Source organism: Vipera berus (genome assembly GCF_964194415.1).
Source record: "Vipera berus genome assembly, chromosome: 3".
Lineage (NCBI taxonomy): Eukaryota > Metazoa > Chordata > Lepidosauria > Squamata > Viperidae > Vipera > Vipera berus.
Window position 1 is genome coordinate 147,676,795 of NC_138204.1, and position 60,948 is coordinate 147,737,742.

At 38.8% G+C, this 60,948-nt stretch overlaps 2 protein-coding genes across 2 annotated transcripts; one reads left to right on the forward strand and one right to left on the reverse strand.

The window, feature by feature from the left end:
* The first annotated feature begins 15,540 nt into the window (after positions 1-15,540).
* On the forward strand, positions 15,541-22,794 carry LOC308665444 (transmembrane protein 14C-like). The gene is made up of 5 exons (XM_081323477.1): positions 15,541-15,692; positions 16,808-16,884; positions 17,614-17,715; positions 19,057-19,144; positions 19,516-22,794. The coding sequence occupies exons 1-5, from the start codon at positions 15,589-15,591 to the stop codon at positions 19,565-19,567; spliced, it is 423 nt and encodes a 140-aa protein (XP_081179603.1). The 5' UTR covers positions 15,541-15,588; the 3' UTR covers positions 19,568-22,794.
* Positions 22,795-22,962: 168 nt separating this feature from the next.
* Positions 22,963-59,087, reverse strand: MAK (male germ cell associated kinase). The gene is made up of 14 exons (XM_081322415.1): positions 58,958-59,087; positions 53,103-53,395; positions 51,356-51,410; positions 50,083-50,204; positions 49,138-49,217; positions 47,579-47,711; positions 47,323-47,494; positions 45,734-45,901; positions 44,041-44,361; positions 43,135-43,325; positions 39,855-39,982; positions 35,493-35,621; positions 26,771-26,902; positions 22,963-23,541 (listed from the first exon to the last, which is right to left on the reverse strand). Exons 2-14 carry the CDS (start codon positions 53,201-53,203, stop codon positions 23,387-23,389), a joined length of 1,887 nt encoding a protein of 628 aa, XP_081178541.1. The 5' UTR covers positions 53,204-53,395; positions 58,958-59,087; the 3' UTR covers positions 22,963-23,386.
* Positions 59,088-60,948: the final 1,861 nt, after the last annotated feature.

The following is a 60,948-nucleotide window of genomic DNA, read 5'->3' on the forward strand; positions in this document are numbered from 1 at the left end:
CATTCAATTTAAATGTATACTGACTTTCCCTTAGGTTCCCCCCCTCTCCTCTCTCTCTCTCTCTCTCTCTCTCTCTCTCTCTCTCTCTCTCTCTCTCTCTCTCTCTCTCTCTCTCTCTCTCACACACACACACACACACACACACACACACACACACACACATCTCTCATGGCAAGCCTGGACCATTACTTAGGAAAGTAAAATTACTTCTGAGTAATCATGCCACTATTCGTATTACATTTTCCATAATGATAATACCTACATAAGCACACTTGGAATTATGTTCCATTATGATATGTTATATGAGCCTTTCTAGGATAAGCAAACAGAGAAACTAGTACCAAAAACTAAATCTTAGGGAAATTACTACAGAAAGTGCATGATAATAGTCCTTTCAGCATCAGGAAAATATGCTTTTATTCTCTGAGGCTTTTCAGTGTAGCTTTATGCTGATTTTATTTATATCCATGCCCACACAATATATGCACAATACTGTACATTTATCTGTAAGTCTGTCCATCTGTACATCCATCTGCATACCCACACATACACGAACAGAAGCTTGAAGTGTTCTAGGTTCTCATACTATTCAAAACATGTTTTCCTTTGATTTTAATGTATTATAACCTTCCCTAGGAAAACTGAGGATTTAAAAAGAAAACAAAGGAAATAATATATAAAATATAGATGCCCAGGCATATATAATTAAGGAAAATTTTAAAAGGAAAAGTTTTCTGGAAGTTAGGTTTGAATAAAAATATGTAAATAGAGAAGCATCAAAAATTTAAGATTTGAAGGGGAACCTACTTCCCTTTAGCTAAAGCTATGTAGTGCCTAAGGGACGCGGTGGCTCAGTGGGTTAGGATGCTGAGCTTGTCGATCAGAAGATTGGCAGTTTGGCACTTTGCGTAGCAGAGTGAGCGCCTGTTACTTGTCCCAGCTTCTGCCAACCTAGCAGTTCGAAAGCATGTAAAAATGCAAGTAGAAAAATAGGGACCACTACGGTGGGAAGGTAACAGCGTTCCGTGCGCCTTTGGCGTCTAGTCATGCCGGCCACATGGCCATGGAGACATCCTTGGACAAGCGCTGGCTGTTCGGCTTTGAAACGGAGATGAGCACCGGCCCCTAGAGTCGGAAACGACTAGCACGCATGTGTGGGGGAACCTTTACCTTACCTTTATGTAGTGCCTGCTGTACTGGAGACTAGGTAAAACCAAGTTTTTAAAGCTGTGAGTAAAAAACATGACTTTCTAAAATACCTAAACATTGCAATTTCATATCTAGCATACATTTGTTTTAAAGATTAAATTGATTAGAAATAAGTCAACTAATTGAAGAAAGCTTGTTTTGTGTAGTGATTAAGTCTAGAAACCAGGAGACTGTGAGTTCTACTCCTGCCTTGGGCACAAAGCTATCTGAATGATCTTGGGCTGGTGACTCTTTCTTGGTCCTAGGAAGTGGGCAATGATAAACCACTTCCAAAATCCTGCCAAAAAAACCAGCAGTAATTTGTCAGGAGTCAATGGCAACTCAAAAGGACATACACAAAACCCTAACTAAATAGTTCTATCCCACATGGAATTAGAAACTTGCATAACAATCTCCCTGAAGGATCTTTTGAAAAAAATTATTTGTACAAATATATGTTTATATATTATGTCAAGTCTGTTCTGAAGAAACTACTGTGTAAATTATTCGGTACAGTAGGCTATCCAATCACTGCTCATAAACATGGTAGCAACAATATGCTATTATTATTATGACTCTGGAAGCAGGATAAGAAGGAAAATAAACTTTATATATATATGTGTGTGTGTGTGTGTGTGTTAAATGTTAAATATATGTATGTGTGTGTGTGTGTAATTTTTTTTTTGGCTTGCTAACAAAGAATAAAGGGAGACCGATATGATCATTTCAAACTTCAGATGAAAACAAATAAGTTTGAAATGATCATATCGGTCTCCCTTTATTCTTTGTTAGCAAGCCAAAAAAAATTCACACAAATATGAGCTGCCACTGCTGTGGCTACTGCCTGTAGCTGGCTTTTGGCTAGGCTGAAACAGGAAACAAGATTTGTCCTGTGTCTGGGACTAAGCAAGTGTATTCTGAATGCTTAACAAACATTTAACATATATAAATATATATATATATATATATATATATATATATATATATATATATATATATATATATATATATACGAAACGTTGCCCTGATACCTCCAATTCTACGTGGGGAAAAACCCAAATGACTAAAGATCTACATACAAACACCCACGAAAACCTCAGAAAACATATATATATATATATATATATATATATATATATATATATATATATATATATATATATATATATATATGTATATGTATATGTATATGTATATGTATATGTATATGTATATGTATATGTATATGTATATGTATATGTATATGTATATGTATGTATATATATGTATATGTATGTATATATATGTATATATATGAATATATATATGTAAAAACATATATATATATATATATATATATATATATATATATATATATATATATATGTAAAAACATATATATGTGTGTGTGTGTGTAAAAAAAATTTAGATTGCTAACAAAGAATTAGCAATCTAAAAAAATTTTTACACAAATATGAGCTGTCACTGTTGTGACTACTGCCTGTCGATGGCCTTCGGTTAGGCAACAGGAAATAAAGATTTGTCCCATGTTTGGGGCCTAGCAAGGTAATCTAAATAGTTAACAAGCATTTAACACACACACACACACACACACACACACACACACACACACACACACATATATATATATATATATGTGTGTGTGTGTGTGTGTGTGTGTGTATATATACACACACACACACACACAGAGAGAGATTATTAAGCCAGAAGTTAGAAGTGATTAAATAATTCCTTTCCAAAGCAAGTACTATATACTTCTGATTATCCTAATCTATATAGGAATACTACAACATCAAAAAATGGTTTTAAAGTATTAATTAAAAGAACCACCATAGTGGAACACTTTGTGAGAAAATATGAAGTGTTTGAGGAACAAAGTTGACCTAAAATAGGGTGGGGATTGTTAACGCATTGTGGTAAAAATTATGAATGGCATGAAGGAAATGGAAAGATTCTTCCCCCCCCCCTCTTTCTTATAAGTGTACAATGAACTGAATTCAAGACAAAGAAAGAATGTTTATCCAGTTGCGGTAAACGTTTGTTCTGCAATCAAATCACTCTTGGAAGTTTACGTAGAACATAAAACAAATTCAAAGTTTTGCAATCTGATTAAAACCCCAAACACAGCCATCAAAAGTTATACATAAGAGATAACAATCAGTGACAAAAATAAAGAATAAATAATGATGCTACGGAGATGAGCACCGGCCCCTAGAGTCGGAAACGACTAGCACGCATGTGCGGGGGATCCTTTACCTTTTATATATATATATATAAGCTCAAGAGAATATATAAATAAGAGATGGTTGTCATAGGGATAAGAGTTTTCTGTTGCTTCTATATTCTTTGCACAAACAGTGTCCCTTGAATGTCATTTTCATCTGAATGTCATCAGAAATGCAAATATCAAAGGCAGAGGCATGCAAAATAACTCACCAGGAAAGCTAGCAAGTACAGCTTAGATAAGGTTTAAACAAGCATTTTATTAATCTAAAATTAACAGATTATCATGAATCGCTGGTCTCTTGTATCCAGGAGCACCAAGAGCTAATGTTATAATGCATTGCTGATCTTACATAAAAAATGTATCAAAGTCAGTTTAAGGGTAGACAAATACCAGTGGAAATACCAGTAGTTATAGCTGATGAGGATACAAAGTAATGATACTTTGAGAGATGTGGATATTCTTTATATATTAAGAACAGTGGAGTGATATAATAGCAACATTATACCTTAGATATGCAAGTGGCATGGCCCCTGATGGATGTTTTGCATTAAAAAAAAAGATATGCAAGGCTCTTATTGCTCTGGCAAGCTGTAAAATCCCTATCAAGATGTATAACAATGCACATACTTAAATCTTCTGCTTCTGTAGTTTAGAACCAATTAGTCATTGCAGGCACAGTCAAAAGCCCCATTTATAAAAGGAGATTTTGCATAAAAATACAATAAAGAAATGTATATGATTTCAGTAACGGGACATATGATTCAAACTCTCCACAGCAGTGAAGTTGCCCCAAATGCCTTCAAAATACAGCAGTTGGTTATGTTCTGTACCAGCCTGCTACCGGCCCTGCAGAAAAGGCAGGGACAACCCCTTTACAAACGGCAAGAGGCTGGAATTAAGCCTGCCAAATTTATTAAGATAAAACAGAGCAAAACAAGACACCAACCATGAAACAGGAGCTATGAAACAGGAACTAATCAAGCGGTTGCCTTCACAAACCAGCCCTCCCACGCATTCCCCTTTTATACAGTTCAGGGCGTGGCTTCTCTCTGCCTCCTTCCGAGGTGCCCCATTGCCTTCCTCTGTTTACTCCTGATTGACTGCCTCCTGCGTCGGGCGTCCTTGAACAGGGCCAGCTGTGGGTCATCTTCATCCACGCTGTCAGGCTCACACAGCTGGGTCTCCGTCGTGACCAGGTGGGAGGGGCCTGGCTGAGGGCTCTCATCAGCAAGATCTTCAACCCCCTCAGCAAGCTCTTCAACACCCCCCTCCTCCTCTGAGTCATCCGACCCAACTGCCGAACCTACAGGCTGACCCTGAATCACAACAGGTTAGTTGAGAAAGATAAAAATCCAAGAGTTGGTCAAAAGCATCCTAGTATCGACGAGGTTGCTCTCCGTTCAATCATGACAGGTTCTCGGTGATTCTATGGACAGCTCTCTCACATTTTCCAGTCTCGTGTGGCTGCTTTCAGTTGTTTTATGCTCTGTCTGGTATTGGCTTTGATGGTGTCTAGCTACTATGTTCTCTGGTGGTCTCCTTTCCTTTTACCGCTGATCGTTCCAAGTGTAACTGCCTTTTCCGTTGAGCTGGATCACATGGCATGGATGAAATGAATAAGAATTTTGTGATTTTGCCTTCCAGCAATATGCTTTGTTTTATATGCTCACTTTCTGTCACTTTTAATGTCCCAGGAATGCGCAGGACCTTTTGCATAGTTCAAATGAGTCAATTTGCCTCCTGTCTAGTTTTTTTAAGGGCCCAACTTTCACAACTGTAGGTAACTAAGGGAACCACAACACTGTGGACTAATCTGCATTTAGTTGCCAGGTTGATGTCCTTGCTTAGCCATGCTTTATTGATAGTCATCATTGCTGTATGACCCAGTGTGATTTGGTCCTAGCATTATCACGAGCCTGTTCCTAATTGTGTAATAGTAAAATAGTTGCAAGTGCTTATTATGGACTGGGAGTGGAAGGGATTTAAACTTGCCATCAATCTAATTGACTTGTTGCCAATCAAAAGGTCTAACCCATCCCTGTTCCATCTTATTGTTAACGCTTTGAGATACTCCAGAGAAGAAGCACCAACCATGACTACCAATGCTATCTTTATTGTAAGGTTATAGTAACAGAATCTTACAATTCTGAAAGTTCCTCTCCCCTCCTTTTATTCTCCCAAAGACTAGGGAGCCCCCCCCCAAGGTCCTTTTCCACCACCAACTCTCCTTTAGACTTGTATGTCTGTTTATCAGACTGTTGTCTAGCCTGCAGCTCTTCTTTTTAGATCATTCCCACATACCATTTTATCACATGAATCAAGCCAAAGATTTAGCCTGATACAAATCAAGGGTAGCAGGGAAGCAGTGTCCCCCAACCCCAATCCAATAGAATTGCAAGATGGCCACTGAATTATTTCATGCCCTTCAGCATTTTAAAATTGTATAATAGTTAATCTGCAACTGATGTTCTTTGCAGTTTTGAATAAAGAGTGTTGTTGTTGTTGTTATTATTGTTTATTATTATTATTATTATTATTATTATTATTATTATTATTATTATTATTATTATTATTATTATTATTATTACTATTACTATTATTATTATTGAAGTTGGAAGGGACCTTGGAGGTCATCTAGTCCAACCCCATGAACCCTATACCATTTCAGACAAATGGTTGTCCAGTCTCTTCTTTAAAAACTTCCAGTGTTGGAGCATTCACAGCTTCTGGAGGCAGGTTGTTCCACTGGTTAATTGTTCTAACTGTCAGGAAGTTTCTCCTTCAATCTAGGTTGCTGCTCTCCTTGATTAGTTTCCATCTGTTGCTTCTTGTCCTGCCTTCAGGTGCTTTGGAGAATAGCTTGACTCCCTCTTTCGTGTGGCAGCACCTGAGATATTGGAACACTGCTATCATGTCCCCACTCATCCTTCTCTTCGTTAAACTAGACATACCCAATTCCAGCAACCGATCCTCATATGTTTTAGCCTCTAGGCCTCTAATGATCTTTATTGCTCTTCTCTGCACTCTTTCTAGAGTCTCACCATCTTTTTTACATTGTGGTGACCAAAACTGGATGCAGTATTCCAAGTGTGGCCTTACCAAGGCATTGTAAAGTGGTACTAATACTTCACGTGATCTCAATTCTATCCCTCTTTTAAGGCCAACAGTATTATCAGTATACAGGAAGATAGAAATACATTTCCCAGCCAATTTAAGAGGATAGTGGTCCAGATTAGTGAACTGGTCAACCAAGCTATTAATATAGAAGTTAAACAACAGAAGGGTTAAAAAAAACCAGCTTTATTTGACTCTTTTCTCCAAGGGAATTGAGTTGGTAATGTGTCCCTGGAAGCTACATCTCATCCTCATAATGCTTTGGTGGATTAGATATAGGCGTCTCCTGTTTATAGTTAAGTTTCTTCAGAGGATATCACACAAGGTGGAGACAAAAGCTGATTTTAAACCAATAAAAAATAAAAATCAATAGAAGTTTCATAGTCTGAGAAGAGTACTTCTCTACCAGATGTTGAAAAACTCTATACTGATTAATATCAGATTGGCCCTCTCTAAAACCAGCCTGCTAGTATGCTAGGCATTTTTACTGCTTTAATCAATCACACAGCTTTCATTGCAAATGCCTGTCATAAAGCTTATCGAGGGTACTAAGCCAGCTAATTGAGCTATAGTTTGAGGGATTTTTCTATTGCCATTCTTACAGATAGACACTATAATTGCAACTCCCCAATCCTTAAGTCATTCTCCTGGTCTCATCAATAGCTGTAAATGTTGTTGTTGTTAGTTGCGAAGTCGTGTCCGACCCATCGCGACCCCATGGACAATGTTCCTCCAGGCCTTCCTGTCCTCTACCATCTTCTGGAGTCCATTTAGGCTCATGCCTACTGCTTCAGTGACTCCATCCAGCCACCTCATTCTCTGTCGTCCCCTTCTTCTCTTGCCCTCAATCTTTCCCAGCATTAGGCTCTTCTCCAGTGAGTCCTTCCTTCTCATTAGGTGGCCAAAATATTTGAGTTTCAGCTTCAGGATCTGGCCTTCTAAAGAGCAGTCAGGGTTGATCTCCTCTAGGACTGACCGGTTTGATCGCCTTGCAGTCCAAGGAACTCGCAGGAGTCTTCTCCAGCACCAGAGTTCAAAGGCCTCAATTCTTTGGCGCTCAGCCTTTTTTATGGTCCAGCTTTCACTGCCATACATTGCAACTGGGAAGACCATAGCCTTGACTATGTAAATACAGCTATTAATATGTGAGTCTACCAGTCTGTGCTCCTTTTTATCAAATGAGGTGGAATTAGGTTGCCTTCTGAGGTTCCCCTGATTTCAGTAGCGCAGTCAAATCAACTTCAGCAGTGACCACTGGTGACCACTGTCAAATCACTGTCTAGGTGATTGGCAATATAAGTCCTCCAGTATAATTCTTTTCAAATGTCTTTCCTTGGTTCCTGGAGAATGACATCATCTAGCAATGGCCCATGATCAGGCAAGTGGATGCTATGTGCCATAGCTGGAAAGAGTCCCTTAGATTTCACAGCCTGAAAAAAGATGAAGCCACAGTGTTTTTGTATCTGCCTTCTTCTTTCACTGCTGAAATTGTTTATATTGTGCTTTTGGTCTCATTTGTTCTTGGACAGGAAAAGATTCCACATTAGACCTGTGTCCCCAATAAGTATCTTGGCTATTCTGCAGTCTTTACTAAGCCATGGCTGTGAAAGCAAGGTCTGCCTTTTATGGTGGACAGAATCCTGTATAAAGTCAAAAATTGTTGTTGTTCAAAGAGAAGTCTATCATACTCCTGCACGAGTGGAGTCACTGAATCTGCCGAGTACCAAAGGATGGGTTTTCTGCAAGAACTCAGAGCTAAGATGTGCTGTGAGGCATCATTTAAATGTGCAAACCCATTTAACCTGGCAAACTCTGTCACTGGAATGTCAGACAAGTCTTTCAGTCACACAAAAGCAGACAGAGATATAAGGTAGTCTGTTAATAACAGATGACCACTACCAAAGTATGTGGAAGCCTGAAATAGATCTTATGAACTGATTTTACTTCTTGCCCAGTAAGTGACTTCTGCTGGAGGATCATTTGATAAAGAGTTTAAATTGAGCCAGTAAGCAAGTCCTCTGTGGTAAACCTTTGCAAAGGTAGACTTCTGATCGTTGGAATAATGTACAAAGGAAAGCACGTGTCCTTTGGGGAGGGGTAGAAATGATACAAGATATACAGTGTGTTGTCATCTGGTCCTACACCAGCATTGAAATCATCTCCAACTGTGGCGTAAGGTGAAGGAGAGAGCTTCAAGAATATAAAATATTGAAAACCATTCATTACTAACCTCTGCTGGGCCCATGTTTCTCAAATGACAAATATATCACGCTTGGATAGAAAACAAACTGTTGTGCAGGAATGCCACCCTGCAACATTTCAGGGCCATTGGGATATTTCATGCTGGTCTTCTGCCTGTCAGCTCTCGCAAAAGCTTTCGAGAGGCCAGCTTCTCATGATATTTGGCACGCGGCTATAATGTAATAGAAGTTTATCTGGCAAGATGCAATCAGTTGTCTATTGGGTTTCCCACTTCATCTGTAATGGCCATTGACCCAGTGCAGATTGCACAAGGATTGTGTACCCTTCAAGTCAGTGTTGACGCTGAACAACTGCTAGATTAATCCCTGCAGTTTCCTTTGCAAGATTTCAGAAGTGGCTGGCCACTGCCTCCTTCCTATGGCTCAAGGACCAGTATTTGCACTTTTGTCTATTGCACTGTTCCCCCGTTATGTGATCGTGATTTGGGTACTTGGCAACCATTGCACATTTACAGTGGTTGCAGCAACCCACAATCACGTGATTGCCCTTTACTGTCTTTCCAGCCAGTTTTCAGTAACCTGTCAATGGGGAAAGCCGGCAGGGAAGGTGGCAAACCACAGTCAGGTAATATCTTACTTAACAGTGATTCACTTAACAACCACAGCAAAAAAAGAGTTGTACGTTAAAATTGGGTGTGGTCATGTGACGTCTCATTTATCAATCACACCATTTAATGAAGAATTTTCTGATCCCTATTACGGTCATAAGTCAAGGCTATCTGTAGAGCTTACCTGAACCTGACAAATCCCAAAAAGGATGAAAACCGTCTAACACAGTGCCTCCTATTGGTCAGTAGCTATCATAGCATCCGACAAAATGATTATTTTTGTCTAAGGATCTTTGAAACATAAATGGTTAATAGAGATAATGGTAGGTGGGGAAGTTCTTGGGAGATGCTTCCCAGGGAACAGTCAGATAAGAGACTGGATAGTAGAGGGGACAAGAGGGACTCTCAGAAGGGAGTCTCCCTAGCTTCTTGGGCTGCAAAGGAAACCATGGGAGAATTATATTTTCAGACTTGCAAGATTATGTTAATGTATCTTTACAGTAAAGCGGAGTTATCTTACAACAGGGGTGTCAAACTGCCAGCCCACAGGCCAGATGCGTCATGCCAAAACCACTCCCACCCCAGCTCCTGCAATGGGGGAAAGGTCGCGATGCCTGCAGTTTTTGCGTCGCATGAGAAAAGCTCATCTTCCTTCCCCTGTCCTGACCACTTTCTATAGGGGGACGATCAAGAGCATCCTGTCATACAGCATCACAGTCTGGTTTGGAAGCCTCACTGCTTCAGACAGGAAGGCGGTGCAGAGAGTGGCGAGGATGGCCAAAAAGATCATTGGCAGTTCACTCCCTCCCATCCAGGACATAGCACAGAAGTGTTGCTTGAACAGGGTCCATAAGATTATCTGGGACACTACTCATCCTCTTCACAACCTGTTTTCCTTGTTACCTTCTGGGAGGAGGCTTCGTGGTATCCGTAGCAGAACATCCAGATTCAACCATAGTTTCATTCCATACAGCATTCACCTTGTGAACTCTCAAGCTTCCTCCTTCTGTTATATATTCAAGATGGACAGCATTTAATATTTTATTGTTATGTACATGTAGGGGTGTGGGTCTATACATATGTTGTATATAGTATGTTTCAGGTGTGTGTCATGTATGTGTTTCACTTTGACAGCGGGCAACTGAATTTCATTTTTGATGTGTGCCATTGTGCCCACAGAAAAAAATGACAATAAAGATTATCTTATCTAGTAAGGCTGACAATGTCAAGTTATAAATACCTGGGAATGATCTTTCAGACAACCAAGGACCAACTTGCTTATGGGACCATCTCTCCCCAGTTGTTTTTACCCATCTTATAAAACCTGGCAGGAGGGGCATCCCCCAGGTACGATCAGCTAGGCAGTGGCAGCTGGCAGCGTCCAGATGTAGATCTTTTTCTGCCAGCCACCTGCCCTTTGGAATGTCATTTCCTCTGATATTATATTAGTCCTTTTCCTGTTGGTCTACCATAAGCCTAGAAAACCTGGCTTTGTGCTTGAGCCTGGTTTTAGAGGCCATCTCCTGGTCAAAGTGATGATAGGTTAGCTGGCTTGTGATTGAGCTTGGTGTGAAAGCCTACCTCCTGGTTATATGGATGATGGACTGGAAGAGTGATGGGCTCAACGTGTCAAAATGTTAGGAAAATGCCTAACTTGACTCTGCTGGCATAAATACACACACGCGTACACACGTGTACACGCGCGTGACAAGTTCTCCATCTCTCCCCATCTAGGCCACCCAGAATAGCAGCACTTGTTGGCAGCATTGTGGCTGGGCCTGACTTCAGCCCTTGTATCACTGCTGCTACTTAAAAAGGCCTGGCACCGTTCCAGATGGTGCGGGAGCTTTGAGGAATTGTGGGACTGCCCCACAGCCCAGCGCTCCCCAGGAATTGTTGCACACTGCTTGCCTTCAGGCAGTGTTCTCTTTCTGTTAACAGGCCCCTGCGGCCTACCCAAGGCTGCTCTGGGTTGCAAGACCATTCTTGAATCAGCTTCAGAGATTGCGCTTCAGGGCCCTCACAGCCTCCCAAAGTTGCACTAAAAGCCTGTCCCATTCTCCCACGATTTTCAGAGGCACTGGATGCCACATGAGAGCTTGGCCCTCTTGCAGGACTTCTGGAGGGTCTTGAGGACACGCAAGATCACGCCCTTTGCATCTTCCAAAATCGCATGGGAACAGGAACACTTTCGAGAATACCTGTCAGGTGTTCGCGAATGCTGGTATAAACCCCGGTGCCTCACCCAAAATGTGGCATGTCAGCTTTTACACATGTCATAGGTTTGACATCCCTGGATTAGATCACACCCAGTTGTTGTGTGCTTTTACTTTTGTTTTATATTATGTGTTTTGTGTTTCTGTTTTATCGTAAGGCACCTGGAGTCGCATAAAAGTGAGATCTGTGGATATATATATATATATATATATATATATATATATATATATATATATATACATACAAATTATTCAAATTGCTAATAAAGAATTTTGGGAGGCTGAGATGATCATTTCAAACTCTTTATGTTCTCATCAGTCAGTCATACCCTTTATCTGAGATTCGAACCTGGGTTGATTACCGGTATATATTAGGCAGTTGTTTTAACTTCCTGAGCCACAGGTTCTTTCTCTCTTTTATTAGCTAGAAGGCAAGGCAAATATATATATATATGTATAAGATAAATAAATAAATGGGTCCTCAGGGCCTAAGAAGAGCTTGCATATGATCTGTAATAACTATACTTGTACTTTTCAAACTTAGTAGTGGACAAGTTCCTCCAAGAGCCCTGAAAGACTTGGAGATTAAAATTAGCTCAACTTCTGTATAGTTCTAAGATCTGAAGTGACCTCAGTTTTACCAATCTGAAAAAACCCCAAAACCCATCATCTTTGGCGATGCTGAAAAGAAAGCTAGGAGCAGTTTGGAGGGAATGCCTCTAGGGATTGCCAAGTGCAGCATGCATGCCCAACCCAGAAGTAAACTATGTAGTTGTATTCAAGGCTAGACTTTTACCAATTATATTGGCTTGAATGAAATGCATTAACCAGTGGCTTAACATCTCAGGAGACTTCTAGTCTAATTGGCACAGAAGGGCTTAGAAGCCAGCTGGCTTCACTCTGGTTTTCTTTTAATGCCTCACTATCTATGGGGTTTGGGGAAAAAAATGCAACAAATTATTAAGCAAAGAATATTAGATGATGGGCCAGCAGGCCCTAGCACCAGAAATCACTGACCCTGGAGGAGTTTTAAACATTTCCAAGCAGCCCCTTACTCATCTTACATGATCCTACTCATCTAATCCACTTGAAGCGGCAGGGAATATTTTTGCTGAGTCACCTTATTGCTTTAACCTTACGAGGTCTCAGAAGATACATTTCATAATATCCCTAAAGGGAGGCCAGATCTGCCTTGTGGTTTGAAATGTAGAGAACCTGGCTGATACGGCTCATCGTATTCCCCCTTGCGCTCTGCAGCAGAGGTCCCCAACCTTTTGGGCATCAGGGACCGGTTTCATGGAGAGGTTTTTCCACGGACTGGAGGAGGTGTGGTTTTGTGTGCTGCCTGTATCCTGCGGATGGGGCCTTGCTTGTTTGTGCGGACCGGTTGCTGGCATGCTGCGGCCCGGGCCCTGGACTGGGGGTTGGGGACCCCTGCTCTACAGGTAACAGCATCAACTGATGATAGCTATGAAAATACAACAAACAAAGTACACTAGTAGAAGCATAATTAAGAATGGTATTTTGGATAAATGCCAAGAACTATAAATTTCTGCAGACTTTTTTTTCCTGCTGCCATTGCACAATGCTAAAACCCTCAAGACACAAATGGGACTGACGCCCCTGACCTCTGAGGCCCCATCAGCCATTCTGAGACATTTCAATCATCTTCTGTGACTGAAAGAACAGGCGTAAGCCTGGATCATCAATCTGGGTAGCAGCAAGACAACCACTGTAAAGATGCCACAGATCGGATGTGAGGTGCCTACTTGACGTACGGTCTCAATGCAAATGGCTTACTTTCCTTTCAAGTAACTTCTACTATTTGTTCGGTAGTAAGCATTTTTTTTAAGAAAAAAAGGAAATGATAGCAGAAGTCTGCATTTCATCTTTTGTGGGAACATTCTAGCTAGCATCTACTGTACTTGGTAAGAGCATAAACTTCCCTTTCCAGAAGTTTGACTTTGGCTCACTTTACCTCTTGCGGTTGGCCAAGGCGGATTGGGGCTTATGAGAGTTGAAATTCAGCAACATCTGGAGCACGAGAAGGTGCTTGTTCCCGAGAAGGAACAGCTTGGGGTCTCCTTTCTCCTGAATTCAGGAAGTTATCTAGCTCTCGTTCCAAATCACTCATACTATTTGATCACTTTTCTGGTTCACTTTCTTTATTACTGCAGGGGAGCGGGTTGTTGGTTAAAAAGAAGTTAAGATAGTGGCTGCTGCGATCGTATGATTTAAGTTCTGATCCTTTTTCAGGTGTATTGTTTCAACCCCTTACCCAGTACTTTTATACCAGCTTCCCAATTTCTGGCTGAACTTAAAAACCCACATGCATGCAGTACCCATTCAAAAGGGGAAAGGCATCAATTCCATAGATGCTGACTGCCCCCACCCTTCTGCAGATGCCCCTGATCTTAGCTTAAGTAACTGAAGGAATTCTGACCAAGAACAGGATGCTATAGAGAAGAGTATATACTTCACATACCTGTGTAATTATAGTATGCCTAGAGCAGGGGTCCCAACCCCCAGTCCATGGACCGGTACTGGGCCACGGCATGCCAGCAACCAGTCTGCACAGACAAGCAAAGCCCCATCCGTGGGATGCAGGCAACATACAAAACCATGCACCCTCCGGTCCACGGAAAAACCTCTTTACACGGAAGCAGTCCGTGATGCCCAAAAGGTTGGGGACCTCTGGCCTAGAGCAATGTTTCTCAACCTTGGCAACTTTAAGATGGATGGACATGACTGGGGAATTCTGGGAGTTGCAAGTCCAGCTATCTTAAAGTTGCCAAGACTGAGAGACACCAACCTGGAGACTTCAAGAGGCTGCATTTTCAGCTACAATTAGTTTTTGAGAAAACAAATGTAAGGGGAATACTATGCTGTAATGGCCACCGTATGACATAATATAAGCTAGCTACCTGTAGTTGTGAATAAAAGCATGAAGTCAGAAACCAGAAGACCCTGAGTTCTAAGGCCCTGCCTTAGGAATGAATGGAAGCCAGCTAGATGACTCTGGGCCAGTCACTCTGTTGTATCAACTCAAAGAAAAATGGAAGGACAAACGCTTCTGAAAAAAAATCGTTGCCAAGAAAACCATAGGAGCACGCCAAGAGTGACTCAAAGGCACAAAGGATTTTCGTCTCCCTAGATTTTGTCTATGGAGTCTCAGTCATCCAAGCCATAGTTGCCTCAAAGGTGCTTTTTCAAAAGGCAACTGGGCTTTGTTTTTCCTTGAAGATGTTTTGCTCCTCATCCAAGAAGCTTCTTCAAGAATTGAAGAATTCAAGAACTGAGGAAGCTTCTTGGATGAGAAGTGAAACGCCTTCAAGGGAAAAAAAACAACCAGGAAAGTCCAATTGCCTTTCGAAAAAAGCACCTTTGGGACACAAAGGAATTTGAGCAGGTGAGATATAACCATATAGTCCTCTTAGCAACAATCCAGCAGAAGTGATTTCTCACTGCCTTCCTTGGCGAGGTTTTCCCCACTTCCCAAATCTAATCGACAACCCCGGGATTTTCTAGCACAGGGGTGCTCAACCTTGGCAACTTTTAAGACTTGTGGACTTCAACTCCCAGAATTCCTCAGCCAGCTTTGCTGTGTAATTATAGTACAATGCAATTCTGGGAGTTGAAGTCCACAAGTCTTCAAAGTTGTCAAGGCTGAGGACCCCTGTTCTAGCGCTCTTGCCCACTACTCCAGGGCGCTTCTACTTTCTTTTAAGTCTTTCCGATCAGCCTGGGACGGTCAAGTGCTGCCACCTAGGGTGGCTCAATTCCTATTACACACATATCGCCTGCGCGATTATCGCGCAAGCCTTTTCGCCAGATTCGCATTCAGATGTAGTTGTAACGTAACCTGTCCCTTTTCCAAACAAACAAGGTTGGGCTGAGGGGCGGGTAGACTCCCGGCGGTAGCAGAGATCACATCTCGTTGCATTCCAGACCAAAAGCTCCGAGCTCCGCTCCCTTTGCCTTTTTACTCGTGGTTGGGGAAGGGCGGGGGCGTTGCTACTCGCCCTGCTCTGAGCATGCCTCGACGCGACTTACCGCGAGAGGAGCCTGTGGGCGGGCACCGGAACGTTGCATTCTTTCGTCCCGGTATCGTTCCTTGCACGCGCGACCTTTGCGGAAGGTTAGTCCGGACGGCCCCTCGCATCGCTTCTGAATTGCTTATATATATATATATATCACACACACACACATACACACACCCCTTCAAGTTGCCTTTTAGCGGGAGGGAGACTGGAACTCGGGAGCTAACGAGTTTGGAGTAGCCCCATCGAGCCCAGATTTGGTTTTAGGAGAAGCGGAGGAGAATTTCAGGAGGAAAATCGGAGTAGTAGCGATTTTTCCGATTTGCAGACTTTAAACCTGCATGGGGCAAGTTGTACAATTGGTCCGACGCAGGCACAGAAAAGTGATAGGTTTGGGGCAGGGGTAGGCAACCTCGGCTCTTTTATGACTCATGGACTTCAACTCCCAGAATTCCTGAGTCAGCATGGCTGACTCAGGAATTCTGGGAGTTGAAGTCCATGAGTCATAAAAGAGCCGAGGTTGCCTACCCCTGGTTTGGGGGGGGTTGTGTTTTTTTTTGTTGTTGTTGTCTCTTTCTCCAACTTGGAATACGCCCCCTACCGTATCTGTGGACTTCTGCCTTTACCTGGCTGAGCCTGATGGGAGGTGGCGACGAATAGGCGAAGCCGTGGAGTTACGCAAACCCCGTTCTTGCGCCTTGATGGTGCCTTTTTCTATGTCTGAAATTGGGAGTTCAAGCGTCGCGAGGAAGTATAAACCAGTATCAAAGATGGGTTTGTACAACCCATTCGGCTAAAATGTTATGTGTCCGATGCTCCGCGACCCAAGCCATTATTAATTTGCAAGGTAGTTCTCAAGATGTGCAAACCAGATTGGCATGTGGCTTGTCCAGACCACTAAAGCAACGGAGAAAGAATTCTCGAGTCCAACACATCTGGACCTGGGTCAGCTGCTTTTGAAGAACTACGTGTCTTCCCCTGGCTTGCTAAATTTTGTGGGACTTTGTCCCGAGATTCGGTATTTATTTATTTATTTATTTAACGGAAAGCGAACACCCTTTTTTCAGCATATAGGTAAACATTGTTCCGTCTTTTTTTTAAAAGTCGGTGGTATGAAATTTTTATAATCGGTTCACCAGAAAAGAAAATTTAAATACTTTTTTTAAAAAAATCTGAATCTGGATTTTGGTATTTATTTATATTTATGTTACAGCATGAGTGTAGATTGGATTGGCTATGGTTATGCTGCGTTGGTTGCCTCCGGTGGAATAGCTGGCTATGTAAAAGCAGGTATAGTATCTATCCCCTTGTGTTTTCTCCAGCTTTCCTCTAATGTCAGTTTGTTGGCTCAATAAAAATGTATTTTGGAATGACCTACTTTACTACAGCTTAAGGTAACAAAACCAATTACTAGATTTTTCATTTTGCCAAAAGCTTGGGGTGGATTTTAAAAGTAGAAACAGTGTATACTCCATTTTACCACAACACAAAGCCATCAAGTTCTGGAAGTTATCTTTTTTTTTTTTTGTTTCTAAGAACATGCAGCCCATAACTCCAATTTAAAATACCTTAATTCCCAACCTTTAATATAAACTGCCAGGATGCTAGGAACCAGGACAAAATTCTTGGGCCTGAACGCAAGATTTACTTTTCAAAGCTTGCCATCATAGAGAATTACACTTGTTGCAGATTTCTTCTTGCAACAAGTTTTGTAAATGTAGTTTTGCAAACCCTATGTAGCATTTTCCCTTATTCCTCCTGTGTCCCTCCCCCAAAGTTCTCTTTTTCCCCCCAAAAAGGATGGCTAACTTGTAGCTTTGATAAGGGAATTCCTTCCTGCCAGAGCTTACTGCAAGGCTTGCTATAATTATGTGGTGGACAAAATGGAAAGCAGCTCTCTGCAGTAAGCCCTTTTATGACCTCTCCCACTAGGGTAGAGCTGGGAGAAATACAGCTGCAGTTCATTGGGTTGACACATTTCATCTTCTAACCAAGTTTTCTGTTATCTGCTTAAACTAGGTAGTGTCCCTTCCTTAGCTGCTGGTCTCCTCTGTGGTGGGTTAGCAGGATTGGGTGCTTATCAGCAGTCAACGGATCCAAAGAATATTTGGCTTTCTCTGTGTAAGTATTTTTTCTTGCATCACTATTCCACACACAGAGTCATGTTTATATCTTGCACCCACACTTTGAGATTACTTTCAATACATGTATTCCTTTTCCTTTTAGCCTGTTGAGATTCAGAGTACTTGGAGTGTACTTAATCCAAGATTAAATTAATGGCAAAAACATAGCATTATGAAGTATTCAACTATCTCACTATGTATTCAAGTTTTCACCTGTGATTTGTCATCTTTTTTGTTCACCTTGTAATTTATGTGCATTTTAAGCTATGGCATTATAAAGGCAGGCACTATTTCTACATTTATGCATACAGGTAATCCCTGAGTTATGAGCGTTCACTTAACGCTCGAAGTTACGTGACAAGTGCCCCCTAGTGTTTACGAGCAAGTCCCAAAATCATGAATATTGCAGCACCCTTATGAACAACATTCACCCTATTCCCCCCACTCCCCACAACTGTTTCCCCCTCCCCCTTCCTGCCACGCCGGATACTCACCATGCAAAACCGGTCTCCTCTCTGCCACGGTTTCCCTTTGAGAGAGAGGAGAGTTGGTTTGGAAATGCTTTTCACGCCAAGAATGGAAGCTCCTAGGTGCCGTAATATTGCACGAGTTCAAACACAAATCCTCTGCAAAAGACAGCATGGCCCCCAGAAGCTTCCATTCTCGGGGGGGGAAGGGGGATTGTTTGCTTTGGTTGCATGCCTATGGGACAAAGCGTGGAGTCGACCAGGCACAGGAACCAATGCCGTCCGTTGCCCAGGTGTGCTGCTCACTCGTGTGCGCCTGCAGCCACCTGAGTGGCCATGATCCCCCTCCCCAGCCAGCCACCCCCCCCCCACCTACTCATTGCCTAACCGGCTGGCTGGCACAAATCCTGATCGATTTTCTCCTTGTCGTCCTCCCCACTCAAGCAGCAGCAACGGCTTGAAACTCTTGGCTCCATCTGAAATTAAGAAAGCAGACGTAGCAGCAGCAAGACTGCTCTCAAGACCTGGGGCGCTGCTCGCTCGCGTGCACCGGCCTTACTGAGAGCAGTCCCGCTGCTTTTTCCCACTTGTGTAATTTGCAGTCCAAATTAGTTTTATCGGAGCAGCACAATGAAGGCTAAGCAATTGCAGAACTAAGAGATTAAGTAAGAATTCCAGATTTGTGATTCTGAAAACAGTCGATGAAGGCAGGAAGTAGCAAATTTCAGTGTGATTCATACCCACATAACAGGTGGTTTCTTATAGCATCAACCCTTTCCTGACACCATGGTTGTCTTTGGTTGCACATAGTCTCCATTAAATGCCATAATTAAAACACTTGATTTGGGTCATTATATATTTTTTTTTTCTAGCTGCATCTGGAACCCTGACTGTCCTGATGGGAATGAGATACTATAACTCTAGAAAATTTATACCTGCGGGGTTAATTGCTGGTGCCAGGTACAATTCCTATTTTCCCATTGTTCTGGAATTATTATTTTTTATTTTAATTTATTTTAATTCCATTTATATCCCGCCCTTCTCCGAAGACTCAGGGCGGCTTACAAGCTTAGCAGTAGCCTTCATTCTATGTATATGCCTGCTTATTAGGGCTTTCACACACACCCCCCAAGCGGCATTATTACAAAGTCAGCTTAATTGCCCCCAACAATCTTGGAGACAGCAGAAAATGAGAGAATGGGGGTTTTCTATGGATAAACAGACATTGCCAAGAACGTATTTAACATGTAAGCATTTAGTAGCAAAATTTACTGACATGTTAATTTATTAAGTGGTATATTAATAGTGGATTTCTGTTTTTATTTAAACAGTCTATTAATGGTAGGCAAACTTGGACTACAGATGTTGGAAAAACCTCTTTAGCCATAATTGTGCAATAAGAAGCAGAAAGGCCTACAGAGACTGCCCTCGCAATGCATATGCAGAACAAAACTGAAGACAAAATCCTTTTTAAAATTGTACAATTTGCAAAGTTTTTAAACTTCAAAATCTGCTCAGTTTTGTAAAGAGTCAGTCATTACATGTATGCATTTCTTGTCACAACCCCAAACGTTTTATGATGATGAACGTGAGAAACAGTGCTGCTAATACCTTGTAGGAAATACACTTAATTTGGTGTTATCATATTTCCAAGTTGAAGTTCATCTCTGTGTATATCTGCATGTAAGGTGTTCCAGCTCAAAACAAAAAGTTTAAAAGTTCCCTTTAAAATCCACTAAAAATTATTAAATGTCTAAAAACCTTTTGAATTGTGAGTCTTATTTTCTAATTTTAAACAAATGTGAATTCCATAATTTTAAGTTGCAATCTTTTAGGGTTCAAGGCTAATTAGGCTAATTTTATGTGTACATGAAAACACACTTGGTATTTTTATCAACATTTTTCAATGAGTAGCTGTCTTCAAATATGTTACTGAATTGAGAACATACTGATGCATGTACAACAGTGGTATCTGTATCCACAGATCTGATCATTCTTCACATTTTATACAATTGAAACTAGACACAAACAAGCTTAGAGTAGTCCCATTGAAATAAAAAGACTAATTTAATTATGTTTAGTGGTTTTACTTTAGATATAATTAAACCAAGAGTCCAAGCTACTGCTTCTACAAAGCCTGAGAACATTTCACATGATAGTCTTCATATGGCCAGATGAGTCTCTATGAGAAATGGGCATCTCATTTGAAATTACTAACTGCTGTATATGTTTAATGTAGGATTAGGCTTTCCACACCCAGCAGTTCACTCAAATGTCATCTGATTTGTTCATATTAATAATGTATATGAAATATAAACCATTATCAACAGGTCACTTCTAAAGAAATCTCCTTTCCCCAATATTTAGAAAATAATGGTTTGAGTTTGAAAATGTAGACTTCTACTTTTCTCATGTACCCAGAAATAAAACCATTCTTGTACAAAAGGAACTTTCTTAGTTTCAACAGTAAACACTGAGGTAATAATACAAGATTCATCGCTGTATGTCTGATGACATGATAACGTCCTTCTGTGAGGTGTTTAAAAGCATTTTTAAACCAGAATTCAGTATTGCAAAGGCATCAGGACTAATTTACATGTCTACCTGTTAGTGCAAAAGGCAGAAGGTTAACCTGCTAATCATGATACCAGGATTACTCTTGGGTGTACTGAAAAAATGCACTGATTAATTATTTTCCAGGTGCCATTCTAAGGGCATTTTTAACTTAATATGTTTTAGGCTTGATAATCTGAGAGATTACCTCTCTCTGGGCCTTAAAAATCAACAGAGAAGACCTCACAAAATGTCTGACTTCCAAAAATCCATTTATCAGGCACATAGGAGATGCTATTGCATCAGTTCCAGGCTGTGGAACATTACTGCAGATTTTACATTTGACTTTTTTTCTGCTTATAAGAAAGGAATCAAGTTTTTCCTCTTCAGTCAGCCTTTTAAGCTGGCTAGAAATTACTTTAGTTTCTATTTGTATAAACATATTTTATATGAATAAATTGTTGGTTGTATTTTTTTATTTATTTAGTCTACCAATCAGCTTCAAAATACCAGGATAGAAAATCAGGCTGTACAAACAAATATTAAGGTATAAATAAATACATCGTATTTTCTGATGGAAGACTTCTATAATATATGGTGTTCCTGAGAAGTTCACTTTAAATAAAACAAATTGTTTCCAGTTGAAAACCAGCCCAGTTGTGGATTTTTTATATGAAAGTTTTAGGTAGATTCCTTTAAGACAGTATTTGTAACAGTGAATTATGTAATTTTTGAGAGACTGAAATAAATCAGTTTCAATATTCCTGCTATTCTGCGTTGGGATAAAATATTGTACACGTAACAGTAACTTTCAAAATTATTCAAAATTAATTGGCCTTTATATTATTAATTCGAGGATTCATTGTGTAAATACACTTGGCAGTAAATCCTGCTGAAATTGAGACATCATATTTATGTGCATTCTACTTTAAGTCTTAATTCAGATCAAACATGTCCTCCACAACAAAAATAATGTACAATTTTTAAAAATAAAACACATACAAAATAAGTTTCTGTATGCAAATAATATTTTACAATTGAATAATTATATAAGTGCTATTTTAACAAGTATAGATTGTCAATTTCAATATAACAAATGTATTTAGCAGTTTGAAAAGCATTGTTTTAAAATGACTTCTGTTAGATAAAGCAAGAGTTCTTGTATATTAGAGAAATCACTAAAAATATGAACTTGAAATACCACCAAAAAATTGGGCCATTGTGTACTTGTATTCAAAATATTTCTTTAGGCCAGATAATGCTATCAATGCTATACTACAGAATTAGGTTTGAAGAATAAATTCTGGCAGATATTACCAGATTTTAAGCAATTCCTTTAGGAATTAAGAGAGAATTCTGGAGTTATTCAGCTCTAGTTATCAAGTGAAGGCACTACAGTTAAGTTGACTAATTCTGTGATCAAATTCAACTAAAAAAATTAAGGGGAAAAGCAAAGTTACTCAGACTTCCTGGAAATTATTTCAGAAATACTACCAGAATGCCTTCTTAGTGAGCCACAAGTAATAATTATTTAAATGCTTATTTTCTGATTAAATAATGCTATCTAGCCTTCCCAGGAAACGATCCTTCCTAAATATCATTCACTCATATTTCCCAATTGTAAGGCCAAATCTGCATATAATGCCCTAGAAAACTATAACCTCAAGTAAATGACTCCACAGATACATTAACTTTCTGTTTTCCAAACACTTCTGCAAAGAAAAGTTTCTCTCATTTCAGAATCAATCCTAACAGTTAATATACCGGTATGTATATAACTATGTCTATGCAATACATGATAGCCTGTAAGCCAATGCATAGCATATGATATCTTTCTTTCCCACCTATAAGTCCCGTAGTCATAACCAGAGACAAGTTGTTCACTGATCAAAGGAAAACAGTTTAACACCTTCACATATACATTCACAGGAATCACCTACAAGGATAAACCTATTCCTGCAAAATCTAGAACAGAACTGAACCTTAGGGGTGCACCACTTTTGTAAATACTAGTAATAGTTGGCTCAGTGACTATGTCTTCATTCTCTGCAATCAAAAGAAATAAAGGTATAAGTCAAGCAACTAAGGTATAAGTCAACCCAAACCAAAGACAAATTAGTTCAGCTTTAGTTTCTCTGATTATAGTTGGGCAATACAGTGGGAAATTATTACTAATTTTTTGCTTTTATTGCTTAACTCGGAGTTATAGAAGTATCATATGTTGAAAGTCACTCTTTATAATTTACTGCCTATTCAAATTAGCCATGATTGTCCAATGGCTAATATCTTTACATGCCTTCATATTTTTGACATTTTTTCAGAAGAAATGATCGAAGGGATTGCAAACCATTTGCTGTTCATTTAAGTAAGAATATACAAATTTTTAGCTTTGGCAAGGTAACTTTATAGAGAATACTTCATAATGTAAGCAAAACAAAACCTGCCTTAGAGGCACTAATTTGAAGAATATTTTCTAAATAAATGTATTTATTTTCTATATTTTCCCCTTAGAGATAATAAACTACAGGCTCTCGTGTGTTTCCAGAATTGTTATTCTATTAGTTGAAATATGACTTAAAGTGTCCCAGAGGCAAAGATATAAAGGATATAAATAGTCATAGTATGCATACGTGATGCAGGAAAGTACTTCTACCGATGCGCTCCATACTTGGCTATCCAGTCAGTTCTTCCATGCACAGGTTGTGCTGCTGGTGGGTGAGTTAAAATGTTCATGCCTTTTGTGGCGGGGCTGTAAGTAGGCCCTGGCAACTGGGCACGAGAAGCTTTGGTTTTCCAAGCATATTCTGAAAACAAAATTGCAAAACCAATATAAGCAAATCCACTAATTGTAGATCCCGCTAATACTTCTTTCACTATTAAAACAGAATCCTGCTAAAATTGATAGCATATTCTTCCAAGTAAGTTTTTTTATGCAATGGATAAAACTATATTCCAAAAAGGTTAGATCATCATCATCATAATAAGGGAAAGAAATACATTTATTGTTGAAGAATATTGTCTCTGCAGTCATAGTAAGCTTTCATTATTATAGCTATAGAAGATTATGGAGCTCAGAAAGTCAGCCAAACAGAAACAGACTGACAAGGGACAAAAAAAGTGCCCAAAGCATCTGTGATCCTACACACTAAGCACTGGCAAAAACTTCAGAAAGGGCAGCATGATCAGGAACTAAAGATATGCTTTCGAATATAGATGTGTGATGGAAAAAGTGGTAAAACTGTCATCTATTAATCATCCAAATGACAGAGTCCAGAGAACTACTATATGTTTGAAAAAGAGTTTGAACTGTGTTCTGATTTACAACTCCCACCAAAATAATCTTAGAAATGATTTTCAAACTACGGTCAGATATGGTCAGAGTGAACACGGCCCATTCTTACTGGTAGTTACATCTGTTCTTTTTAGATCGGGTCCCCGACCTCCAGGCTGCAGTCCATTCAGAACTGGGTGAGTGCATGTGAGTTGCCTGTGTGTGTGTGCCTGCTGTTCACACAAATGGTGCTGCACAAGCACTTGTTCACTGATCAAAGGAAAACAGTTTAACACCTTCACATATGCATTCACAGGAATCACCTACAAGGATAAACCTATTCCTGCAAAATCTAGAACAGAACTGAACCTTAGGGGTGCACCACTTTTGTAAATACTAGTAATAGTTGGCTCAGTGACTATGTCTTCATTCTCTGCAATCAAAAGAAATAAAGGTATAAGTCAAGCAACTAAGGTATAAGTCAACCCAAACCCTTTTCCTCCCCACCAGTCTGCAAAGGCATAAAGATTGGGAACTACTGTTTTAGATGATTCCAAGACATGACTAGGGCATTGTCTCTGTAAGGAGCTATGTCATGTTTCCTACATTACACACACATGCTGATCATACAATGGCTATTTATCAAGACAGTGTTTTGCAGACACTGCTTCCCACTGTTGATCAACATTTTAATGAGAGTTATCAATTTCTACTTTAGCTTCATAACTGCACTGTTGTCTCACAAATGGCAGAAAGCTTTGACAAGTAAATAAGAAAAGTTGAAAACAAAAATAAGCTAGCTCTGAAAAGCTAAAGAAATGACACAATGAACTAGAAGGTGGCACAAGGGAAGACCTATTTTCCAGTGAAAAAGATGACCTTTCTAAAAAAGGTTTTGAGACAATTTATTTATTTTATTTATTTTAATTCCATTTATATCCCGCCCTTCTCCGAAGACTCAGGGCGGCTTACAAACTTAGCAGTAGCCTTCATTCTATGTATATGCCTGCTTATTAGGGCTTTCACACACACACCCCAAGCGGCATTATTACAAAGTCAGCTTATTGCCCCCAACAATCTGGGTCCTCATTTTACCTACCTCGGAAGGATGGAAGGCTGAGTCAACCTTGAGCCTGGTGGGATGCGAACCTGCACTAATTGCAGGCAGCTGGTGTTACTTAAGGAGGCATTAGCCCACTGCTCCACCAATTGAACTGGGGGTGAGCACAAATGTGGTGAATGAAGCTCTTCTATACCAGAGACATGCAATGATGGGCAAGCTGTCCCTGTTCACTGGGTAACTTATAAAGTAACTATTTTTTTTCTTTCCTTCAAAAAAGTTAACCATCCCATCTACAAGGCAAGACATCCCACTGTTAACTGCATTTCTAAAGATCAGACTTAAGAATTCAAATTCATTTTGTATTTCAAAATGATGATCGTTAGTACACTATGGAGACTATTGAAGTGCTGAGCCACTAATGTGTTTATGAATTGAACAGTACGGGCCTTCTTTGCACATAACTAATTCACTTGGAATGGGGACTTTCAGTTCTATTAAATTTCCCTCAATATGCATAGTAATCTTAATGTGTTTTTCCCATTGACTCTTAAAAAAAAAAAGACCAAGCAGAGTAAAATAGTCAGGTCTTGTCACTTCATATTGCTGTTCCGAGGTTCCCTACCTCAAGACTGCTCTGCCTACACCCTGGGTCCATGATCTCTTGCTAAAAATCCACTTCCACAGCCCTTATATCCAGGTGGAGATAACGAACCACCTGCAACAGCGAGTCAGTAAAAGACACATTTTCCAACAAAATTGTCACTTCTTCCTTCCATTATGTATTCAAGATGGACAGTGATTAATATTTATATGTTACTTATATATAAGGGTGTAGGTCTATACATATGTTGTATGTAGTATGTTTAAATGTGTGTTATGTATGTGTACACTTTGAGAGCAAGCAACTAAATTTCATTTTGAATGTGTGCCATTGTGCCCACAGTAAAAAATGACAATAAAGGTCTGTCTGTCTGTCTGTCTGTCTGTCTGTCTATCTATCATGGGACTTCAGCTTAGGTTTTGCCACAAATCTTTTGCCCTTTGACATGTAAATGTTTTTCAAGATAAAAAAATCCAACTAAATTTATACCATCTTGAACAGAAGAACATAAAATAGTCTAGGAATGAAATGGCGGAGGCACTACAACAAATAGGCAAGACTATAGTGAGAATGCCAGTCTTGTTTGTGGACTCTGACTGCACTGCTATGTCTACCATAGCATTCCTTCCTGAATAAATGCATGCATGTGACACACTACTGTATGTGTGTATTGCTAAATGTGCGCATTTTTATTTCCTAAGGGGCCATATTAAAAAGGAAAATAAAACTGACCTCCAAACTTAACAAAATAGTTCCCAGCCAGCGGACGTTTGTTCACAGATGTATTTTAAATGAATGCTAAAGACAGGTCAAAATGAAGTTTTTTCTATGGATTTGGAAAGAAACAAATTTTGTTCTGGAAAGGGAAGGTTAATTAACTTTTGGATGATGATGATGATGATTAATGATAGGATAGTAGCCTCCAATTAAATCTTGCTTAACATAAATTTAATTTAATACATTATATCCTGAGTACAACTCAGCAAATCTACCTATCTAAGTACCAACCCAAATCATTTTTAAAAAGCACAACAGATGAAGAAATTAAATTACTATGTAACTTTATTTCAGCACAATGTAAGTAAGATCATTTTGTACCTGTAACTGATGGACCAAGAGGTGCTAATTGTATCCTTTGACCTGCTGAACCAACCTCTTTTTTGTGAAATGAAGGGATATATCCTCCAGGAGCATTGAAAGCAGCACCAATAAAGCCAGCATTTCCTACAGCTAGATAAAACAAAATTAAAATTCAGGAGAGGGCTAGACAGAAAAAAACATCCTTAACAAATATCTTGAATAATGAGTCAATCGAACAGTCAATCAATATTATGATAGTCATAAAGAGAAATCCCTAATTGTACTCATTACTCGTATATAATTTTATTGTGTAATATGTACACAATTTTATTAATTGTGTAGTATATAATTTTCTCAAGAAAGCTTCCCAACAAGAAAGTATGTGCAGATTGTCATTTTTTGCATGGAGATAGTCTCCTGCTTTCTAGACTGGTGCTTTAACCGCTAAACCAAACTGGCCATCAAAAACTTGTGCTATTGTACAAAAAGGGCGGAATATCAATTAATCAATGAAACAAGGAAGAGCCCTTGTCATAAAACGTAAGGTTCAAAATTCCTCCCCCTGAGTTAAATTTTCCTCCTACCAAAGGTGGAACATTGATAGGGTAGAACCAATTATAGCATAGTTTTAAAAAAAATTCTCCCTCCATTGTGTTGGCTCTCATTACTACATCTTACCATACATTGTTAGCCTATTAAGATAGGCTTTTGCCAGATTCCTGCAAAGAAGATTTTTTGTGTGTGTGCTAATCCACTCAAACTGATTTAATAATATACAGGTAGTTCTCAACTTGCATCATTTGTTTAGTGACCATTCAAATTATGACAAAGCTGGGAAAAAGTCCAGTCCTCACATTTATGATGGTCTTCACACTTATGACCTCTGCACCACCCCTATGGTCACATGATCACAATTCAGATGCTTAGCAACCAGCTTGTATTTACAACCAATTATAGTGCCTTGCAGTCATGCAGTCACAATTTGCAACCTTCCCAGCTGGCTTCCAACAAGTAAAGTCAATGGGGAAAGCAACATTTGCTTAATGACTGTGTGATCCACTTAAAAACCATGGTGATTTTTTTTTAACGTAATCAAAAAAATGATCGTCAAATTGGGCACGACTCATTTAATGACCACCTCACTTAGGTGTGGAATTTCTGATCCCAAATGTGGTCGTAAGTCGAGCACTACGTGTATTCTCAGAATGCATTCCATAAACAACAGTAATAGAATAAGATGATAGAATTTGGGTTAGCAGTGACAACAGAAAAAATATAAAGTGAAAATAAGCAGTTTTTGTATTTTAGAGCAGGGGTCCCCAACCCCTGGTCGGTGGACCGGTACTGGGCTGCAGCATGCCAGCAACCGTTTGGCACAAACAAACGAAGCCCCATCCGTGGGATGCAGGCAGCACACAAAACCATGCACTCTTTGGTCCGCAGAAAAACTTTTTTCCACAGAACCGATCCCTGATGCCCAAAACGTCGGGGACCTCTGTTTTAGAGGCATTCCTCAAGGGTACAAGACAGCTACTTTTTCATAAATTATACAGAACAATGGTGAAATAGATAAAAGTAAAAAAAAATTACTTTATTGCTGTATATATAATACACAAATCAACAAAGCAGTTCTTTTGTTTTTTGTTTGTTTGTTTCAGTAGAGAAGTGGCAAATTTTTCTGCGTAAGGAAACTAAAGATCAAACAGTTCAAAATGAATGTTAAGAGATGTAGATTAAAACAAATATGTCATTTATATACTGATGGGATTTAAGCAGAAGTTGAACAAATAGAAGAAAGATAATAAGGTTGAGACTGCTCAGTCAAAAAAAATGTCACGGATCATCTAAAAAGAACTGAATGTTCTTACAGCCAGTACTGTGATTATTTTATACAAGAACAATATATGATATAGGCATTTGAAAAACTGGATGCTTCTTTGGTTATCCCACTGCAAAAAAATTGCCACATAGCTGAATAGGTAAGCATAAAACAGTAGGTAAAATGATAGGGAGATTTGTGAGCTTGCCACAGAAGGATACTCGAAAGCCAAAAGAATTTGATGTGATAGCATTTACAAATTAATACTGAACAAAAATGGACAGATCAAAGATTTCCTATTGTATACTAGAACCTGGGGCATCCCAATGTAATTGATAGCAGTAAATCCAGGACAAACGAAACGAAACATTTCCTTCACACAACTGATATGTGACAGTTTCACTATCAAGTATAACTGCTGACAGAAATATGCTGAACAAAATAGATTTTTGATTTGATGCAGCAGGGTGAAATCATTCACCAATATATTAAATGAATCTGAGACAGTTTAAAACAACAGATTGTGGAACTTTGCTTATTATGGTTTACAAAAATGGAATGGAAACAGCAGAAATATATTTCACAGGAGTCAGCTTCAGAAACCTTAAAGACAGTAACCTTAATGTTTCATTCAAATTGTCCACAAGTGTAAAGTGTAACCAGGTAATTATAGAATAGCATATCTGTAAAGGTATGCATTTAATAAAGCACCCATTCATTACATATCTCTAACTGGTTATGCGTTTATTTATATGCTGCTTCAATCATGAAGTAATTCTAGGCAGTAAGTAGGCAACCTTACTTACTAGGATTAAGAAAACATAACAGCAACATATTATGTATTCTATATTCATTAGAATAAATTATCAGGGAATAAATTATTATTATTATTATCTTGCCTGCTGCAAGAGCTAGGTTTTTACAGCTATACAACAGTGCCAGGGCCGTTCAAGGAGGGAGTGGAGATGCTTCCCGGGATAGATGAACCTACAGAGAAAGTATGCCACAAGGTGACAATATTTTACAGCCTGGGCCCTGAACTCTTTCTTCCAATCCCTAGATTCTAATTTCAAAACCAAACCTTCCTGAATTATTGTTGTCTATATCATTATCACCAGGACAGAATACCTTTTCTCCCGTACCAAACACAGTACATTCTTGGGGAAAATAGGAATAAATAGTTGGATAGTATCTCCCTCAGATCTCGGTGAAAAAGGGAGGCAGGCAAGCAAACAAACAATTTACTGGAACCAAGCCTTAAGCTAGCTCTTTTTAAGAATATTTTAAAAGAGCAATATCAAATTAATTGAACCCCACCCAATATTCATCTCAGATCCTAATGACCTCTCCCGAATTCTTACTGTAAAAGGCAAATCGTGGAGACCCAAGGAAAACAACCAAATCTCTACAAGAAATATACAGTAGTGGCCAAAATTGTGGAAGCCTTTTGGGGAAAGTGTATTTTTGAGGTTTGATGGCTAATAGCACCACTTTTTTTTGAGTAGTAGCATAAAATTATATATCAATGGAAAGATAATTTAATCAAGAACGTAATGCAACAAAGTTTCTTCAATTATCTGTACTGTATTCTATGAAAAGTTATAGCCAAATAACCAGAAAAAAGAAACACAACTTGCTTAGGTTGATATCAGGTAGCTTTCCTTCATCTGATTGTAGCCAATGAGCATGAGTGTTTAGAGAGCCAATCAGGTGTCATCTTGTTTTGGCAATGAGCCAATCAGATCACAGTAGGATTCAGTTATTGATGTCATGTATTGAAGCTGAGAGGAGGACATCTGTCAGTGTGTTATGTGATCGCTATCAAGTTGGTTGGTTTTTTTTCCTTTCATTTTTTAAAAATTCCATTTATATCCCGCCCTTCTCCGAAGACTCAGGGCAGCTTACAAGCTTAGCAGTAGCCTTCATTCTATGTATATGCCTGCTTATTAGGGCTTTCACACACACCCCAAGCGGCATTATTACAAAGTCAGCTTATTGCCCCCAAAAATCTGGGTCCTCATTTTACCTACCTCGGAAGGATGGAAGGCTGAGTCAACCTTGAGCCTGGTGGGATGCGAACCTGCACTAATTGCAGGCAGCTGGTGTTACTTAAGGAGGCATTAGCCCACTGCTCCACCAAGGCTCAATATTTGGTGAGCTTGTAAAACGTAATAAAATTAAAGTAATGGTGCAAAGAGTTGACTGGTTGCCCAGAAAGCGATGTAAAATAATATTATTAAGTGAACAAGGCTACAGTTATAAAGAAATTAGAAGAAAAATTGGTGGAAACTTAGCCAAAGGAGGCATTTCTAGTGTACACTTTTCCCAAAAGGTTTCCACAATTTTGGCCACTACTATAGAAGACTATTCCATTGAGAAACAAAGGTTGCTTCTGCTTCTGAATTCCAAACAAGCACAGTAAAGTAACAATGTGTCAATCCAGGTAGATTGGGGGAGGGGAGGGGAGCTAAAGAAATTAGAATCTATGTATGACTTATACTCCAATTCACATTTAATTATTTAATGACTACACAGTGTCATCCAAGGAAACCCTTTTTTTAAATACTGATATGATGTCCAGGCAGAAGAACTGCTTATTCTTTGCAAGGATGTCAATAAAAGTTAAAAATGCTGCCTTTCTCAAGAAAATCAAATTAAGACCTAAAAGGATGAAATGGAACAGTAAATAATCAGCGACCACACACAGTATTGCTGGCACAGGTTTCTTTACAAATAACAGCATGTCAAGTACTCTTACGGACACAATACATAAAAAAATACACACGCGTTATGTATGTAACATTCGACAGCAATTGTTTTGGCAAACAGAATGGTGAGTATATTATTTTGCATTTAGTAAGTGGTATGGGGAAATTTGCATAAACATACAAATCTCTTCCATCCTTGTGTGTTTTCTATTTTGTACATTTAGAGAAGGAAGATCATAAGAATATGGATACATTCGAACCATAATCTAGAAAGTATCAGGCATTGTAAAGAAATAAATGATTACTATATCAAATGATGTGAAATCATATATCCATAGTTGTTGGGTAGCACAAAGCTGTTTTGTAGCACGTTACCATTTGTGACATTGGAAGAATCCCCAAGATTACCTCATTTAAATTTGGTGGCAAAATTTCAACAAAATGTCAATGATGCGAGTTAGGCTTAAGAAGAGTAAAATAAATGTGAGAGGTATGCAAATCTACTGGAAAATGCAAATCCCTTTGCCTTACATTCTGAAAACTGGAACAAAACAAGTAACCAGAAGGCTTCTTATGACTTGCCAACCAATTAAGTCTATCGACTACATCCCCTTTGGTCAAAAAATATTTCAAATACAGATAGGCCTTGACTTACGACCCCAACTGAGCCCAAAATATCTGTGGTTAAGTGAGATATTTGTTAAGTGAGTTTTGCCCCATTTTACGACCATTCTTGCCACAGCTGTCAAGTGAATCACTGCAGTTGATAAGTTCCCCACTGACTTTGCTTGTCAGAAGGTAGTAAAAAGTGATCACATGACCCTGGCACGCAGCAATGGTCATAAATATGAACCAGTAGACAAGTATCTGAATTTTAATTACATGATCATGGGGATGGTGCCAAGGTCGTTTAACTGTGAAAAACAGTCATTAGGTCACATTTTTCAGTGCCGCTGTAACTTTGAACGGTCATTAAATGAACTGCTGTAAGTTGAGGTCTACCTGTATCTTCTTCTCTGCATAGCACATGAAAGCAAACCAGCCAGAAACAAATGTCTTCATTAAAAGCTTACATATTTAAGAAGTCTTTCTTTACAATTAAATCCAAATGTCCTGTACATTACTCATAGCGATATGATCTACTGTACCATTCACAAGTTCAACGCAATTCATCTTTCAAAGTCGCAAATGTTACCAGAATGTAGCAGCCCAGATGGAAGAACTAAAATTCTCCATAATTAAAACATGTTGCAGATATGCAGGAAATGGACACTTGAGTTTTCATCAAATCACAATAACAACTCTACCTGATATATTGTAATTGATGCAAAACAGTACAATTTAAATTTTTTTTTATTTTAATCCCATTTATATCCCACCCTTCTCCGAAGACTCAGGGCGGCTTACAATTTAAGCACAAACCAATGTATCATAATGCTTATGTAAAAGAACACCTTTTTCACAAGGAAGATTTTCCATACACATAAAACTGCTAAAATATTATAGATTTTATAGCCTACTGAAAAGTTAATTGTAATTATGTTTAGTTAAAAACAACAAATCTAAAAGGGAATAAATCATGTTATATGTAATTGCCATTTGTTACCTTTGGGATCCTCTAATTTTTCATTCACACTTTCTTTGCATGAGAGTTTTTCAATTGGTTTAATTAAGTTTTCTTCTTCAGAGAAGGCAATAAAACAGATGAAAGAAAAGGATGAAAATAAACGCTTTAGAAAAACAGAAAAACTAGATGAAATGAATGGAAGAAACAATAAGAATAAGAAATAATAAAAAAGGAACAAATCTGAAAATAAAGTGTAAGCAACCTCTGCAAATTAGTTTCCTACTTACAGACAAGATCAATTTTAAAAACAGCAACGCTAGACCCATGTTTTATTATAATTCCAAATAAGATAAATGCATTTTAGATTAGTAGAAATGGAAATATATTATGAGCAGGTATTACTTTCAATGATTCACAAAAAGACTATTTTAGAATTTTGAAATAGGTGCTTCAGATTTTGGAAGAATGTGAACACAGAACCCATCCATGCCTGTGTAATCCAAGAAGCTTCTGCTATAATTGTGTGATCCTAGAAACGACTTGTTTAAATGATTAACAGGCAGGTGCTCTGTTCACATTATTTGCTGCTACCCCAAAGGTGACAATTTCTGACTCCCAAATTCTTGAAATAACCAAATTTTAATTTTATGCAAAGAATTCAATTTTTGTACTGTACATTAGTGGCCAAAATTGTAGAAACCTTTTGGGAAAAGTGTATTTTTGAGGTTTGATGGCTAATAGCACCACTTTTTTTCAGAGTAGTACCATAAAATTATATACCAATGGAAAGATAATTTAATCAAGAATGTAATGCAACAAAATTTGTTCAATTATCTGTACTGTATTCTATGAAAAGTTATAGCCAAATAACCAGGAAAAGGAAGCACAACTTGCTTAGGTTGATATCAGGAAGCTTTCCTTCATCTGATTGTAGCCAATGAGCATGAGTGTTTAGAGAGCCAATCAGGTGTCATCTTGTTTTGGCAATGAGCCAATCAGATCACAGTAGGATTCAGTTATTGATGTCATGTATTGAAGCTGAGAGGAGGACATTAGTCAGTGTTATTGTGATCGCTATCAAGTTGATTTGTTTTTTTTTTCATTTGGTGAGCTTGTAAAACGTAATAAAATTAAAGTAATGATGCAAAGAATTGACTGGTTGCCCAGAAAGCGATGTAAAATAGTATTATTAAGTGAACAAGGCAAGTGTTATAAAGAAATTAGAAGAAAAATTGGTGGAAACTTAACCAAAGGTTGCATTTCTACCGTACACTTTCCCCAAAAGGTTTCTACAATTTTGGCTACTACTGTACAATTTTTGAATGCAGAATTCTTCCAGCCTTAGCCTTTCATTTTAAGTCATCCAGATATGGATGGGCATCACCTTAGCCTCTATGAGCATTCATAAAAAATTATAAATATTAGGTGGTATTATCCAATACCTCATTTTGAAGCATTCCCAGCATTTCGGGAATGAAGAGAAAGAAAACAAAAAAAAACCAAAAAAAAAACAGGCAAACTAGGAGATGAGATGGCGTATCAAGAAGACAGCGAGAAATGGAAGGAAACCTGGGTGGGAATGTTGTCTGAGCTCTTTACACATGTTGTTGTTCTATGGGTGTGACAATGATATGTAGGAGATTTGTTTTAATGAGATATTGATAGTCTCTGGTCAATTTTAAGCAGCAACTAGAGGGGTCTAATCAACTAATTAAGGCCACAAAGCCGAGCTTCTTAACTTGCCCTTAGCATCTTTTAGGTAAGTACTCTGCCGGGGAGAAGAACAGTTCAGGAAAAGGATGGCTTCTTTAAGCCATCTCTCTGCCTTACCAGGGGGAACAAACATGGGCCAAGCACAAGAAACGATACCGCAGGACTTTATCTGAATGCAACAGCAGCAACCAGTGAACTTCACAGCATCTCCCTCTTTCTGTCTTGCTTAAAGGCTATGTCACTTAGTGAGCATTTCACCAGAACCAATTGCATTTAGTCACAAGGACTGCCTGTATATGTGTGGTGTGTTTTAATTTGGAAATGTCTACTTTTTTCTCCGACCTGGTTTCAAACCACTGAAAGAATGATGGAAATGAATTTGTTACATGAACACGGTATATCGGTAGTTTTCATTGGCTACAAAAGAAAAGCCCTTCCAGACGATGTTCAACATTACATTTAATATATACTCCTCTTGCATGCAATAAAATGAAATCGGTAACGTGGGGGGATAACAATGTCACAACTGTGACTTAAATTCAATTAATCTATTTATGCCATCTAGCAAGAACGTTACACATCCTAATTATCTAAACATATAAGCACACACACACACACACACACACACTCTCTTACTTTATCCATTTGGACACATCACTTATACACATTCAAGCAAGAGGAATCATCTCTTGAGAACCTCAGTATATATTTTTCATGACCGAAAAACGGAAATGTCATCAAATATAGAAACAACGTCTGGTTGCATGTATGTTGTGATCATCTCTATGTGAATCCAAACCACTATTCAAAACTATGCATATTAAACTGGGAAAGGGCAATGTGCTTGAAAATAATTGTGGGGAAAATAATAAAATTTTATAAAATATATTAAAAACAAGATAGGACATGTTAATACTGTATTACATTAATTACCTGCATTGACTTGATTGAAAGACAGACCTCCAATTGGTGCTACTGATTTTGAGAACAAAGGATTGTTGCAGGTACCATGGATTCTTTCTTTAGCGATTGCTCCTGAGGAAACATTCTTAGGATTTACACCTTTAAGAAATTATCACATTAAAGGTTAATGTCTTATCAATAGCTCAGGCGGTCACAGTATATTCTTTGCTAGGTGGCCACTTCATGAATACAGGAAGTATTAGAAAGAGCCATTACTTCCTATGGAAACTTAACTTTAGATCCATATTTGAAAATAAATAAATAAATCCTTAAAGAAACTCACAAACAATTTATGTTACAGGCAGTCCTTGCTTAATGACCCTAAGTCATTAGGAAAAACACATGCCCACACTGCTTAGCAACAGCAATTCTGGTAGTTTCAGTTGTGATCACTAGACAAGGACTACACCAGTTGTTAGATGAGGCCCTCATGCTTCTCTTATACTGTGTGAACTGCCAGCTTCATCTCCCTGCCTTCTCCCCAGCCAGGCCTGGTGAGTTCCCTTCAGCAGATGAGGTTCTACCACCCTGCCATGCTCCGCTTCAAATCTCCCCACCCGCCTATCTTTACCGTTTTGGGTCACCCTGAATTCCACCAAGGCCACTTATCTCTGCCGCCCCCTCTGACCTGTGCTATTTTCTTCTTCCCGCTGCTGACAAGGCATAGCCAGCCAAGGTCAGGCCACAGGTCTTAGGCCTGGATTTTGATCAGGAGCACTGAATCAATCATAACTTTTGAGGACCAGTCATAACTATCATTTATTTAGTGAGGTCGTAATGGTTGCTGAATGAATGGCTGTTAGGCAAGGACTACCTGCAGTGCTTCATAGATACGGGAAGTTTATGAGTCTACTAATATTTATTTAACAAATCACAGTTTGTTTACTTAACAAACCACACTGGACTGTATCACAGATTAGTCTAAGGTGTGAATCTCACCTAAAGATAGGTCACTAGTACACCTAGGTTAAATAGCACGTCTCCCCATGTTTTCTTTCAGTTTGCTGTCCATGTTCCATTACAAATAAGATGCAATTAGAGATATCAAAAACCAAATTCACATGAAATGCTGTGCAACTGAATTATGGTCTAGAAGAACAGCAAGCATACTAGTCTTCCACCTTGGATTATCAAATTATTGTATCATGTCACAAATTCTTTGTCATACTTCTAACTGAACCAATGGAATTTGAATTTGAATTTTATTGAATTTATATACTGCCCTTTTCTGTAGGACTCAGGGCAGTTTACAGGGTATATAAAACATCGATACAAAAATTAAGAACAATTTTAAAAGATTAAATTAAATCCCTAAAAAATTGTTGTTGTTAGTTGCGAAGTCGTGTCCGACCCATCGCGACCCTATGGACAATGTTCCTCCAGGCCTTCCTGTCCTCTACCATAAAAAATATAAAACCCCAATTAAAACCCCAATTGAAACTCAGCCTGGGCCGGAAAGCTCGAAGAGCCAGGTCTTCAGGTCTTGGCGAAATGATCGAAGGTCGGGGGCAGTCCTAAGCTCCACGGGCAGCTGGTTCCAAACGGCAGGCGCCCCCACAGAGAAGGCCCTCCCCCTGGGTGTTATCCGCCGGCATTCTTTTACCGGCGGCACCCTGAGAAGGCCCTCCCTGTGGGAGCGCACAGGACGAAGGGAACTTGATGCCGGCAGCAGGTGTTCCCTCAGATATCCTGGACCCAAGCCATTTAGGGCTTTACAGTATAGGTCATCACCAGCACCTTGAATCTCACCCGGAGGGCAACCAGAAGCCAATGCAGCTCACGGTGGAATAGAATGGGATCACCATTAGCAGAGACTGCAATACAGCACTCAGGAACTATAGTACTCCCACGCATAAAACCAAAAATATGGATCAGGTATGTAAGTGACAACTTTGCCATAATAAAAAAAGGAGCAACTAGAGAAAACATATGAAAGAATCAGCATTTTCAAAAGGATAAAATTCACAAAGGAGGGGGGAAAAACAATACATTATCCTTCATGGATATCCTCATCAGCAGAGAAAATGACAGCAAATTAGAAACATAAGTCTCTCAAAAAACCACTCACACTAACAATCCAAAGTAATAAAGTAATTACCCAACCTCCGACAAGAGTTCTATAAGAATACTATTCAGATGAACACAAATGCACTGCAGCGACCCAGAACACCAGAAAAAGGAAACAGGCCACCCATACAACATCTTCCAACAAAATGGATATCGGCACAATTTTATCAGAAAGGGCCTGACCATTCAACCGATTCCAGCACAATCAGTCCCAAACTATGAAACTCTACCATACCTCAGAAACATTTCAGAAACAATGAACAAACTATTACAACCACATAGCATCACCATAGCACACAAACCAACTAACTTCCAAAATACCTTAGGTAAACCAAAAGACCCAGTAGCCCAAGGAAAAACAGGAGTCATCTATAATATACAGGATAAAGACTGTAACAACCCTTATGTTGGATAGACAGGCAGAAGACTAATAGAGTGTATCTATGAACTTCAGCCAGCAGTCAGAAGAAACAATGAAAACTTACTTTCACAACACATTGACAGACTCATAGTTTCAACTGGGAAACTGTAAGCATCTTAGATCAAGCTAAATTCAAGAAACGCTAGGGAAGCCTGGCACTCAGCCATCAATAAACACATAGAGATAAACCACATTTAAAGGAGACAATACAAAAGCTGAGAGGGAAACAAAAAGACCAAAACACATTCTCTCCAGCAGCCCAGATAAGCAGGGATTAGCATCAGACAAACAACCAAGCAAAAAATTCCATAATCAGGGAACTACCAAGGAGAAACTCACATCCCCACTCACGCTGGCAAGGCAAGCTACTGTCTGGAGGGCGTGCTCTCTACACTTGGTTTCTTGCAGACCTTTCATTACCCAAACTAGGTAACGTTGCCACTACGTTGCATTGCCTACCAGTTGTCTTCCGGGCGAGATTTAAGGTGCTGGTACTTACCTTTAAAGCCCTACATGGCTTAGGCCCGGGATATTTGCAGGACCGTCTGCTACCGGGGACGACTTCCCATCGCCCAGTGCGCTCACACAGAGAGGGCCTCCTCAGGGTGCCGTCGGCCAGACAGTGTCGGCTGGCGACCCCCAGGGGGAGGGCCTTCTCTGTGGGAGCACCAGCCCTTTGGAACCAACTCCCCCTTGAGCTTCGGATGGCCCCAGACCTCCGGTCCTTTCGCCGCAACCTCAAAACTTTTCTCTTCCATCAGGCTGACCTGGATTGATGATGGGTTTTTAAATATGTTTTAATTTTTAATTAAAAACTAACTGTGTAGTTAGTTTATTTTGGGGCTGTTATTTAATTCTTTTTAAATTTTTGTATTGTTGTTTTTTATTGTTAGCCGCCCTGAGTCCTTCGGGAGATAGGGCGGCATATAAGTCCCAAAAATAAATAAATAAATACTGATTCAAGAAAACAAGCAAGCTCAGAGACCACCAAGGACCCCCGCCCATTTCAACCCTGAGCTACAAATATTGCCCTTTATTGGAAGCTACTGTATATAAACAGGGAGCAAACACCACCAACAAACATCTGCTAGTAAGCCACCAAGCTCAGAGAGCACTCAGCACTCCACTTCTAACTGTGAAGGAATGCACGCGTATGGGCCGAGGAGGCTTGGACCTCTGCTGATTCTTATGAAAAGTCTTCAAACCTTTCAATGAAAGTTAAAAAGAAAATGGAGGACAAACCACCTCCTGAAGAGACTGATCTCAGTTACTACCAGTTCAGGGACTAGCTGCTTCCTCGGGCCCCAGATCTCCCATGAATAAAAAACATACCAGGACAGGTTCACACAGCTCAGACCTCAGTCCAAAAAATAAACGAGGAGATAGCTTCACAGACCCTAAATTGCAGCTGAAATTACGAGACTCTAGGCCAGTTACTACTGGCTTAGGACTTTGTTCTTACCCTGCTTCACCCAGCTCTTGAAAGAGAAAATACAAAGAAGCAAAGGCAAAATGGCAGCTATTAAAGCCTACCTGAGGAGAAAACTACTCTCCTGATGGGCTCCAGGACACTTGATTTTCTTGGGCTTTGTTATTTTTGACCATTACTTCTCTGGTCAGAGCAGCTAACTGTTCTCTCATTATTTCAGTGTCCAGACACCTTAAAGTAGATTTTTGTTTTTCATATTTGCTACAGCAGTGTATATTACATGGAATACTGAATAAAAAACACTTTTAAGTTGAAAAAGGCAGCAAAAATGAAACAAACAAACACATATGCATATCCACGCATAGACACATTTTGTGAACTGAGTCTGATAATGTGTTAAATAATTGCCGCTTACCAGGAATATATCTTGATTGCTTCAAATAGTACTGTTTTGCCGAAGTAGTTGATATTCCAGAGTCGTTTCTCTTCAGAACTTTGTTTTCTCCTGACCTGCCAGAGGTAGGAGACTTAGACTCAGGAACGCTGAAAATAAAGATTATGCAACATCACAAATTAATTCTTAGTCTAAAACAACAAAGTTTTCTTATGGTCTTAGGACGGTTAAGCTAAGAGTTGAATACCACTTAGCAAGAAATGACATGGGATAGGAAAATATATGAAAGCAATTTTCCAAATGAACTCATCCTGATTTAAAAACACAACATTTTTACTGGGCCATACAACGCAGATCCTTTCCAATCCTGTGGAGAATTATTGTGATGTGAATATCACTATAAGTAAGTCCTCCACTTATATCCATGACTCAGCCTGGAATCTCAAGTCGCTGAGCAAAGTGATGGTTAAGAAAGATGCCACAGGACTGCTTCATTCAACAACCATAATTCGAGTTCTCCCTGTTGCAGTCATTAAGCAGAACACCAGGGAGAGGGCTTGGGCCTCTCAATCATAGCGGAACAAGAAGAGGATATAGATTTCCCAATACACCAGGAAGTCCAGGCCTTTTCTTCACCCCACCAGGGAGAAGGATCACGAGAACAATGGTATTTGCTAGTGTTTTTGCCAGATTTGAGGTCTGTTCCTCCGGTGCAGGGGGTCTTCAAACTTGGCCCTTTTATGACTTGTGGACTTTTATGACTTGTGGCTGGCTGAGGAATTCTGGGAGTTGAAGTCCACAAGTCATATAAGGGCCAAGTTTGAAGATCCCTGCTCCAGTGCATGGAGGGATTTCCTCTCATTTTAAGTCTGTCATAACTTTAAATAGTTGTCAAACAACTGGTGTAAATCGAGGGGTATCTATATTTATATATCCTTGGACTTTCCTGTTTTCTGTTTAAGGTACTGTCTTATTAAAAAGGCTAATCATGTCACTGATCCAGTTCCAATTCCCTATTCCAGGAGTTAGCAGGGATTTCCGGCCACAACCATGCAGTTATGCCTTTTATAGTGTTTATTTGTATTAAAAAATTCAGGCCATTACACAATGTGGTTACATGAAACTGTATTATGCATGTGTTAGTTTGCAGCTGCACTGCCCTGGGGGAAAAGCTGTTGGATATGCTTGTAATTAAACTATAGTTGACAATAGTTTTCTTAAAGTCACCACTATAAATATTTAGTCTTTAAGATGTCATAATAGGTTTTTCCGTTTCCCCTGGAAACTCAAAGCATTAATTACTGAAGATCTACTTACAAATCTGTTGAGTTAAATTTGGATATGCCTAAAAAATCCGGTCACTTCAGTGCAATGTACTTTTCCAGATACAGTTATATATAATTTAAGCATTAAGTATAATGATAAATAATGTAAAACTTCTCCAAATACAAGCATGGAGAATTTTACTTTATTTTATTTGCAGCTAAAGGAGTAACATTAAATGCCTTTCTTATTTTTGTTTGCTTTGCTTATGAAATAAGGCAAAGATATCAAGACTTCTCTCTAAGAAAATCCACTCGTGCCATGCCTTAATATAAAATACTGCAATATTTAAAGCAACGATTGACATTATAACTGTATAAAATTCATTTGTTATTGTGTTCAATAGTTGCAGTCCTCTCAGTAATGTACAGATAAATCAAAACACTATTTTAGAGATGTAAAATAATACAGAAAACAATATACAAGTCAGGACTACAATCAAGCAGCATCAATAACAATGACAATAAATACCTCATAAAACAATAATAATTAAAAAAGCAGTAAAATAGCAACATTCTTAAAGCATTCGCCAAAAATATTGTCCAGGGGGAAAACAAAAGATTTTCACCTGGAAATGACCATAGTGTTGGTCCTGGACAAGCCTCTCTAGACCAGGGTCCCCAACCTTAGCAACTTTAAGACTTGTGGACTTCAACTCCCAGAATTCCCCAACCAGCCATGCTGGCTGGGGAATTCTGGGATTTGAAGTCCACAGGTCTTAAAGTTCCCAAGGTTGGGGACCTCTGGTCTAGACAGTGAAATCCAAAAAGAGCTACCACAAAAAGCCATTTCTCTTGTCACCACTCACCTTACTTTGAGTCTTAACATGCAGTCCTTAATATATGGATAGGTAAATAAAGGAGGAGATGCCCTTTCAAGTATCCTGGCTGAAGCTATTTAGAACTGCATATTAAAACCAGTACTTTGAATCAATCCCAAGAACAAGCAAGCACTTTGTTGCTTAAAGTGACTGGATTAGCTACTTGTACTTAGCACTGTAGCTATCCTGTTCTGAATTAAATGAAGATTCCATACTATTTGGGAAAATAAATTCATGTATAAAACATGGCATTAGTCCAAAAGACAAAAAGGAGTTACCAAAGTATAAATAATAATAATAATTTTATTTATATACCGCCCTTCTCCCGAAGGACTCAGGGCGGTGAACAGGGCAAGCATAAAAAATACAAAAATACAAAAGTTAAAAGGGATTAAATATATGCCCAAGTAAAAACAGTAAATACAAATATTAAAATAGCAATAAAAAACCCCACCCATCCCCCATCATGATTGTTGCAAGTGAGTTGCAAATCAGATAATCCATTCAATTACAGTTACCTTTGAGCTGATAATTAACTATTTGTCCAGGTACCTAGCAAGTGGTCTGTAACTATTTTCATATTTCAGATTAAGTCTGTTTCTTTAAAGGTAAAAATGCGTGCTAGTCATTTCCAACTCTAGGGGCTGGTGCTCATCTCCGTTTCAAAGCCGAAGAGCCAGTGCTTGTCCGAGGACGTCTCCGTGGTCATGTGGCTGGCATGACTAGATGCCAAAGGCGCACGGAACACTGTTACCTTCCCACCGTAGTGGTCCCTATTTTTCTACTTGCATTTTTACGTGGTTTCGAACTGCTAGGTTGGCAAAGGCTGGGACGAGTAACAGGCGCTCACTCTGCTACGCGGCACTCGGGATTCGACCCGCCAAACTGCCGACCTTCTGATCGACAAGCTCAGTGTCCTAACCCACTGTGCCATCGTGTCCCTTAGAAGGGACGTTCTTTAGAAGTAGCCTAACCACACCCTCTTTAAGAGACTGGCATTTTATCCACATTCCAAAAGGAGATCACAGTTAATCCTACATGTTGGTAAAATATAAGCTGCATATAACATAGTATACATACAGTACATTTAACTTTTATCAGGGTCAGATGGAGAGACTATATGTTAATCACAAATAACAAAAAAATGTAATACCTTACCTAAAAAGTGATTCTTTTTTTTTCTTTTCATTTAACACCATAATGCTAGGCTTCTTAAAATAAGACATTCCAAATTCTGCATCATCAAAATCATCCAAACTATCCACTGTCTTTAACATTGTTTGACCCCACCGGCGACGATTGTTTTTCATACCCATTGTGCCATTTGAGGGTCCTATGGCTATGTGTTTCTGTTTGATTACAAAAAAATTAGAAGTTACTTCCAATATATTTTAGAATGTTACATTACTATGTTGAACTGGAAAAACTGCAATATCAGGGGAGGGGGTGGTTGAAGGAGCTCTGAATACAGAAATGAAGTAAATCTTGCCTTCTTCTCACAGTAAAAATATATAAAATACAATATTCTACAAAGATTGTAAGAGAGAGTTATAATGATCCACTATAATCATACATTCCTGTGAAAGAAGAGAAATGCCAGGAGCATTACTGCTGCTAAATTAACCTAGGATTGGATATGGAATGTATAGAAAAAAGAGCACAGCCACAAAAAAGAGGATTAACCATAGAAAAAAGTATGTAGCAGAGATAAAAAGATATAGTTAGAGGGGGGGAAAATAGGGGGGGGAACCTGCGGTATGCAGAAACAGCACAAACTACAGATGGAGAAGAATTTTTTTTAAAAAAATGGGAAAAACTAAGGAAATTTTGTAATAGTTCATGGAGGGGAATGTTAAAGAGTGCAGAAAAACTGATTTATGAAGACAGGGTTTTTAAAAAATGCTAAGAAACAGTAACCCAAAATGTACTTGTACATTAACATGTGATGAAATGCTTTTGAATTCACAAGAATATATTGTAAAACTACCTCTCAAAGTGGTTTGAACTGAGCACTTCTGGAGCAATTACAGACTTGTTCATAAGTCGTTTCTGAGTGCAACTTACTGATGTTGAGTTTTTACTGATGGCTGGAAGGAACGACTGAGGCTGTTGCTGTACTGATGGTTGCTGACTCACTGCATTCTGTGGCAGTTGGATTGACTGGAGGGGATGTTGGTTATTCTTGGGTAGACACTGTGGCTTATCAGTTAAATTTAGTGAAGTCTGAGATTCTGGCACAGATACGACTTCTAATTTCGATGTATGTTCAAGTTTGGGCAGAGATGGTTTCCGTTCTGTTATCTTGGAATATGGCTGCTTCTGACTCATGCATTGTGGAGGTGGTCCTAAAACCTGACCCACTTGAAAGTAAGGAAACCTCAGTGCCTAAGGAAAAAGACAACACTAGTAAGTATAAGGTAGCTAAAGGTCTGCAACTAAAGGTCTTGCCAAATAAAGTGTAGAAAAGAAGTATATGAAAGGTCATACAAAATGAAACAAACCAGAATTTGTTTCATGGAAAACAAGACTACTGCAGTTTAGTGACTAAGAATGTAAGCTTGGATGTTCAAATCTCCCATTAACCATAAACTATAAACCACTTAAGTCATGCCCAACTCACTACGGTAGTAATTTTCCAAAAACATTCTAATAATTTCTGTGAACCATTACTTTACCTATGGTCTTCCCCTTCTACTTCCGGACTGCCCCCGACCTTGGTTCATTTCGCCAGGACCTAAAAACCTGGCTCTTTGAGCTATCTGGTCTGGACTGAGGGGTTTAATATTTTTAAATTGTGATTTAATTTTTGTGGCTAGACTTAATTTATTTTAATTTTATATTGGATTGTTTTTAAATTTTGCCTTGTAAACTGCCCTGAGTCCTTTGGGAATAGGGCGGTATATAAACCGAATAAATAAATAAATAAATAAATAAATAAATAAATAAATAAATAAATAAATAAATAAATCTTGTCAAATATAATTATTTTCTAGTTCATCATTCCTGCCCCAATCTGGCATAAGTGTAAGTTTGCCTGCTGATCTAAACCACAGGTGTTAAACTCTGTGTCATGTGACACGTCGTGATGTATCATGACTTTTTTTGCATTACCGGAGCTGGGGTGGGCGCGGCCTCCGTATGATGCACCTGGCCCGCAGGCCGGCATTTTGACACCCCTGATCTAAAGGGTATGTAATTAATAATATCATTTAAAATCTATTTTTGTTCATCTTTCTCAAATGCTCAGTGTACAGTAGCCAGTAACTATGCAGTAGGCAATTTTTTCTCTTTGTTTATCTAAAGCTTTGAGAAATAAATTGAAGTTGTTGTTGAAGATCAACAAGGAAAGACATACACATAATTTTTGAGAAGTATCAATTCATAAAGTCATTTCAAGCACATTTCCCGATTTCCCTAAAACAGGGTAGAAAACATGTAGCCTTCTAGATTTTGTTGGATTCCAACTACAGTCATAGACTTGTACATCTTCCATGTTGTTATATTTAATAAAACTTCAAATACATAGCAATACATTATATAGTTAATCTTATGGATAGGTTTTCCTTCCTTTTGATACTTGGTTAAAGAAAATTACAAAATTATTCTGTATGTTGTGCAAGTGTTTCTAACAAAACCATTTCTGATTTCGATGAAGTGCTTGTAAATGAGTTTGTTTGTTTTTTGTTTTTTTTGCAATAGCTTAAACTCACTGTATAAGCAAAATTGCCATGTTGCTAATACCACAGGCCTGCAATACCTGACTTGCTGTTGGTCGTTTCTTTGGGTCCCAATTCAACATTGCATTCATGAGAAACAATGCCCCACTGCTGGCATTTGGAATGAGCGTCTTTAGATTTATTGAAACACACTGAGGGAATCGAAAATTCATTGCAGCAGCAAGCTGGTATCCTTCTGGCCAATCACTCTGTAAAGTAGAATAGCAAGAGTAGTCTTTAAAACTAAAATAAGTCATTTTTATTATTTATTGTTGAGTGCCTGCAATTATTATTTTTGGTTAATTTGTTTAACCAAAAACCAAACTTGTTCACAGGTAGTCCTCAAGTACTAACCTCAATTGCTACTGGGAACTCCATCTCTTAAGTTACATAATCACAAAATGTAATGGTATGTGAGAATGACTTTGAGGGACGAGGGGAAGATATGTTGCCTTGGAAACTATCAGGCAAAACATGGGGAAGCCCCAGTGCCTTAGCAGTTAGAGGAAGAAACTCAGGAAAGATTTGCCCTAATTGATCTGATGATTAAAAGTGATGACAGGAGATCTGTACCTTCAGACTTAAAAAATTCTATTAATGTAGCCTAACAATAAAGTAGAATTAGTTCATCTAGTTGTGTTTCCTTTCTGGTTTACTTGAAAGGGCTGAGATCAATCTTACAAGTCTGAAGGTACACATTTCCCATGACTTGTGACTTCCTGCTGGCTTCCCCATTGACTTTGCTTGTTGGAAACTGGCTGTGAAGGTCACAAATGGTAATCACAAGATTGCGGAATACTGTAACCATAATACATGCCAAGAGCAACCACTTAACTGCAGAAACACTATGATACCCTCAACTTCAAGGACCAGTTGTAAATCTTTTCCAGTGATGTCATTAACACTGAATAGTCTCTGAACATACAATCGGTGAGGATTACCTGTGTTATATACTGGAAAGTTAATTATAAAGAGTGATGATGTCAATCCCCACAATGGAAGAATGGGTGGACAAGGGACTAAGCTAGCAGAGATGACCAAATTGATTTAGAGAAAAGAATACATCCTGTTTGGTTTTTCTCTGAAATTGCTTCTGAACCTGATTTGGAGTGGCTTTGCTGGATGGAGGATGCTCAAGGGTGTGTGACTGGTGGAAGGGCACGGCATGAGCTCAGAGGGACTTGGGGTGGTTGCTGTGAGAGAGGCTATGCGAGTGGCAGGGAAGGTATGGCATGAGCAAAGTGGAGCTCTGGGTGTGCATGGAGGTGGAAGACTTACCTGAGCAGCTTACCACTTTCCCTGCTGGTTTCCCCATTGACTTTGCTTTTGAGAACCCAACAGGGAACGTTTGCAAATTGCAAATGCAAGAGCATGGGGTGCTGCAACTTTATAAGTAAAAGCTGGGCACCAAGTATTCAGATCATTTATTTTATTTTATTTATTATTTATTCACATGACCAGGGAGTGCTGGGACAGCGAGAACTTTGATGATCGGTCTTAGCCACCACTCATTCAGCACCATCATAACTTCAAATGGTTCGTGAATGAGCGGTCGTTAAACCAAGAGCTACCTGCCGTTTTAATTGTATTCCCACCAACTGTAATAATATGCACTTTCAAAATACTTTACCTTCCTTGGTGTTCCTAACACCTGGCAAATTTTGAAAATTTCATCAACTTCACTTGTTCCTGGAAAAAGTGGTCTTAGTGTATATAGTTCAGCCATTATGCTACCAACAGCCCAAATGTCAATCGGAGAACTATAAACAGAAGATTTCAATAAAACTTCAGGTGCCCGATACCTGAAAAGGGTGAAGAGAAATAATTGATAACTTGTCAAGAGGCTTGTAAAATAAGTGAAATCCACCATTAAAACTCACACTTACCATCTGGTGGAAACATAATCTGTGTATGGAGGTTGAGATCTTAGTTCTCTAGCCAATCCAAAATCAGCAATTTTAACAAGTTCTGGGCCCATACAAAGAAGGTTTTCAGGTTTCATATCTCGATGAAAAAATCCTGTAAACATGAATGTAGAATAAACACATAACAATGGTGCAGACTTCAAATTCTACTAATAATAGGATTCTTTATTTTGAACTACATGGATTGCCATAAAAATCTGCTTTTAAATTTTGTTTTCAAATAAAATACAGGCTTAAATACAGGCTTCAAAAATTTATCAATCGGGTAGAACTTGGAGCTAACCTATTTCAGAGATCTGTTACTAACTGAATCAAAATATGCTTAAGTCACTGGGTCAACTACATTTGATTCAGTGATCAAAATTTTAAGAGATTTTTTTTTAGAAATAGAATGAAATTAAGAATAGTATATGTTTAAGGAAGAAAAACAAATAACTAGGTCAGATTTTTTCATGATTAAATAAATTTAGCCTAAGCATTGTTCACCGTACATTTAACGTAAACTTCTTCATACCCTTTACTGCCAAAACTGATTCTTTTAAAAGCATATCATTCACAGCAATAATAATCTTTGAAATTTGTTCTCCTCCTTACAGAATCAATTAAATCTTGCAATAATATCACAACTGGTATTAGAAACCAGGAATCTGATTCTGTGAAATAGGTAACAGGAAGACCAATGTAGGACTAGGCACAGATGTGATGACAAAAGGATCGTAAAATATTACAATATAAAGAATAAAATTGAGAGAGAGAGAAATGTCAGGTAACTAACATTTTAAGATGTAACAAATTAAATGTTTGTGTTTCTCATAATATAGACTATTCCAAATCCATACACTCCACTACTAAAGGAGTGTCTTCTATAGATTTCTATAATACTGCACCTAGCCCTACAATTTCTAGTGGTGCAGAACACTGTAAAATGTACTGCCTGCATTCTAATAACAACAAATGGATAGGAAAATGTGTACCCTTCAATAAAAATTAGGCAGCCAAACATGATATATACAAAGGCACAGAACTACTTTATTCAACTTAATACCATCTCTTAGAGACTACACACTATGAAATATGACAGCCCATTACAGTAATTACAAATGTGAACAAAGTGAATTAGGATTTAGAGTGGGTTTGGAATAAGTGCTGGTCATCAAAAACCTGATGAACTTACAAAAAAGTGTCCCCTGAAAGATATCAAAGGATTAAACCTAATCCATACTTCCCTTTGGAGTAGCTTTTTGTGCCCAAATATAGCACTGCTCTGGATGGAACCCTATGCCAAGAAACTGTAACATCGACTACCAACAATCAACTAATGTAGTTACTGGGATTTAGGTTCTGAAACATTTGATTCTCAAAATAATCTGATTTTTCTCTAAAATAATTTATTTAGCAATTATTTTAAACACTTTATCACTGAAATATTGGTACCATACATCACATGTCTACGTCTCCTGTTTGATAAGGCTTACATTAGCATACTCTAATACACAGTAGCAGCAATACACTGTACTCACCATGTTTATGGATAAAAGCTAACCCTTGTAATATTTGATACAAAATGTTCCTGATGACAGACTCAGGAAACAGTTTATTTCTGTAATGAAACAAATTAACAAGGTGAAAAAAACAGGATTTTTTTTCAGATAAAAACAAACATACTTTACTATTTATCCAATGCCTTAACCACTTTTTAAAACCAAAAATCACTGTAACAGATAAGTGACCTTAAAGAATTCAATTTCCATCAAAAACAGGTCTTCTATTAATAAAAACCAGAAAAACCTCTTAGTTGGAAAAAGGAGAAAAGTGCATTATTTCCTCTTTCAAAATCCTACATAGCCTGTCATAACTTTAGTACACTAGAAAAATGTTTCAATCTTTGGATCTTATTATTCTTATGGCTTATGATGAAGTAGCAATCAAGCGTGTGGCTTATTTGGGGAGAAATAATAAAGAGGTTTAAGGGTAAAAATTTGACCTTTATTTTAGGAAAAATATATACCATTTGAAATGCAATATTTTGCTACCAAATACCAATAATATAATCTGAGAGTAGCATAAATGCCAGGGATTTTCCACCTCTGGCTTACTGTATAATATGAATTCATTATGGTTTTTCACCATTCTATCTAACACGGAGAGCCAGTGTGATGTAATAGTTAAGGTGCTGGTCTAGAAACCAGGAAAGTAATCCTGCCTTAAGAATGAAAAACTGGTTGGATAACTTTGAGCCAGTCACTATTTCTAAGGACAACTCACTCATAGGTTGTTGCTATGATTCAAATAGGAAAGAAAGGAATATTATCTATGTTTGCTACCTTATTAATAAAAAAAAATGCAGGTGGGATTTATAAACAATCTAATAAACATCAAAAATTATATTTTATTAAACTAACAGCGTGATTTGAGATGCACAATTATTAAAGAATGTGAAAACAGCAAATTGGTTCTAAACATACCTGTCTTTCATTAGCTGATACAGATTTTCCTTCATATATTCAAACACAAAATACAGGTGGTCATTTTCTCGAATAACTTCTTTCAGCTTTATTATGTTGGCATGATTAAGTTTCTTCAGAGACTACAAGAAAACAAATAGTTTTAATGGGAGAGGTTAGTTCAAAGTCGAATAGAAATATTTACCAATTATAAAGGCTCACAGATTTCATTTCCATTGTGATTTAGGATGCAAACTGAACCTAATGTGTAGATCTTTAAAATTTACAAAGTATATTGCCATAAAATCTATATGTGAGTTAAATTGGTCTGGGTGCCTTTTCTTTCTTGTTTGTCTATCTAGCCCAGGGGTGTCAAACTCAATTTCACTGAGAGCCACCTCAGCATTACGGGTGTCTTCAAAGGTCCAGTTGTCCCCTTTTTTCCCTCAGGCTTGCCCCACCAACACGTCTCCTCTCTTTCCTATCGCCTTCTCTTCCCCCCCCTCACTGCTCCTCCTTCCCGCCAAAACCCCTTTTATATTCTCTCCTCTCTCATGCGTTCACTCACTGCCTGGCTGGCCTTTTCACACAGCACTCATCAGCTGCAGCTGTGTGCGATGATTCTAGAGTCCCCGCAAGCCTCGGCAGTTTGACAGTTCCAGCTGACTCTTCCCCCAAAGACTGCGAGTGGCTGCTGGCCACCAGGTAGCCCCAATCAGCTGGAGCCACATGCACAGATCCCGGGGCCTCAGTAGAGGCCCAGCAACATTGCAACTCCAGCTGACCCTCCCTCAGACCTATCTGGCGCTGCTCACACCCCCTCACCACATAGTCAATAACCTCCTCCTACTAGTCTGCTTGCAGGCCAGATCTGAACACATCACAGGCCCATGGGCCTTGAGTTTAACATGTCTGATCTAGTCTATGCAATCCAGATGAAATTATTGCTTACAAAAAGCTACACTAGAGAAGGCTGAAAAGGGGAGAGGAGGTTGCATTTTAGCACAGACAAATCCAATTGCTTAAATTATTCTCGCATAAATCAAACCAAACAGAACAGAAAAGCACAAATTATTAGCCTTTAGTCAGCAAATAGCTTTAAGAAGTCTTCAATCTATAGATGACTTTTACCAATACCAATTAGCCGAGATCTTAACAATTCTTTTTCTTTTTCTTTCTAGGTATTGATTATAGAAAAGAATGGTAATTAGAACAGCAAATCTGGAGTATTTACACTGAATGTAATTTATCAGGTCTAACTATATTATTAAAACTATCATACTGCTCTAATTACCTTAATTTCCCTTAGACTCATACATTCCTCCCAAGAATAGAATTTCCTTTTCATTCTGAAATAAAAGTTAAAAGAAATCTTTGAAATAAGAGAATCATACCCTACCACCACCACCACCACCACCCCGCTCAAATTTTGTAAAACTGTTAAAATATACTGAGTTTCAAAATATTAGTACACAGCCTTTTACTTTAAGGAAAGTCCAGCATGAGAAATACCCCTCTGTTTTGAGAGGTTACTGCTTTTAAAAATCCAAAGTTGAATTAAAAGATTTACTAGGGACCATTTTGACAGTTACTGTTTGTAATACTCAAAATTCCTCCCAATTCACCAACCTGGTCCCAAATTTGTATAGCATCTAAATAAATTCAACAGCTAGTGCAGATTTATTTAATTTAATTTAATTTAATAATTTGATTTGTATACCGCCCTTCTCCCGGAGGACTCAGGGCGGTGAACAGGGCAATACACAATAAAAATCGAATACAAAAATTAAAAAGCCATTAAACATTATGCCCATAAAATCAATACATATTAAAGTTAAAACTAGTTATAAAAACCCAACCCCATCCCGTCAGACCAGGCCAGCTTGTTCGAAAAAGAATGTTTTGAGATCGCGCCGGAAGGAGCGAAGGTCGGGGGCCATCCGGAGCTCAACCGGTAAGCGGTTCCAAAGGTCTGGCGCGCCCACAGAGAACGCTCTCCCCCTGGGGGTCACCAATCGGCATTCTTTGATCGGCGGCACCCTGAGGAGGCCCTCTCTGTGGGAGCGCACTGGACGGAGGGAAGTTGACGCCGGCCGCAGGTGTTGCCGTAGGTAATCCGTATGATCTTCTATTCACAAGGGGGGAATTCATTTTTTTTTTCAAATGGGGGAAGGACAGAATAACAAAAACTACTTCTCTCTTATTTCTATCCTGCTACCCAAAACAAGGTGCTGGTGATGACCTATAAAGCCCTAAATGGCATGGGTCCGGGTTATTTACGGGAGCACCTCTTGCCGGCGTTAATTTCCCATCGCCCTGTATGCTCCCACAGAGAGGGCCTCCTCAGGGTGCCATCGGTCAAGGAATATTGACTGGTGACTCCCAGGGGGAGAGCATTCTCTGTGGGCGCGCCTGCCCTCTGGAATCAGCTTCCGGTTGAGCTCCGGATGGCTCCCGACCTTCGCTCGTTTCGCCGCGACCTGAAGACTTGGTTGTTTGAACAGGCCGGCCTGGACTGAGGGATTGGATTTTAGTGTTTAATTTTTTTAAAAAAAATTAAATTTTAGATTGTATTTATTACTTAGGGCTATTGATTTAATCTTATTTTAATTTTTATACCTTGCGTGTTGTTACTGTTTTAATTGCCCTGTACACCGCCCCGAGTCCTTGGAGAGGGGCGGTATATAAATCTAATAAAATAAATAAATAAAATAAATAAAAACCAAGTAAAACAACCACCTGAAATTTTCAATGTCAAAATGCTTTAAGATAACAGGTTGAAGGTAAAGTGTCTTTGAGTTAAGTTCAACTTTTGTTGACCTTATGAGGAAATGCTACCATAAATTAACAAGACTAGTCTGCCTAAGCAGCATATGTAAGAAAGTGTAATACAGCAAAGAAAGGCATATGCAGCAAAGCGGGGGAAAAAAAGTTATAACAGCACAGTCATACAATTTGATCTCCCAGAGATCTCAGAAGCTGACATGTAGAGGACTCTGCTGTTAAGCATTAAACGAACGTGAGGATATGGTGGCACTTACCTTTTGATGGCCACAAGCTCCCCTGATTCTTTGCTCTTCCCCATCAGAACACTGCCATAGGTTCCATCCCCAAGTTGCTTCAGAGTTGTGTAACGATTCATTTTGTAAAGTAAGGTAGCCAGCCAAATGCTCAAAAATCTTGAGTGATTCTTTTTCAGAATGGTGCTGTTATAGGAGTAGGTAACCTGTCATAGTAGTTGCTTAAGTCATCAGTCTTCTTTCAATATTATAACCACTCTATCCAGAAATAATATAGTAGCAGATGGAGAAAAGCTGCCATCCTTACATGGATCCTTGATAACAAAACATATTATATGGGAAATGTTAGACACGAGGGATTGCAGTGGTATAATATACAATGCAAAATTAATATTCTTAATATAAAATTATGCATTCAATGAAGATTGGACCTAAAACAAAAATATTCTGGCAAGTTACAACAGTTCGACTTACAACAGCTCATTTAGTGACCGTTCAAAGTTACAGCGCTGAAAAAAGTGACTTATGGCCATTTTTTTACAGTTACAACCTTTGTAGCATCTCCGTGATTATGTGATCAAAATTCAGATGTTGGGCACTGGTTCATTCTTATGACCATTGCTGTGTCCCTGGGTCATGTGACCACCTTTTGCAACTTTTTGACTAGCAAAGTCAATGTGGAAGTCAGATTCACTTAACCACCAGGTTACTAACTTATTAACTGTGGTGATTCACTTAAGAACTGTGGCAAGAAAGGCCATAAAATGGGGGGAAACTCACTTAACAAATGTCTCATTTAACAGCAGAAATTTCTGGCTCAATTGTGATTTTAAGTCGAGGACTACCAGAATCCTTTTTTACCTCTATAGTTGCACAGGACTCCATCTGTATTCTGAATCTATTAATATTGGTTAAGGCACCAGGCCAGAAATTGTAGGACTGTGAGTTCTAGTCTTGCCTTAGCCATGAAAATCAGCTGGCTGACCTTGGACTAGTCACTTTCTCTCAACCCGACCCACCTCACAGGGTTGTTGTTGTGGTCAAAATAGGAGGGAGGGGTGTTGGATATGCCTGCTGCTTTGACTTATTTGTAATAATAATGAAGACAGGATATAAACAGATAAGTAAATAAATATATAAAAAAGCAAGCAAGCAAGAACACTATATTTTGTGTATGGAATATATCCAACGTAATTATTACATACATTAGAATTATACATTTACCCATGTCTGGGAGAAGAGGCTAGGCAACATATGCTTTTTATCATTTGATTTGTTTTAAAGAAGGGAAAAATGCAATAAAGATGTTTAGTCGTATTTCTTTGACTTATTTTATTCATAATCATATTTTTATGTAAAGTCTTTTTTTAACATATTACACCTCTTGTGTAGTATTATTATCTTGCAGATTTAGATTTCCAGGCTGGTTGTATTTAAAAATATGGGAACAAATACTTCTACATCCTTTATTTTTATTCTTGAATTTAATAAAGAAAATAAAGAAAACAAAGAAATCCATCAATGGGCTGAATTATGAAACGTATATTTTTGGAATACTCTTACATGTTTTATATATTATAGTGATAAAATGAAATACTGACACTGCCATTAATCTATACCTGAAATCCACAAAGGAAACTTATATCAGGGCTTTTCAACCAGTGGTACGGATACCACCTGTGGTACTTTGGCACCTGGCAGGTGGTACGTGACCATCCTAGAAAAGTGGTAGTTGGGGAGGGGAATGAGCTGAACCAGTAGCAGCACCACACAAGCCTGAGTGAGAAATGGCTGGAGCTGCAGGGCTGTCAGGGCTGAGCGGAAGTGCCAGGATCAGCACTTCTTTGGGGCTGTCAGGGCTCAGTGGAAGCACCAGGATCAGCGCCAGGCTCCAGCTGGAGCTCGGCACTGATCCTGGCGCTTCTGAGCCCAGAAGAAGCGCCGATCAGCTGGAATGTTGGTCTTGTGATATACATTCAGATACTTGGCAACTGATTTATATTTATGATGGCCACAGTGTCCCAGGGTCATGTAAAGTGACCAAAACCTGCTGCAACCACCCAGCACAGGGGTGGGGGAATAAAAACCAAACACACCCCACACCCCCGCTGCCAATCCTCAACAGAAATGCTCACAACAATGAAAACCTCGGAGAGGAGGAAGAGCGCCGCTAGGCAGGCAGGCAGGTGTCTTGCTCGGCTGTGGCTTGGGCACTTTTTTCAGTGCCACTGTAACTTCAAATAGTCACTAAGCCAACTGTTGTAAGTCGAGGACTACCTGTACTTCATTTTTTTTGGTCATCAAGTTTTTGACACCTTGCTAGGTGACTGGTGGTACTCGGATGTTGCCATATCCTAAAAATGGTACAATGGGCGAAAAGGTTGAAAAGCCCTGATTTATATGCTGTAAGAATTAACTGGGTACAGAAGATGCGAGAGAAAGTAAAACAAATATTGGAACATATACAGGGTTTTCTTTTAGAGGTTAGAACCGGAAATTTAATTTAAATTTGTTTTAAAAAATTAATGCATTTCACTGCAGGTAATGCTATTGTCTTTGTCTAAAGACATAACAGAGGAAGTATAGAAGAGGGTATACAGCCTGAAAAAGGGAGCAAGGAGCAAAACGTAACTGTCCATTTATTATTTAATTCTATACCTGATTCTCAATACTTTCACACTCTTAAATACTCTATAAGTATTTACTATTCCATCAGGTAACTTCCATACAGGCCCACAGAGTATTCTACAATCTCATCTGACTCAGATGCAGAACTGACATATTCCCAAGGCAACATCTTGGAGAAAGAGGAAAGATCCTACTGTAAACAACAGATTGTTCCTTATTGATGAGAACATGCTACTAATAATCTACTCAAGCAGCATTAAGAAAGGATTACAGGAGAGGGCAGACAGAGGACATATTTACACAACTCAGCAATTCTTAGCAGTATGAGAAAAAAATCAGGGGGGAAAATTGCACAACATATTATTGTCAAAGATGGAGAAAGATATAACTATATTCCAAAACTGGATTTTATCACTATTTGAGAATTATTTGTTTGCTGAGCATAGGGTCCACTAAAACAGATTATTTCTAGATTCTGGTTTTCTGTTGGTACAATGCAAATGCTGATTAATATCATTCTACCGGTATGTCAATATGTTATGGCATGTTTTTAAAAATTGGGCTGAATGACTGTTTCTATGCATAAAATACATTTCCATATTTCTGACTTTGGTGTGGCTTTTTAATATTAAAATAATAATAAAAACAGCATAACAAGGTCTTTGGAGATCATGCTTATAAAGATGCTTTAAGATATGTCAAGTATTTCACATAAAACTCATGCTGGACCCCTAATACTAAATCCTATAAATAACTGCACCAGCAGATCACTGGATTGTGCTATTAACTCTTAATTATTCTAGGTTAATACTTGATGGGCCTTACTCATAGAAACTTTATTTTTAAAGGCTATACTCTATGAATGCTCAATTTTACTTTTATTTTTTATGTTTTCTCATTGAAACAGTAAAACAAAATAACTTTTAATTAACAAAATAACTTTTAATTCTCACAATCAGAAATCAAAAGCAGACTTCATATATATATTATGCAAGTAAAAACCGTTATTCTTATATTTGCTTCTGACTTCAAGAATATTCGTAACAATAGCAACACAATATTCATTATTCTTATATTTAGTTTTTAATCTGGAAATAACTTTAAAACTTTTTTCAAATGCTAGTACTGATGGAAGGTGGCCACAAATGTAAATTCATAAAATGTACTTTTTAAAAAAATAAGAGACCAGAAAATCTGTTTCTTCACATACAAGTATACAATAAAATGCCTTGAAAAGGCAGTTAGATGTTACCCCCTCAAAACTCTGTTATTAACAATTGTAAATTGAAGGTATTTTGATTATGAAAAAAAAGAAATGTATCTGAAATCAGCAGGGTTTCTTCAGTCTTCTTCCTTGTTTACTTTTACAGGAAAAATTGTTGTTGTTGTTGCTAAACACTGACAAGGTGTTACCAAGGTAGTAAAACATATATTGCACATCCACACTGTCCTATGAAAACTAAAGCCTTCTTTAGACTTGACATGAATTAAACTTTATTTTGTGTCTGTACATCTGTCACCATTTCTATATTTTCTGAAATTTTGTTCAACTCACTGCAAAATTAAGTTTTTAAGAGCATTCCAACATTTATTGCACAATATTTTCTTCACTTCCTTAAAACTATTTTACTAATTTAATGGAAGATACTTCTAACACTTCAATCCTCTGAAGAATTGGGTATACCCATCAAATACTATTGTAGAGTTTATTTTTTATTTATTTATTTATTTAATTTTATTCCCATTTATATCCCGCCCTTCTCCGAAGACTCAGGGCGGCTTACAATCTAAAGCACAAATCAATGTGCTTAGCAATATATATATATATATATCTGGATGGAGTCACTGAAGCAGTAGGCGTGAGCTTAAATGGACTCCAGAAGATGGTAGAGGACAGGAAGGCCTGGAGGAATGTTGTCCATAGGGTCGCGATGGGTCGGACACGACTTCGCAGCTAACAACAACAACAACATCTGCTTGTGCAAAATGAAGTCAAATAATAAAAATACACTTTCTGTAAACCCAAAAACTTTGCGCTCTTGAACAAAATTCAGTAACTGAATCATCAGATAACTTCATTAAACTTCTCACCAAATTAGAGGAAGAAATATTTAACTTCACAGTAATAAATCTTAACAGTAGAATGTTTAAATGTACCATTTTGATACATATAAAAGATTAGCGCCATGTAACTAACTGTGCTTCACTCTGATCAAATTATATAAATGTACAAAGGAAAGAAATATCTCTCCTACTGTTGAATCATTGCTTCATCTATGCACGCTAATGCTAAGATCAAAATTCTCCAACTCCACACTTTATAGTATGATTACAAATAATTTTGCAACAATGTTAATAAGTTCAAATGTACTAATTAGACCCACATAGTTCATCTATGAAAATGTTTTCATTGTAAAAAGCACGGGCAAAATCTAGACTATTTCATACACAGTCCTCACACCTATTTTATACTTACAAAATAAAAAATACAGAGTGCAGATGACTCTAAAAGACTAGAGACCTCTCTCACAAAAGAACAAACATGTTGTCAGCAGAAGTATGTCATTAGCTTATCAACTAAAACCCCATATTCCAATTGTTACTCCAAGCCAGGACAGTTGTTGGGTAACTTTGTCATTATCGTATTTTCCTAGTTCCAAGAGATTGTTGGGAAAACAAAATATGTAAAATACGCTGCCTTGAATTTTTGAAGTATAATCAGTAATGAATACATAAAATTGGACCCGTTGCCCATTGAAACTTAAGTTTTAGAAGGTTTAACTTTTGCCACTCAACCCAAACAATTCCATATCCATCTTACGCCTAGGGCTTATTCTCAACTTAATAATGGGTTGGGTGGCAAAATTGAAAATAAATGTCCGAGTCATTCTTTTGAGCAGAAGTGAGCAAAATCAAATTGTAAATGCAACAGTACTTACACCTAGGGGGGAAAAAAGCCCGGAGGGAAAAAAAAAACCCGACCTATAAGTTTGCTACAGATGCTTTGGGACTTCAGTTCCCATCAGCCCCAGCCCATGCAGCCAACTGCGGAAACTGAAGTCCAAAACAGCTGAGGGGACCCACGAGTCCGGTTCTGCTCCGGACGAGTTCCGCAGGAAAACCTATCCCTGTTTCTTCTACCCGCCGTGACCGCCCAAGCCTTCCTCTTCCTCCTCCTCCCACCATCGCCCCATCTTCTCTTCGCCTAGTAGTCACTACTACTCCGTCCTCCTTCGCCGCACACTCACTGCTGAACTCTTGGCCGCCCAGGGAGGGTCCAGGGCCTCCTCCGGAGCCGCCTTTCCTTAGCTGCCTCATCCCACCTCCGAACCGTCCCCAGCGCCCTCCACACTACCGAGGCCGGGCTCTGCACCGACTTGTCACCTTGGCAACAGGCCTTCTCAGCGAATCCCCAAGCTAACTTGCCGACGCGAGCGAGCTACGGACGGAGTGGGCGGGACTTAAGAGAAAGAGAAGAAGAAGAAGAAGAAGGCGTGGAGCGGGGGGGAAAAGACGTATGGAATCAGAGGGGGAGCTCGCGCTCGCAATTGCTTGGAGTTTCTGATTGGCTGAGCTCGGAGACGATTCCAGACCGGCCCGCCGCCGGGATGACGCGCTGCGCAGAACGTGATTTATTCCTCATTTCACGCAGAGGGACCGTTTGGAACAGCACGGGGAAGAAAATTGAAAGCCCATAGGAATCGCTGGCTGATGGTTATCACCAGCTCTCTTATTTGCTCAAATGCCTTTTACCTCCAACTTTCTAGAGAGCATTGTTTCTCAACTTGGCAACTTCCCCAGCACGCTGGCTGGAGTCCACACAACTCAAAAGTTGCCAAGGTTAAGCCACACCGTTCCTAGGTCATAAAATAAACCATATTAAAGACAGTAATAGGGATCTCCGAACACACTGAGCTAGGAACTGCAGTACTGGGTGCTTGTTACTGGTGGTTTTTAATAAGAGATTGGACAACTATCTGAAATACTATAGCAGGGGTCTTCAAACTTGGGCTTTGCATGACTTGTGGACTTCAACTCCCAGAATTCCTCAGCCATCATGCCTGGCCGAGGAATTCTGGGAATTGAAGTCCCCAAGTCATAAAAGGGCCAAGTTTGAAGACCCCTGTACTATAGGGTCTCCTGCTTGAGTGGAGGTTGGACTAGAAGACCTCCAAGGTCCCTTCCAACTCTTAGTCTGCTGCCATAATCACTTTTATTTTGGCACGTTGTGCAAAATTACAAAAAAAAGGTTGATTAAATTCACCATCAGCTATGGTTATTCATGGATAACCAAGTCATACAAGCCCAGCTAATCAGACTTGTAACTTAATAGTAACCAATTACAGACACTAAGCCACTTTGAGCTTTGTACTGCTTGAATAAAGGATTACTGGTAGTTTATTCTGGGAAATCAGAAGCACTCTGGACGAAGGCATTGGCAAATCGTTTCTGTACTACTGTAAAAATAAAGGGGAACAAAAGCACAACTGTATGAAGTCATCAGCATCTCAACTTGACTCAAGAATGCATATGAAATGGCAATGTCACTCATGTCCCATGGAGCCCAGTACATTTTTGGGAGAGCCTGGTCTAGCACAATCTGCTGCCAGCCTGAAACACCACTGTATGAAAGAAAGTTGAAAGGCTCTACAGATGCACCGTTCCTTCTGACATAGCAGCTATACTTGCAGCACAAGAGAGGAATATTTGCATTTGACAGATTGAGATCCTACATCTAAGAGAATAAGAATATTTCTTTATATATGGAAGAACATTATAAACTGGATTAGAATAGCATACTAGCCCAGACTAAAAGGACATGAGTAATTTATGGTTCTTTATATTGTGGGAATGTAACCATTGTTTTAGCCCGTTGTAGGAACTAGCCCATCAAATAAACTGTATTAAAATATGGCTTATTAGCTTAGGCATAGCATCCGGTGTAGATACAGGCAAATCTACACAGAATACCCTAAAGTTTTCTTGACTGCGCTATTGTAAAATGTCTGCAGAGTTGTTTATGTTCCTTACCACAGATTTCAACTTGTGTTGACAGATAAATTGATTCCACTGCAAGTCAACTGTGTAAAAAAAACAGGCTCCATTCTCTAAAGTCTAAAGGATAAACTGTTGAAAACATCGAATCTTCTCAGGTTAAAGAAAGTTCAAAAGAAACTTTATAACTAATGCCATAAGTTAAATTAAGTGTGAAACATTCCTGCTATTGTTTACAGAACAT

Bases quoted from the DNA above. Each gene is read 5' to 3' on its own strand.
- LOC308665444 (XM_081323477.1), top strand. From the start codon at position 15,589: ATGCCTCGACGCGACTTACCGCGAGAGGAGCCTGTGGGCGGGCACCGG. The intron at 15,693-16,807 runs GTTAGTCCGGAC...TTTATGTTACAG, and splicing joins ACGCGCGACCTTTGCGGAAG to CATGAGTGTAGATTGGATTG. The intron at 16,885-17,613 runs GTATAGTATCTA...TGCTTAAACTAG, and splicing joins AGCTGGCTATGTAAAAGCAG to GTAGTGTCCCTTCCTTAGCT.
- MAK (XM_081322415.1), bottom strand. From the start codon at position 53,203: ATGAATCGTTACACAACTCTGAAGCAACTTGGGGATGGAACCTATGGC. The intron at 50,205-51,355 runs GTAATTAGAGCA...GTTTTCTTGTAG, and splicing joins TGAGTCTAAGGGAAATTAAG to TCTCTGAAGAAACTTAATCA. The intron at 45,902-47,322 runs GTAAAGTATTTT...TCTACTTTACAG, and splicing joins TGTTAGGAACACCAAGGAAG to AGTGATTGGCCAGAAGGATA.